This window comes from Phalacrocorax aristotelis, chromosome 8 (genome assembly GCF_949628215.1).
Source record: "Phalacrocorax aristotelis chromosome 8, bGulAri2.1, whole genome shotgun sequence".
In the NCBI taxonomy this organism is placed as follows: domain Eukaryota; kingdom Metazoa; phylum Chordata; class Aves; order Suliformes; family Phalacrocoracidae; genus Phalacrocorax; species Phalacrocorax aristotelis.
Genome location: NC_134283.1, coordinates 19,838,016 through 19,909,197, shown reverse-complemented (window position 1 = coordinate 19,909,197; position 71,182 = coordinate 19,838,016). Strand labels below are relative to the sequence as shown.

Genomic DNA, 71,182 nt, shown 5'->3' with positions numbered 1-71,182 from the left:
CAGATGCACAATGTTTGGCCTAACGGTCTTCTCATTTAACACAGTTATGAAACTTGCATCAGTTTAGTGGAAACAAACTGAAGCAAACTGGCAGTGAGTTAGAAAAATTATGATTGAGTACATGCTTGCGTATACATCCAGTATTCCAAATAATCCACGCTGCAACCACCGAGGTCAGTCCAACATATTTTATCAATTTTAATGTGTGAATTAATCCAAATTCTCCACGTACTTCAGATTTAGCAGCAATGGATCAGTTAAGTCATTACATTGTTTTTTTTTATTTTTATATGATGGGATTGTTAGACCTTAAGTTTCTGGTGACAGGAATAAATACCCATCATTAGGTATGAGTGATTATGACAGGCTGTTCTAGTTCTGCCTATGAACGATCGTTTCCTTCTGGGAGATGTAAGGAATGCAACTGATGGGGGAAAAACCTCTTCTTGGTAAACTTAAAATGCATAAATCAAATTTTTTCATTCCAATGTTGGTTGTGGTAATTTGCAATTGCATAAAATTAGGCATTGATATTGCCTGTTTCTGCAAAATTTGAAAATCCTACCAAAGCAGCCCCACTTGGGCCCCGGCTTTTCTTGTGGCTTGGCTGGCCCAGCTCCCTGCAGCCCCAGGAGCGATTCCCCTCCCTGCTTCTCGTTACTGCTAGTGGAAAGCACTCAAATACCACAGTGAAGAACAAACCTTCAAGAGCTCAGACCTGAACCAGTCCAGGAGTGTTGGGTCTCTCGACAGCCTGCATTTCAGGCCACGCTGATGGAAGTGGGGTAAGAAGGAAAGGCATCATCGAGCAGAAAGGCTTTTCCTTGCAACGTGGGTTGCTTGGCACAACCTCAGTACGAGAGCCACCTCAAGTAGATATGGAGGAAGATGGTACAAATATTAAATAAAAGCAGCCATAGGTGTCACACTCCATGTTGAAAAAGGGCAACAGAGTTTGAACGGCAACTCATTGGTGTTGCTGGCTGAAAACTGGGTTTCACCTTGCTCAGCAGCAGTCTAAAGAATTCAGCGCAATTCTGGGTCAGAGTGAAGAACCCTTGGGTTTAAAAAAGAAGTGGACTATGGGGGGAAGTTATTTTTGACCTATGAATATCTATCATTAAAACCAATGTTTCATTTCAGTGTCAAGATTTGGCTTCATATTTTATAGAAAACACTTATAAAGAAAAGTAAAGGAAAAAATGAAGCCTCCCCAAAATGATTGTTTTAAACTTTTTAGACTCTGGAAGGATTTTTACCAAAATAGCATCTATTCATGAAAGGCTTTGTTCCAAAGGAGCATCCCCCCCAGCCACATCTGCAAAATCAAATGGAAAAATGTCTTCCAGCTTCACAGAGTTCTTCATTTGACTCATGCAAAGGTGAGTCTAGCCTACCCAGGGTATTGCAGAGAAGGGCTGGTTCTCCTTCAGCTCGCAGTAAATATTGGCTTCTTATACAGGCAGCTAAGGAGAAAAGCCAACATCTGCTCCCTCCTGCTACTGCTGAGCAGGACCCTGTGAAGTGCCATTCAGGGTATTAGCTGAATGTCATGTTTCAGGACACAGAAACCCTCTAACCACCTCTTTGCTTCCCCCTCATTCACTCCATGGTTGCCACTACCTTCATCTGTGCTTTTTCCTCAGCGAATTTATCTGCTTGGCTGTTGCCATGTTCTCTTTTCTGTTGTTGACATTATTGACCATTTTGGGTGGTGACAAACAACTGAACAATATTAATAACAATTTATTGGGTACTCTAATTAATGAATTTACCCTGTGACCCAGCTGCAATCACAACTGTGTGTTCATTACAAGCCTGCAGATGGAGGAGCAGTACTCACAGACTCAGGTGCTGTGTTCAGACTAAGCAGCCTATGAATTCCTCTTACATTTCAAAAGACCAAGGAACATAAAAGCCTCAGAAATTCTCACAGTTCTGTTGATTTCATAAGAGTTGTAGTTGTAATGATTTAAATTCAGAGCAAACCTTTCAAATAAGCAAATAAATTTTCTAACAGTGACCAAAACCTGTAAAAGCCTCTTTATTACATTTGACTACAACATACTTTTTATTTCAGTTTAGGAACAAATAACTGAACTGATCGGAATATAAAAATGTTGGGTTTTAAACTAAAATATTGTAGCTGGGACAACAACTTTCATATGAAGTGGCCAAAAAAAGGAAAAAAAAAGTCTGATCAGTTGCAGTAAACTTCCACACCTGGAGATGGAGCATCTCTTAGAGCTGCAAGGTGCTGGCCCCATCAGCCATCCCCAGGTGCTGCACAAGACCATTTCTCAGAAAAGAATAAATGTCTGTGCTGCCCTGTGCTTCTTTCAGCATCATGGGGGCAGAGCCTCCTGGGACCACTGAGCAGGTGAGGGGAAAAGGGCGCTGCCTCTTTTGGGGGGCAGGGGGGACAGAGCCTTTTGTTAAGCTGCTGACTGGGGGGACCTCGATGGCTGCTGTTGGAGGTGGTCTTGTGCCTGTTTCCATGAGGGTCTAGTGTATAAATGAAAGTGTTCCTAGTTCCTTATGATGTGCTCTGGTCCTCCGTGGAGGGCTCCCGGGGGTGAGCTCTGGCCAGGGTCTCTAGTCAATGCTGCATGTTGTAGAAACAAAAGTACAGCTGCTTAGTTTCATCCTTTGCTCTCACCTTGCCTGCACCCTGATGCCTGTGAGGAGAACCCAAGTGTAGGGCAGAGCAGCCAGGTCCTTCACCACTGCATTGCTCCTTTTCTGGAACGGTGGCTGTAACAGTAGGAGAAGAATTATTATTGGTATCATGGCAGGGAAAGAGCCTACTGATAGTTCCTGCATAGGTCGATGGAATTCCACATACGTGTGTGTGACTGGACATGGATACACATACTTGGTTTAAGGAGGAAATGTATAAGGGGGGCAATTTGTACTTGCTTTACTCTGGAGGGCAGCACCCCTATTTCTGGATCCTGCTACATATTTCATCACATTCCCCATGAATACATTTTTCATTTTTTGCATTGCTATTTCATTGTCTAAGTGGAAAGGAAATTAAATAAAGTTTTATTTTTATTTTCCATTTAGATTTTATTTTTATCTGAACTTTCAAACCCATGATAGTCAAGTGGATTAGAAATTCAGCGAAATGAGTTTACCTGGTGGCTGGCTGCATGCATTCTACACAGATGAAAGCCCTGACCCTGCAAACATACTCCTGTCAGGAGTCCTTGATCTCATGGTAGTCCTTAGGACTGCTCGGATTAGCAAAGAATTGCAGGATTAAGTCTTAGCAGTTCATTTGAAATATAAAACATTTGTTGCTTAATCTTGCAAAACAAGGCTCTCACGTTTTCTTTAAAACAATATAAATATTCATTAAGTCATGAAACTCAATGGACTCTTTCAGGAGATTCCTTTAACCATGTAAAATTGATGCAGCTGCAATGACTTGTATTATTTTTATCCTTCCCAGAAATATAGTATAGGAATTTATTTGCTAAGTAATTAATATATGATCCAAACGTTTGTGAAATTTCCAGAAGCTACCTCTGGAAAAACCAAATAACAAATTCAGCTGTAGGGATCTGTGGCTGCATTTTCAGAAAGTTTAAGGATGTAGTTTTGGGTGGAATCACCACCTGAACACGAGTTGGAAATAGCCCAGTGAGACCCCTCACCTCTGATGGTACAGCTGCAGAGGGCACAGTGTGCCAGAGTCATGCGCAGAGTCTGTGGGGCATCCCGAGCACTGTGTTACTCTATGTGCAGAGCTGCTGCACTTGTGCAGGCAATTAATGAGGGATCTGATTCTAAACTCTGTGATCTCAGCCAGGCTTTCTCCCACATCCTAGTGCAGTAATTCAATCCTAAACTGCTGATCATCTGCCCCTTTCACAGTGTTTTCTGCTGGCAGGCCTGTCGGGCTTGGTGGCAGGGATCAGGGAAAGCAGAATGCACCCACTTAGACCATTTGTCACTGATGCTAATTTCAGTATTTGAAGAGCTAGCCCTTCTCTTCTATGGTTGCTGTGCAGTATGGTTTTGGTCTTCCCTTTTTGACTAGGTGTTACTTTTTTGTTTATGCTTATGAAATGCATTGTATGCTGTACATGCAGGCAAATCGTGCGGAACTGGAAGGGAAATGTTGGTCTGTGACTGTAAGCAACATTGTTTGGGTATTGTCACATACTTGGAGAAATGTCTCTCGTGCAGAATGCACTGGCTCTAATTTTTGTAAATGGCTAAATTACCAACGTATTTGAGAGCTGCGGGGCTCTCTCATGTGTAAACATATATGAAATCATTATTGCTTCCCTTTTATTTATTTTTTTCTACATAATATGAGAAATTTGGGGTTAATCATTGTAAGGGCTTGACTTAGATTGATAAAAGCCGAGTGCTTTACAGTCTGACGCTTCATCCTTCATTCATGTCACCACTCTACTTTTGCTTTGTTTCCCAGATCAGTCAGAGTTAAATCCACGCTGTCAGCTATAACTTTGAACTTCCTGGCTTTTCTTACAAGAGTACATGTCTCTTTTTTTTCTTGTTTATATTGATCTTATGATCTGACCTATGAAAGAGTGATTAGAAGGTTACAAAGGCAAATTGTCACACTGCCATGATGGGATGCAGCAAGTAGAGGGAGCTGCAGAATAATGCAGCTGCTTTGCTTTAGCTGAAGCCTCGTACATGGAATCTGTTACTCCTCTGAGGTCTGCAGTCCTCCTTTCCTGCTGGCCCCAAGCTTAGCTCTGTTCTGCTAAAAAAAAAATAAAACTGGAGAAATCTTCATCATAAACAGCAGACAAAGATACTCTGGACATTTTGGAGGCCTAGCGGGCTTAAGATAGTGCACACAAGGCACAGAGATGGTCGGAGGATACAAGTCAGAAGACAGATGCCAGTAGGAATTAATGACGAAAGAAAAATTCCTTGAAGTGATGTTACACAGTGCTAATTGATTCTGGACAAATAATCAGCGTATCCCAGGTACCTAGCTAGGGTGTGCAGGGAGCGATTGCATTTGGTTATGTAACTCTCCAGTACTACCATAAAAGTAGACTGTATATACACATAAGGCTGTTATTGGCCTTCCCTACCTGAAGATAAACCCAGGAGTGTTCAGGCACTGCATGGGGGGCTTTCTTAAAACCATGGCTGCTGCTAGAGTTTGAACTAATTACTAGGGCTGAGTTGTTGCAAAAAGCTGTCTTTCGGATAAACTCAAAAAAGCTGAATAAATTTAGTAAAAGTGTAAATGTACATTAGTAGATAAAATAGTATTCCAGAAATTAAACTTATACTGGTAAACTGTTCTCAAACAGTCGATTATAAATGCTTTCTCCTGCTGATTGGAGATGTTTTTTAATAGACACATTAGGTTAATGCTGTGGTGTTCTGCTTGATCCTAACTAGTTTCACTTTTCATACAGAGAGATTATTTTGAGAATACTCATACCTACAGGTTGAGAGTTCACTGACATCAACAAAGTTTATCCAGTGTCAGAGAAATCAAAATAATACCCCAAAGGTCTAGCAGTAAAAGAAACAAAACAAGAGGCTTCTGCTCCCTGCTTATAAAACCATCATATTTTTAGTTATGAAAACAACTTACGTAGAATGTGCCCAGTGAGCAGAGCTGGAGTGAGGCAGGGTATTACTCAGCACAGCCAGAAGCTGATCTACTGTAAACATGATGACAGCAGAGACTCTTTTGCCTGCATGGTTGTAAGCCTGTGTGGGTTTCAGTACCCTTTATACTAATTTAAACTAACTAATAAAAGAAGTTGATTTAAACTCAACCAAGAGTTGCTAATTTTAGTTTGAGAACCTGATCACCCTTTGTCAACAAACAATCGAAGTGATTAATAAAAATAGTATATTCGTGTGTCGGGAAAGTTGTTACCAGAGCAAGATTATTTTAGGTTGTTCTAAGCAAAACAGCTGTGAATATTTTGCTGTGAATAGTTTGTGTCTGCACTTAATCAAAACTAGTATCTTCAGTATCTGTAGCTCTAACATCGTATTGTTCTCACTATCTAGATTAGTAGATTTTTTCATATAATCTTCAAATTTTCATTTTGCAAGTTCAGAGTTCATTCTGAGTGAGTGCTGTTTAATACCCACCTAAGATTTGCCTTTTCTGTGAAATGGTCTTCCCAGCACACTGATTTATTGCTGTAGTTTTAGAAAGCACATAAACACAGCCAAAGTGAATTAGACATATTCTGAAGCAAATATTAATGAAAGAAGTCATCCATTTCCAGCAACCATGCATATATTGGGGAAAGCTTCCTGAGACAGAGCTGATTTAAGGTATACATTGGATATTAATTGAATATTTGATTATATCTAATGAAACCCAGGCCGTTGTAGCTGCTTCATCTGTAATACCAGCTAGCATGCACACACTTGGTAGCTCTGCTCTCGAAGAGGAGACTGGTGTCCGGGCAGTGGTATTCGACTGACAAGAAACTATGTATTTGAGAAGGGTCTGAGAAACACTACTCACAGACGCAGCACTGGTTATGGATGTACTATACCAGCATCCTTTCCATTTTGGGCCCACAAACTGTAATTCTGGTTAGTGTCAATAATCTGCTGTAGGTGCCTGTAGCTGTCAGACTGCTGCTGAGAGAGGAGTTTCTCATCGGAGCACATCCTAGTTGCTAGGATGAATTCCCCGCTACCAGCTTGCCCAGTGGGCTTTGCTGGCCTCCGCTTAAACCCACACCCACATCTTTGCCTGACCTGACAAAATGCTATTTCTAGAGACATGCGTTTTACTTTTTTTTTTTTAAAGCTGCTGTTGACTATATTCAAAAGAAGACATTTCAGAGTGAATCAGTGGAATAATTTTCAAAGAAACCAAGAGGGCCTTTCTGATCCAGTCTCATTTCCTGATCTGAAAGCCTGCAGAGATTATGCTGTATTATTGTGATTGTGTTGAAGTCTTGGACATGAGGTTTTAGCATTAGCAAACAGGAGTAGCTCCACTTGCATTTCTCCTGATTTACGTTAAGTGTAACTGAGCTCAGCATCTCTTTTTTTCAAAGACTGACTGTGCCTTGAAAGTGCTCTCTCTACCAAAGCATTGCATGTAACGTGGACTTGCTGTCTCTCCTCTCTAAGTTTTTGCTAGGAGATGGAAACTTTGTGCGCTGTTGTATCAGCTTTATTGCTTCTGTTTGAATTTTCTCGGAATTACTTGGCATGAGTCAGGACCATCTCCCTTTTCATCCTCTGTATGTGTAACAAGGCTTAAGAGCACAAAGGCCCTGTGTTACACGAGCTAAGAAGGGCTAAGCATACAAGCCCTGAACTATGTCATCCAAAGCAAAACTGGGTGATAGAACTGCTCATCTGCTTGTACCCCCTCTTTATACCCAAATTCTCACCAGGGTCTAGGCGAGGCTCCCTCAGCATCAGCCTGCGGATTTGCACCTCCCATTAAGAAATCAGTGCTAAAAGGACTGGATTCCTTTCTTGACCCCTTTGTGAGGGGAGTTGGTTGGCTTATTTTTAGACCATGGAGCCTTTATTAATGTTATGTGGCTGTGAGCAAGGACTGAATTTGGAAGGCAGAGGGAGCAGAGAGGATTCTGCATTCACTGCCATTCCCAGCGTATTCTTGTCTCGATCCCTGACGGCAATGTGGCAGATATTTGTGCCATTCTGCACTGGTGACTTGCCCAGAAGCAAATATTCTTATTTCTTCCCTAATGCTTTAATTGAATTTAAGGGATTGGTTATGTTTTGCAGTGGCATAAATGCCACATCAATGGTGTTCATTGAGAGAGATTATTATTGAGTGAATCAGATAAATATGGCCTACAAATGTGCTGATTTACTCCAGCTTGTAAAACAAAACAGTTTACGTATACAATTTAAACATTCTTTCTCCTTTTTTCCCCTAACCACATCCCTTGTGTGCATAATTGAGATTTCCTTACCACCCAGAAGGTAGCAAGGGAATTCTTTAGGGTTTGGGCTGTGTTTTAAGCGGGTGCAGCTGGAAGCGCAGCCGGGGTGCACGGCAACTGCCGGATGCCGCACACCTCCAGCAACGCTAGAGAGCAGGCTGACACTGCTGTACCGCTGCTGCCATGCTGGCTGAGGCCCTGCAATCTGCTGGAAATGTAATAATTGTTCTTTTATTCTTTAATAAACACACACCACATCATACAGAGAAACAAGGTGAGAGAATGAGAGAGAGGATATTGCATTCTTCCACAAAGGACTGCTCAGTTTTATTTTATACACTGTTTTTTTTTTTCTACCAGCAGAACAGTCCTGATATTTTAAATTACTCTTCCATCTTTCCTCCTCTTCCCCCCCTTTTAGTTAAATTAATGTATTGATTAGAGCCCATTAGAGTGTAATCGATTGTTAATTTGACTCATCTTACAAATCATGGTTATCTTTATCAATTAAAAAAATATATACTTCACATCTCATTCCTGCAATAAACTGAGAAAACGATGGGCATCCAGAAATAAGGCTGGAAATCCAGCTGGGGATGAAAAATATAGACTGCAATTACTTGCATGATATTAAAAAAGCAAATTAGATACAATTTGTAAGCAAATTGTTAGAGAAAAGATGGAGTAACTAGAATGAATGGGCAAGGATGCAGAGAAATGTGTGGGGGTTTTGTTTGTTTGTTTGTGTTTATTTTTTTACTTTTTTTCTGAACAGACAGGACTGGACATCGTGATATCACTGGAATATGGCAAACATACTGCTTTGTGTGCCGGTGGTCTGGCACTGATCACTTCGGAAAGAAGCAACTTGTGTATCTGGACTCACAATTTGTGATCCCATCCTTAGGATGCTGCACGATTCTGCACTGGCTGCTCTGCAAACTTCCGGCTGACTGTAGATTTTCTTTCTGACACAGCAAAAATGAAAAATTTTAAATACTGAAATTAGTTTTTAATTTTGAGGCCAGAAGACATATGATACTTTTTAAGGCTAGAAGAGGAGATATCAAAGGTTGGACTAGATGATCCTTGAGGTCCCTTCCAACCTGTGATTCTGTGTGATTCTGTAACATTCAGGCAACAACCATTGCGCTTTATACAGGCAGGACCATGTAGATACTAACTAATCCCCTCCACTGAGGCAGGCATAGCCAGTATTATTATCCCTGTGTTACAGAGAAGAAAACTGAGATGAATAGTTAGCAGAAGGGCATAACTTTATGTCAAAGTCAGGATAAAAAGTCTACACCAGCAAAGCTTTCCATATAATGGGTAGTTACTGATAAAAATTAAGATAAAGTCTTGGTATTTGCATTTTAAAATCTGTCTTTCGAAGAGTAGAACTAGACTTGCTCATGGGTTGTTTTGGGTTTTCTTCCCAAGTATTTACAGTAAACAATGTGTAAAATAACTGAAAATGCAGTGGTGACTGAAGGAGAAGAAAGAAATGCTTTGGGTAGAATGTATTGAATTGTTTCAAGCAAAAAGCTCCTTTTCCCAAATGCCTGAAGTATTTTACAAACAAGGGATTTTGAAATAGCGTTTTCAATTCAGAATCTTACAAGTTCAATTAAAATATTTTTAAAAGGATAGAAAAACCACAAACACTGAATGTGTAGGTTCACCTTATTCCAACACAAAGCCTTTCTAATTTTTTCCCTTTACTATTTTTCACTCCAGGCAGGAGAACCCCCCTCCCCAAATCGATTCTTCTCACAGTTCTCGTATAGATGGCTTTATTTTTCTCCAAATACATTTAGACAGCAGACTCTATGATCATCTAGTGCTGGATAGATAAAATCCATATGTTTCTCCTTTTAGGAAATATGACTCTTATATAACAGCTAAAAGGTAAAGGCCAGGAAGATTTGCAGAACCATATAGCTTATTAGCCCATAATCCATATTGCAAAAGACATTTGTACAGTACAAGATATGCTGTGCATGTGCGGACGCAGGCAGATTAGTCTCTAGCAAGTCCGTATAGTTGAAATTTCTCACCAAGACTGATTGCTGGGGAAGTGGATATAGAACATGAAGAGCCAAACACAACTGGAAAAAAAACAGGTTTTTTCAGTTCAGGCCCGTAAAATTTCTCTAACGCGATCTGAAAAGAAGCATACTCTTCCAATCTGGAGATGTTGGATCACATATATTGGTGTTTGGGGGAATTTTGTGGGAATGGTTGAAGTTTTGAAAGAGAATCATGCATAAGTTGATGAATTTTGTGTTGTTCAGACTAGGTTTTGCCCAGTGTGTTTTAGTGGAAGGAATAGATACTTAATTTTGTGACCTGGGCTTTTGCAGATCAGATGGAGACAACTGCTCTGGCCCCTGTCTGTAAGCGGCTGACCTGCTCGGGGCCACTGGAGAAAACATGCCTCTAGTTGCAGCCCCAGCTCCCTAAGGGCAACACTGCACAGCCAGCGTGCCTCTGGCAGTCAGTGGGCACTGCCAGGCCGGGTAAGATCTGATGTTTTCCATTAGGAGCTGTATATTTTTATCTAGTGCAAAATTCTGCAAGTGTGAAAATGCAGAAACCCCCTCTGTGGTTTGTAGGAAGTGCTGGAGTATCTGTGCTATTACATTTAATCTGAAAAACCTGAGCTGTAGAGCTGGATCCAGCTCTGAAATGTTCTTTCAAGTTCCTTATGGCAAGGTCTTTAATTAGCACTTGCAGAGCATTGAAATATCATGACACTGTGCTACGACTAATGAAAATAAACCTGGAGTTGTGTTCCTTGGTCTGTTGACATTTAAAATCATGAAGTCTGAGCCAGGCTGGGAGCTGCTGCTTCTGCGTAGGTGAAACTTCAGTACAGCAAATAGGGACCACACCGAAGAGAGTACAGAGGCACCGAAGCACAATCTGAACTCCAAACTTGTGGCAGAAATCACTGGGGCAGCGGCTGCAGTGCTGCCCATCCCCCAGCTGCCTTTGCCGAAGGACCTTGCCGCTCTGGCAGATTTGTCCCAGCTGGGATGCTGCTCTTACTGCCTTAGAGGCTACCTCCGGGCTTGCATTGCTGTGGTCACAAAGTTTAGGACAATGTAGCTAAAATATTCTTTAGGAAATTGATGTTGAGAAGTAATAGCTGCTGTAAAGCATATTGCATATGTAAAAGGCAGCAATGCAGCTGAGATCAGTCTTTGAGTTTAACTGATTTTGGAGCCTCAGGATTTTGGCCAGTTGTTTGAAACATTAAGTGTTTCAGTGATATGTCAGGGAGAGAGCGATCCTCCATGTGCTTCTGGCTGAAGGTATTTCTGGCCTTCTTATGTATGGGACTTGCAGAAGAGGAAAAGCCAAATTGTTCCTTTTCATTTTCTTGTATGGTAGTTATTTTTTCTAAATATAAACAGATAAATATGTAATGCCAGAAAGCTTAACTTGGGTAAAATGTGGGAGAAGGAGGGGAAAAAGGAAAGGTTGCACAAGCTAAAAGAAGTGCAAAAATATTTGTGCTGTATTTTAGTCTTTTTGATTTCCTTTTGGCTTTGTTTGTCTTGTGGCATTAGCGGGATAGGCCCTACCAATTTTGCTGGCATGTATTTGTAACCCAGGAATGCTTTTTGGCGGATGTAAAATTAGAAACAAATTTCATGTGTTCTGCAGTGTCCTCCAGTGCTATAAAGGACAGGAACAGAATATGTGGCTTTGTCAGAAGAACTTCAGGAAACCACAAAGAAACAGAGATTAGAAACAAAAGTGGGGAAATAAATAAATAAGGAAATAAAGCCCCATAGCAGATGCTGCACAGTTTGGGAGGGGAACGCAGTGCAAAGCCTGCCCACTGCGCTAATGGGAGCAAACAATGGAGCCTTGGTGTGATGGGAAATAAGGACGTGTGATTCAGGGTTGTTTTCAAATAAGTGGTTCCAGGATTTTGAGGTGAGATGATGCTCCGAAATGTACCTGTCTATTTTCAGTCGTGTGAATAAATAAAGTACCGCTCCCCTCCCCCCTGACAGGATGGGAGCGCAGTACGCTCGGCCCATCAAATTAAACGCAGGCAGGTTTTCATTTCCAAGCCTGCATGTTTGGAGATGATGGATGGTGAGATATATGCCTCTATAATGAAGGTTTCATTACGATTTTTGTAAAATGTGCAACATGGCTCTTCATTTCCAAACAAGAAGTGCCATTCTCTTGCTTGTAGCTCCTAGATCCAATTCGTGTGATATTGTCAAAGGAAACGATCGAATAACCGCTGAATATATTGATTTAATATAAAGTTATATGTGCTCCAGTTTTTCTGCAAAGCTTCAGAAAACCTGCATGAAAAAATAAATTGCTTAAATAAAAATGGGGAGGAATTGTCGTAGGGAGATTGGAGATAAATGATCAGTGGCATCATTTTGTTGCAAGTAGTCAAGATTTTTAACTGGCCTGTCTCTGTCTTGTTGATGCCCTGTTGCCCCCTGCCTACAAACAGCCAAGTGATCAAATTGTCCTGACTCAAACACTTACAGAAAGCAAGTTTTCCTAAAGAATGTTTAGAAGCTACTCATAATTTAACAAAAAAAAAACAAACACCAACCCTCCCCTCCAAAAAATCTTGAACCCTTTATGCACCCGTCATAACAGTGATTTTTCCCAATTGCAATAAAAATATCGTGTAGTGTATACATATGATAATGATTGATGAGCAGCAACACTGAGTGTGTCTTGTAGATGGCCTGTAAGTTAGGTAATCTCTGTTTTTAATGTTGGCTAAATCTAGTACTTGTCTGGGTTGATGGAGAGTCACAGGAAGCCTGTCATGAAGGATTTTAAGCCAAAAATGTTCTGCCAGAAAACCTGGACTGTCTGTGGAATTGGTCAGGTGTGGAAAGGTTAATCTTTATTTGGGGGAAACAAGGCACTGTGGAAATACCTGCAGTCTAAAAGATGGGCTATTGCCCATGAGTGATAACTGGCTGAGAGAGTGATACAGCTGGAGCAGTTCTGTGCTAGCTGTCATCTAGAGGAGGTATACACAGCCATAAATGTGGGAAAAGGGAACCTCTGTAAAATTGTCCAGTGATTTTCCTGCAATTACCAACTCAATTTCATGTTAACTGTTTTTCACCTTTCCTTCTCGCCATGGTCTCCCAAGGGATTTGTTTTTTAACTTCAATTCGCACATATGTGCGCAGTATAAAAGTCCTCATCTCCTTAAACCTCTCTCTCTGGCACCGTAAATGTTGCCCTCTGAATGCAAGGAGGACTACGGTGACCCCGTTTTGTGTGGCATCAAAATGTGAAAGTTCAAATAGCATTTTGTGATTTTTTTTTTTTCTGGTAATACCATGCACGGCCCTTAGCGCGGTTACCCCAGAGCTGGTGGAGTTCTAGGAAAGAGGGAGAGTTCTAGGAAAAACCCGGCAGCACCACTTTCCTCTGCCCCTGCAGCACTGCCCCCCATTAAAAACACATTACGCACTAGCACTGAGAGGATAAATTAAAATCACCCAGACAGCTTTAGGTTATGCATTTGAGTGTTGAATCCAGCTGGTAGAGAGCTGGGCTTTTGCTGAAGCCAGGCATGCTGTCGAGTACACATGTTGAGAGCCCTGTAACACCATCTTAGTGCCCACAGCCACTGATAATTTTTAACTCTTGCTCTTTGATGGAGTCTCAGTCTCACCTCTCCGAACTGGATCCTGTGGGAGGGTTTCTCGTGTTGCTTTCTTGTGGACTTTCCCTCTCTACCCATCAGTGGGTACAGTGATGAACTTTTGTCCTGGCAAGACTTCTTTGCACTGCAAAGGCCAGGGAAGGAACAGGTTCCTCTGGAGGAGTCTGACAACAACTGCTGTCTGACCTGCACACAAACCCTCTGCAGACCCAGCCTGCTCCTTACTTAAGCACTAAATAGACAGAGTACATCTCAATATCGTAATCTCAATTTGCCTGCAGAATTTCTGGTTTTCTCAGTGAGATTTTCTCCATTGGACACTGTCTTACCCCAGAAGGAAAGGATCCAAGTATTTGATACTAATCTTAGAGACATTTGATTTTTGGCTTTCTTTGAAAGTTGATTAAATGCAGCTTGTCACCCCACTCCTATTTCAAGAAGCAATAAACTGCACTGCTGTCACAAGGACAACATATCTCAGAGCTTCTTCCACTGCTGTGGCAGTGCTGTACCCAAGCACTTGTTTTACCTAAGGGGCGCAAGAGCTAGTACAAAAGAAGTTTAATAATAATGAGAAGCCTATAGACAATAATAATAATTAGGAGCTTGCAAGAGGGATGTGTCTTATCCAGTACAGGATGGGAGGGAATATAGGTAAGACCTTTGGCTGACAATTTGCCCGTCCCTTGTATCAGTGTCCCTGACTGGGCCATGCACTCACACAGGTTACATGAAGAAGTTTTACTATGTTTGTCATAAAGAGCTGCAAATCCATTACACAGATGAAGTTGGATCATAGAAATATTCTTTAAGGGAGGGAGAACAAGGAAAGATATCATAAAGCTCTTTCATACCTTTATTCCTGTGGCTGGATGGGAACTTTAGAAAATATTTTTTTAAAAAACAAACAAAAAACAAAAGCTCACTGTAAGGTTGGAATCCTGTCAAAATAGGTAACACAACCTGAGATGGACTCTCACAAAAGTGCCATTATGGACATTTAGGGAATGTATATCTTTGAGCTCTGTGAAATGTATATTCAAGGTCTGATAAAGTGGATTATTGACAGGTAAAGCCATAGGCTGCTTCCCAGTCAGTAGTTACTTGTTTTTCTTGAACTAATAAGGATACAATAAGTTTTTAAAAAGGGAAATCTATCCTCTCATGTAAGGTGCTGAATGGGTGGAGAAATGTACCCAAGATCACAGCACTCAGTAGGAATTAGAGCTCTTTGGAAAATGATCCCCTACTTTCCCTACCAAATGATTGGGAGGTTATTACCTCAGTATCTACATGCTTGAAATAAATCAGTTTTACTTAAAAAAAAAATAATGTTTGAATATTGAATGCTGTGTATTGAAAGTGCAAAATTAAATGCTTGGAAACATCTTGTATTTATTGTCTCAGTGCTCTGTTCCCTTCTGGTTACTGTGATGCTGGCGGAGTTGCCCCTACCAGCTATACATGTCCATCAAGCCCAAAACGTACCTTTGATTTGCTTTATTCTTCTGAAGAAAGCAAAGAAGAAAGTAGCCAGGTTAGAAATGCCATAGTGCTCCAGCGGGGAGGCATTGCATGTTTGTAACATAAAACTCAGGCTAAGTCATTTTGAGGCGGGTAGCATTCCCATTGAGGATGGTTGGTAGAACTTGGCTGCATGTCCAGCACATGCATGGAATTTGGCTGTCGCCTGAAACTCCCTGTGCACTTCTTGGGCAGTGCTGCCAGAAAGAGCAATTGAGACCTGCAGAAGTGGGCAGCTCTGTACCTGCCACCAGGCAGAACTGAGGGAAGCGGCAAATGCGCGGGTTTTTTTGTTCAGTTAGGCTTTGCTTTAGCCCATCCTGTAACAACTGACTGCAGAGCCTTGGCACTTTCCACCAAAAGAGCTTCAGTGGTTTATGGACCATCTTCTGGGAGTGTCGTTACATACCAACGTATTATTATTATTTTTATTACTTTAAGCAGACCTTTCCCTAGACAATCTTTCCTCCATCAGCCCCCTTTTGCATCCCAGAAGAATGTAAGAAATGGTTCTGGCTACAGCTGCAGTCCTCTGACTCAAATATAAACTGCAGCACTTGGAGTTATTACTGAAAGCTTTATATCTGTGTGCATTTTCAAAGTAGAGAGACAGTTGGCACTCCTTTCTGTTAAGGCTACCCACTTCCCAATTTTCAATTGTTTATAATATAGCTGAACTTCAGCTGTTTACTTGTAGTTAGAAGACTGTGGGCAGCGCTCTCCTGCCTTGCTGGCGATTGCAATCTCGTCCTGTTTAGCATATGTCTGTGCAACAAATCCAGGTGTACTGGTAACATGGGTTGGCTGCTGGGGATGAAGGGCACCTAGTGCTGCAATGTAAATGTGGCCACACAGGTAAAAGGGAGATAAGTTATTAGCAATGAAGGCATGGAGCCATGGGCCACTGACTGGGCAGATTAAAGCCAGCATGAACGTGCCCAGCTCAGCTACAGCCTGACATTAGTGTCCCGTGGGAATACTTTCTAGCATGGTAAGCTTTTTGGGACAAAGTTTGCTTCATCTTAACTAACACAGACAGGTGCTGGGCTGGAAGCACATGTTCTCATGGGAAAACTGAGCTTTTAGCCAGCCAGGAGAGTCACAGATGAAGTCATGTCATACACAGCCTCTGTCTGAAATTTTAACAGAGAAATGTCACTGCAGGCCATAGACTTGTGTCTATATTTTGAACACACAAAGGCTTTAAAAATGTGCATGTTCTTCTTGTACATGTTCTTCCAACTCTACCCCTTATTGTGTGAAGTAACATATTCCTGTGGTGGAGGCCACTGAAAAATGCACTCCTTGCTGCGAAGGAGTTTGTGAGATGTGGCAGGGAGCTGGGGAGGGCTGCCGGTACGAGCTGCTCCTCCCCAAGGGAGAGAGGTGGCAGGACCTGCCAAGTCTTGCCAAAAGTGCAGTGGTTTTCAGCAGCCTTCCTTTTGTATGTCATAGGTGAGAGTTCTTCGAGCACTGGGAAAAACTGCAGTTGGTTGCATCCAAACCAGGGTTTGTGCTGCGATTGCACCCGTCTCTTCTCAACTGCAGCCTTGCACAGCTTAAACTGCTGCGTGTGCTTTGCTCACCTGCTACTTTTAGTTAATAAAGTTTGTACATGGTTGTTACTGAAATTATTACAAACTGCTTTCCCTTGCAAGGAGATTTTGTCTTGGAACTCTTTAAAACCCTTCAGAAACCTCTGTTGGTGACTGAGGTAAACTATTACTTTCATTTGGTTAATGCTACAGTTCAGCAGAATTATTATTTCTTCAGTGCTTACTCCCATAAATAACGATTTTGATTGCCACGTGTTTTCTTTGAGAGTTCTTTGTTTCAAATGATAAATCTAAGTATTTAGCTGACTGAGGAGGAAGTATACATTTTATTAGCTTCTTCCCAAAAGTGTAGCAGGCTATTGTCCTGCCACAGGAATTCCTTGGTCCTGCATTTTTAGCAAGACAGGCAGAGCAGGGAGGGCACAGGAGGAGGGAGACACCTGACTACCCCATACCTTTGGTACAAGGAAAAAGCACTTCTAGGATGAGGTAGCTTCCTGAAGAGTGCTTTAACTCCATATGACATCCTTTCCACTTTAAGTAGCCCAGAAATAGCAAACTTAAGAGTACCTGGGTTTTGTTACAGCTCCTTGAATTGTCAGATTTCCTTCCACTATCCATTTGCTTTCATTTTTCATCCTGCTCCTCCTAGAAGATCTCCACACTGGAGGTGGCAAAGCAAGGTAGGGACACCCCAAGAGCATTTTTGGGTCTGGCCACATTGGCACGGCACGCTCAGTGGCATGTGGATGTGCCTGAGATATCGCGCACACAGAGTGTACTGGCCCAGGCCTCCCACTGTGTTAGTGAGTGTCTCGTGTAGGTGGGACAGGAGAAGGGGATCCAAGCTCTGCTAACCATTACGCTGATCCCTGGTGAGCTAGCAAATGATGTTGCTCACTGTGTGTAAAATAGTGACCCAGCGCTGCTCTGGATTAATGCCCCAGGAGCCACGGGTTGCCATGTGGCAGGCGGGATCCATGGGCTCAATGAGCAGCAATGTCGTGGCACTGGTTTCCACCGTTATCTCCCAGTTAGCAGAGAACCTGTAAGCTTTATTCACTGCCTTCCTCCATATATTGTGCTTTAGTTTCCTGCTCTTGCACAACTTTGGAGACCAATTAAAATCGGCTGTCATGTGGAGCCTTTAAAAGAAAAAGATTAGCAGTATTCCTGTTCTAGAGATGGATCCCGAACTCCTTACTCAGAAAAACCTTGCAGTAATTTCAAAGACATGTTCTTCAAGTGCTGCTGGATTGGTCCCTGTAGTACATTGACTGGTGTATGAGAAATAAAGAAAAGCCCTTGACTATTAGTGGGTTCCGCTGTAATTCAGAATAATACCAGATGTTTCATTATGTATCAGCCGGCTATAAAACTGTTTCTTTGAGCCATTGAACAAAGACAGTTGACAAACAAAAAATTAATGTTGTGTCTTTGATCTCATGTTTTATATTTGTCTTTTATAAATAGTGATGGGTTCTGGTTAAAAACACTCTAACAATTTGTTAAATATGCAAATGTCTGAAGTTTCTTAGCAACAGAACAAATAAATGTTTTTCTTCTAATACAATATGTATGCTAGTTTAGTAAGCGCACAATAAGTTAATTAGGCTGTGGTTAGGTATTATTTGTAAATGTCATATTAGCATGCTGTTTTGTTTCTTTGTTGCAACCAAAAGCCTCAGATTCACTGATGTCACTTATTGCATGTTGTTTTTTCCTCTAGTTTTGAAACAAGTTTATTTTTTAACATACTTGTGGGCAGAATAATGATTTATTAAGTTGTGTGTTTATTATTGTTTTGCTTGGTTGCAATGCCTCATTGTCTTTACGTTGTTAGCAATGTCAGAGATTTTACAGGGAAATTCTAGGAAAGTACACATTACATGTGTAATAAAGCTGCTGCAGTTTACTATGATTAATGTTGTTACAATGAATACCAAATGAATTAATAATGATGGGGCCACTTAATTTTAAAATGTTGGCATTTGTCTAAATGCTGCTCTGAGAGAGGGTGGAGGAGCTTGGCATGGTAGGAATTGAATAAAGCAGCATTTTTGCTGCCAGCATCCAAGCAGCTTGCTTCTCTCCAAACAGTCACGGTCAACTGTTAACATATTCACTGCCAAGTAGATTTATGTAAACCCAGAGAACCTTTTCCTATGACTGTAAAATTTCACTTTCTAGTCTTGTGTTTTCTCCCTCTTCTAACAAAGCTTTCTGCCAATAGCTCTGCTACTTCCATGGTCTTGTAGCAGGTAGGGAGAAATTCCAGTCCCATACACCTCTGGGTTACTGGCAAAGGCAAGTGATGAGCATGCATCTTCATGCAAACAACCAAGCAAAGAGTAACTTCTTGTGAAAATTTTGAAAGTTGGAAACATTCCGATCGCTTTGCCTTGCTAATCGAGAAATGCTTCCCAGACAATCTTGAAGCACATTTCGAAGTGTTTTAAGCTTCACTGCAGCAGTCCTATAGTCCTTTATCAGTAGGGAGTAGTTTTAGATGAGGCTTTTTTGCTCTGATAAAATAGAAGAGCAGAATCATGAACTGCTCGATTAGAGCCCTTGGAAGAGAATTGCTGTTCACGGAGGGCAGTGTGCGCAAGTCACTGCTTCCACACGGCTAAAGTCCAGCCCTGGAACTGGACAAAAGATGCCTGAGGAGAAACAGCCTTCACTCTGTGGTTGCGGTAACATTTCCATCCACATTGAGAGAGTTATTTTTGCCATGTCTGAGCACTTGGAGATGGATTTTTATGCTCTGTGCACTGAGGCTCATACGTTCTCATAACTTCAGTTTTCAAGTGGCCAGCAGAAACCATCCATTAGATCCTTGCTATATGCCAGAGGATGAAGGCAATTTGTCCCTGTAAATTTTTAGTAACAAAGAAGGTTTCTGCAAAAATAAAACAAGAAACCATGGGTTATTCTTGCCCAAATATATTACCCCTAGTCTAGCAGGTCAAAGCTGGCCAAGGTTGTCGCTGTTACTGAAGATGATGTTCTGCTGTTGGTGAGTTGCACTGAACTAGATGGGAATTCTCTGTCTCCTACCTCAGTTTTGAACTGCCATCTTTCTCACTGGATCGTCTCATTTTGCACTAGTTTATATTGCTTTTTAGTCACCTAAGCACTGGAAAATCACCAGCAAGACAGTCACCTCCTATTATGTGCATAGATCAAATGCTGTAAAATTGAGCAGACAATTTTATGAAGAAAGGTGGAAGGAGAAGTCCAGCAGAGGTGGGATACGATTGTCATATTGGTGAGAATGGAGAAAGTGGTGTGAAATTAGTTGCCTCCCTAAGGAGTTGAGGTCACAGGAGTATTTGACAGTGTTTACCCTCTAAGTCTTCATTGTGCACATGAGAAAATGCTGCTGGAAAATGCCTGTAATGGTACAATTCTTTTAAAAATATTTTTTAACCATAGACAGAAATCTAATACCAACTCCTAGGTGATCAGGACTCCTCTACTTTGGAGTTGCAGACTTATCCTTCAGTGTCTGTACTTTGTAGCATTTCTGGAAATCAGCCATGGTCTCTAATGAACCTTTTGATATTTTCACCTCATTCCTAATACCTGTGCATTTGTTGACCCATTCTGTGGCACCCACTAAGATTTGCGTGGTACAGTACTGGTCGCTGCTACAGTACTTGCCACTGGAGTGATCAGTGCTCCTTTGTGTTACCTGGAAACTTGTCCATCTCCCTCGTTTGGTAGATGGCAATGTTGCAATTCCTACCGTGGGGCTTTCCTTCAGGATGAGCGCTGGGACCCATCACATGCTGTGTCTCTCAAGACACCATTCCAGCAGCCACTCCCCCATCGCTTTGGGATTCACTTGAGATGCTGGTACTCCCACGAGTCACTGAACTGCTTTGTTATAAGAAGTAATTGGGCCCCTTCTCTCTTTTACTTTTAAGCACACACACAAAAAAATCTTTCTCAGAGCTGTTGCTGATGTGCAATAGCTTAAATGATTTACACAAGTGTATCTTAACCTGAGAGAAATTTTAGAGTCATCCCAAATATAACTTCATGGGGGTTTTTTTTGCTCTCTGGCTACCGCGTTTACCCACGCTGATTAGGTGCGACAGTGTCATTGCGTACAGCTGTAGCAACAGTATTGTAACAATTGGATCCCTACCAGTGTGTGGCAAACTTCATTACTGCAACATCCCTGGGAGTTGAAGGTGATTGGGCTTCTGTTTTCTGCAAAAATTTCATCACATCAACAAAGTAACTTTATTATCCTGGGAGAAAATATTACAAGCATTTAGACTGGCCATCTGTGTAATGCAGGGCATAAATTTGGGGTTTGTGTTTTTACTGTGGCACCCACAAGCTCTCAGCTGAATTAAAGCATGCTGGATGGTTTATTTTCTAGGAATCCTAGAGCACTTTGAAGGATGGACCTCCTTCCCAGTAGTCTGTTCAATTTATTAATTATCTTAACCGGTAATTTTATAAAAGCTTTTAATTTTGGATGAACTTGAGGCCTGAGTTGCAAGTTGGTTGGTTTTCCCCTCCCCAGGAATCACAGAAGGTCCATACACAGCAGTCTGCACATGTTTTTGCAAGGATAACTCACACAGATCAGGTACCTGCCCTTTGAGGAAGGGGGACACATACAGACGTGGTACCTGCCAGCTTTGTTTATTTGTGTTTATGATTAGGACTGCTGATGGGAGCTCTGGAAAGAGGAGTTCGTTTGGGGCTTGGTAAAAGTAAATGGCCTGAAGAAGTGAGCAATGACCCTCTGTCTTGTGGCCGTTTCCAGCTGCCACCAGCCCTCCTGAGAAAAGGGGGGAGGGGGAGGGCACAAGAGTGGGATGTGCCCCTGGCTTGTGAACAGCTCTCTGGCCCTGCATATGAATTAGCAGCACAGGATTGTACACATGCATTTGGTTAATATCCTAAAATCCAGCTCAATGAAAAATCAAAGTTCCATAATAAACCACCCTCTCTCTAATCTAATCAGAGATAACCTGGGTGTCCCCTTCAACTTGAATCCCTTTGTGATGGTTTGGGTGGTTCTGTCATTTTGGCTTTATTCATTCCTTGGTATGGCTGATGTCTGACTCTTTGCCATTCTGTCTTCCTTTTCTTACTCGGACTGTAGTGCCCTTGCTGTAAGATCGTCTCTGTCCTGTGCTGAGGCGACACCAAATGTGATGTGCCTGTGAGTCCTGGCAAGGACTCCTGACGCTGATGGGGGGGAAATCACAAATAGGTGGAGGGAGTTCATGGGCTCTAACAGTTTGCACAGGGAATCTTTAAATAGAAAATACTTTGCTTTTCTTAAGTCTGTGCAAAGCAAAGTCTGCTAAAGCATGTGGGATTTTTATTTACTTTGTTGGTCACAGAGGAAAGGAAGTTTTACAGCGTGTGCTCACTGAATTCCAATAAACAACCAGCAAGTGCTATATATGCTAATTAAGAGATAATGTTAATGGGCTGGAATGTTGTCACAGGATTACGCTCTCCTGCTGCCACCAACAACGCTGGGACGCTTATCAAAATAATGGTTATGGATGTGGAGCCATAGTTAGTTCCCAAAGCAGGGACCACAGACTGTGGGATGGCACACGACGGTGCCTTTTGTTGTATGACACGACGGATGGAGAGGGAACCGTTTGCCTGATGGATGGACAGACAGGCGGAGGGACGGTGTGACAGACGCCGAGCTATTGTTATCCTGCCCCTTTCCCACTGGCTGCAGCAGAGCCTTTGTCTGCCGCAGCCAGGCAGGAGGGGCCTTGCCACAAAAGAACAGTTTGGTTAAAGCATTCCGGTGTTTTATGAATAAATTGGATTCTACTTACAGTATTATTAACCTGCTGTATTCTGACGGGCTTAGGAGGAGATTATCGTGCGCTTGAACAAATCAGTATCCACAGATCCACACAAGTACTGGGTTTTAACAAAAATATACTGTGATTAAGGCACACAGCAGATCAAATTCAGCCCCGACTTACACCAGGTGCAATCTCATTGATATCTGTGGGTTAAAAAGCAATTTTTACAACTTAAAGCAATCAGAAATCAGCTTAGCGTACAGACTTAGTAGACCAAAATAAGGCCCAAGAGATGGTATGCTAAGCTGATTTCTGATTGCTTTAATTTTTTTAACTTTTATCAAAGATTAATGGTCAATTATCTGGCAATCTGATTTTCTGATACAGATTCCATTTGCATAATTTCATAGACACTTAAAATATGACCAGACTCTAATCAGTATGAAATGGGCTGAGGCATGGCTTGGTACGGCTGATCAAAATCGGCCACAATCCCTGTAAATATGTACTATTGCTGTAGTAACAAGGGTGATTTTAATAGGCTGTCATTTGAGCAGTAAACAATCGGTTTAGATCTTTTATTTTTGTTCTCTGCATGGCTAAATATGGCTTCAGGACTAATAGGCAAAAGTATGCAGTCAAAACTTGCTTTCCTTCAGGTTTTTCATTATGTGCTTGAGCACTACTCTTCCCACAGATATTCCTGCCATTTATTTGCTTTTGCTATAATACTTGCAAAAATGTCCATCAAACTGCACACACAGGTTAAAGGGGGAAATACTCTGCAATATTTGCCCTCTAGAGTAATCTTTACTTAACTCATGTAAGTGTAGAGTGCCACTTTTTTGTCATATGCATGCATGTCCCTGAGTGAGAGGTAAAAACAAACCCAAAACCCCCAAAAATTCTGAAAAAGTATATACCCTGGAATTAAGGAAAGTTGATTTCCCAAAGAGTGGTGATAATGTTGCTTTACGGATATTTCAAGGCAAGAAAGGACAGTCTGATTCTCTGCTCCTGCTCCCTGTATACATCATGGACCAGATGACTCTCTGGCAGCTGGATTGAACTGCTGGAATACATTCCCTACAAAAACACCCGGTCTTGATTTGGAGGTGTCAAGAAATGGAGGATTTACCATCTCCTTTGATCATCTGATCTAGTGCTTAATTACTCTTCTGTTCAAATGTGTTCCTTATTGTTCATATTTTCCTGCTTTACCTCCAGCCTGACAAGATTTTCTCTGGCTGTGACGCACTGTGCTACCTCTCTCTCCTTTTTGGTTTAGCTAAACTGATCCAGCCCTTCAAGGAGCCATCAGTGTGGCACTTGGCCGTGTGCAATGCATCTGTGCTGGCTTTAATCCAGTCCACTTAGTAACAAAAGCGATGGAGACAGTAAAGGACGACTACAGGATGAAGTCACGTGAGGGGGCGGGGGCTTACATAGTTAATGCTGAACCCTTCTGCAGCTGTGACATCTCTCTTGGTGTTACCAAGCTAAACTAGACAAAATCCTACCTCCTTGCTGCAGTGCAGAATGAAGTGAGCCATTTTCTCCAGCTCTTTTTTGCTCAGGCTGTTTGAAGAGCGTGGGTGCTATTTAATCTTTTAAGACTTCTTCCAAAATAGGTGCCTGGCATTCTGCTGGTGGCCTAGTCACGGTGCTCTGCTATTGGGTGGCTACTCTTTCTCACTTGGAGATTTATTAGGAGAGACTGTAGGCTGGAAAGTCTGAGAGCTGCTGGGTTGCCAGGACAATCTGCTGCCATGGAGGAGACAGCTCCTAGGTCTTGGTACGGTGGGACAGACTGTCTCTCTGGCACGCATCCCTGGAGATACCTCTGAGCCCAGGGGAGTCTGGTCCACAAGGGATATGCAGTTTGTGCATGTTCAGGTGCATGTCAGACTGCCTGTGATGAGGGGGAAATAGGTTCCATATCAGCCAGTGGTTTATGGTTTGGTTTGGTTTGGTTTTGTTTTTATAAGTAGAAAAAAAAGTGGGGATGAGCAAGGGTCCACTGGTTTCATTCCCCTTGGTATATCAGTGCCTGACATGGTTAGGTGTCTTCAAAAAGGACCAAGCACATTGATGGAGAATGTTAAAATAATAAGTCTGGTCACCCTGCCACCCAAAGCTGTCTGTGAGACAGCTTCTGCTTGTGTACAGTGAGCTGGCTGGGGGGGGAATGCTCATGTCTTCTAAGTGTTTTTCACCTCACTGAAAAATTTCCAAGGATGGGAGTATTAAACAGCCAAAACTTCCATACTGGCCCAGTCCCTTCCGTTCTGGTTTATCCATAAATACTAATTTTTTATAAACTGAAAGTAAATGCAAGGTTTTTTCCTCCCGTCACAATTATAGGTCACAATGCTCATTACTCATCTGTGCTGTAAGTACATGATGCACATACACAGAGAAATGGGTCAGGAGAAAGCCAATGTCAAGGAAACACATGCACAAACTTTGGGGTTTGTTTTCTTCTGTGTTTTTTTTTGAAGCCTGGTTTGATTTTTAAACCAGGTGAGCTGCTGAACACAAGGAGCGCCGGACTGGCAGACCCCGCCTTCCCCAAGTCCCCAAGTCCCACTCCAGCAGTCGGCAAAGAGCAACAACAGACTTGCTCCAAATCCCAGTATAAAACAAAAAGAGGATTCCTAGATGAGAGGACTCCAATTGAAAGAAACAGTAAAAGAGTAGATTTCTGGTTATCAAAAAATACGAGAGTCTGTGTGTGTAAAACTCCATTTCTTTCCACCGGGGACCCCCTTGCAGAGCTTCCTCCTCCTGGTTGTGTTTGTTTCTTTTGTTGTTTCTCAGCTTCTCTTTTGGGGTAGGTTTTTTTGTGCAGTACCGTTTCTTTGTACTACCAACGTTTCCTCCCAAAATGTAAACAAAAGGAAGAGAAATGCCTTATGGGGAAAAAATCCTGTGAATTATAAAGACACTTATAATTTCTTTTAAGACTTTGGAACTGTCTGATGAAATTAAACAGAAGTGTGTATATGTAACGCTACTGTGGAGTGCACAGAACAGGAAAATATGGATGTCAAAGATTAATAAAAATTAATCTGTTACCTTCATCCTCCATTTAATTCCACAAGATTTTTCTGCAAAGGTGTGAGTGAGTACTATGGATCTGAACCTGAAATGTCTCAAATTTTGGAGTATTCAGGGTCAGCTACCATAATGTTATGGTGGTGATTGGGTTTCTGAGGAAGAGTCTCTGAAGATTTTGTTTTGACCCTGGCAAAGTCCCCCTCCCAGTGGAAGTCTCACTTATGTGAAAGTTATGTTAATATATTCATTGGGGGTTTTCCTAGTGAAATTAAGCAACAAAAAATGGTCCTCAGTTTTGTTTTGTTTTGTTTGTAGCTATTATTTTAGTTTAAGATATGGTAAAGTGAAATGCAGCTGTGGAATGTTGTTGTAATCTTTGCAACAGTGAGACAAAACCCCAAGCTGAAACCCTGTGATACGCAGCCTTTCTGTTTTTTTTTTTTTAGAAACAATTATTCTTGTCCCTTCCACTATAAGAAAGCTTCACTGTTCTTTGAATTTATGAAAAACCCTATTTATAGGCATAGCTACATATTTAGGCTTATAATTATGTATTTAGTTATAGCTAGTTACTTATTTATAGTTATTATAGGTCCCATATTTTTTGGAAGGTTAATGACAAAAATTAAAATTAAATGTTTGCTCACTTGTTCCTCCCCACAAACTTCAGGCATTAAAGTGTCAAACCTGTCCCTGAGCAAACCCTGGCAGCCTGTCAGCTCTGTGTTAGCAGGGCAAGGGGTCACGGAGCAGGGGTCTGTAGTAGTGCGGGGACAAAAGTCGTTACCAGTCTGGTACTTGGGGACATGTGTGTCTGCAACATCCATCAACCTTCCTCGGGGAATCCCATCTGATTCTGTTAAAGAATAGGGGTTTCTTTCTGTTTCTCATTTATGCAAATGAAAGGTGAACCAGAAAAGACATCAATAAGAGTTAAGTGGCAATATCAGGTCAGTTTTATTGCTGGGTCACTCAGTTCCCAACAAATCAAGTAGGAAAAATGTGTCATTTATCAATATAATAAACAGGTATACCACTCCCAAACCCAAACAACTCTCTTGAAACCATACCTCAGAGCAAGCAACCCACATCCTTTGCAAGGTACTAAGTAGGACCTCTCTGTAGTGCTTTAGAGAGTGCAACTGGCCACGGAGCTGCCAGCACACAATTTAACCTGCTGTGAGCTGCAGCGGGGAATTCAGCAGCTCATGCTAGCTTGTCTTGACATCTTATGGAGGAAAATATCTAGATTTTTTCTCCACTTTATTTAGGGTAAAATTGTGATCCAGGCTTTGGGCTAATAACCGTCTCTAGCAGAGTGTTACAGACATGCCAGTATACCTGGCTGGAAGGCTGAAAGAAAATGAGTGAGCTCTAGCAGAGATTTCATTACACTGTCTGGTTTTGGGGGACTTCATTTCTCACTCCCCTCTGTCTTTCCCTTACTTTCTTTCTCAAATAATTCTTGTTGAAAAATCATTTTAGTCCTTTGAAGTATACTTTCCCCCTGGTGCTGCACATCACAAGTTTGTATAGAAATGTTTTTGGGTTGTGTTTTCAATTGTGCACATCACTGCCATGATTTGCGTGATCAGTCAGAGCAATTGTATGAAGGGGAAAAAAAGAAACAAACATAACATTCCTAACCAGCTCCAGTGACCGCAGGGGATGAGTACAACCCCAAGGCCGGGATTAATCCCTCTGGACTTCAGGCATTTCAGCGTGTTGCCTGACTCGGGAGCACAGCTGTTCTGTGTTCCTCTAGAGAGGAAGACAGCTCTGAAGCTGTTCTGGTTGTCGATGGGAGAAACTCTCTTCTCCATTTACTTGAGAAGGAGGGCAGAGCACACACATCCTTACGCTAAGGATTGGCTGAGATATGCCAGTCAGTTTAAGAAATTATGCCATGGCAGGCAGATGTTTGTGTTCTCCCACAGTGATTATAGCAGCTTTGTTTCCATAAGAAATCAGGCCAAAAGTTTTATTCTGGAGAACAAAAGCATGTTCTGAAAACAAATAGTGTGCATAGAGTTTTCTCTGGGGAGAGGCTGAGGGAACTAACCATGTGACAGATGATGTTCAAGATCCCTTCACAGACTGCTGCACTCATGACCAGGCTGTTTGGGCTGCCATAAGCAAAAACACAGACCTGAAATTTAGGTCTATGCAATGAAACTCTGGTGACATCTATACAGTAGTCAAGCAAAAACCCACTAGACTTCATCATGGTTTTCCCAGTAGGGAAGAGCACCGTGTGTCAGTGAAGCTTAGAAAATTATACTACATAAAACTATCATGCACTGAGGTTTCATAACTAATAATTCAAGTGGTGCTAATTTTGTAATCGGTCTTACAGGCTTGATTTATCGGCTGTATCAGCCTGACCTGACAGTTAGCAGTGAAGGGAGCAGTGAGCGGCAAGCACTGCATTGTGCTCCAGAGAGCCTTCAGGCTGAGGCTTGGGCATCTCTGTACAAAGAGAGCGGGTAGTTCTACAGAGAAGTGGGGATCACTGGGTCATTGCTCTGTCAGGATCTCCTCATCCCTTAAAATGGTATTTGTGAGCCTTTGCAAGTAAAACCAATCTTAATGCCATGCTGAGGGGAGCTGCAGGGGGTGTAGCCCTTGGTTAGCCTCAGGACTTGGGGTGAAAAGTGACCTAGAGACCATCTGCTATTAGCTTTTGGAGTTGTGCTCTAAGTACAATTGTCCCTGAGACTACACTCCCACACTGTAATTACATCTGCTTCATTTACGGAATACCGTGTATTATATTTGTAGCCTGAGTTTTAAATGTGTGTGAAGAAAAATGAGGTTATATTATTGCTGTAATTGAGAGGAACTAGGACAAGTTTTATTAATTTCCTGCCACAGAATACTGAGTAAGCCAATATTTTATGGGAAAGCTCAGAGAGAAGAGTAATATATGTTACGTTTCTGAATTCCGGAGGATACTTGAAGAGTTTTACTGGCAATTGATTTTTCTACAGGTAAGTTGTAATCCTTGATAGGCAGATGTGGCCCTCAATACAGTGTCTCCACTGAGATGCACTCACTGAGGGTACAATGAAAAGGAAGCAGAAGGTGTATGAGCTCTGCTCTGACAAGCGGTGAGAAATTGGAAATTGGAAATCTTGCCTGCAGAAACTTCCTTTCCCTCCACTAAGGCAGCTACTGCTGCATTATCTACATTACTCTGAATGCTGAAGGTTCACAGAAATATTTAGCATGTGAATATCTGATTAAAGAATCAGTAATTTGACACGTGTTTTAAGAAATTTCTCTTTACAGACACTACTTTCTCCTGGTCTGTGTTAATTTTTGCCTACCATTGTTTGCTATCATTCCTTAACTGCACTATGTTTTTGTAAGTCTCTGGCTTTCTGCACCTCTGTGCAATGTCAGCTAAAGTTTAAAAATCACATTCTGGATGTTCAGCACTGGTAAATGCTGCTGAGCTCTTGAGCTGACAGGCCTTTGTGGAGAGGTCAGTGGGATGCCACTGTTTGCGTAGCTCTTGGAAGAATGAGCTCAGGTAGTTCAAGGAGGAGGCAATCTCTGTCTGCAACAACAACGTCCCTTTGCTGGGGCTCCTGTCCTGTGCTGCCAGGGGGACTCTGGGTGAGTGAGGGGCGTGCTTGCTGTGGCCTCAGAGGAAGCAGCAGCAGTGAAGGGAGCAGAGGGGACTGACCCTGCAGATGAGAAACCTGCTTTCAGTCATCCTGGTGCTTGTTTTTATAGGCAAATTAGCAGAGAAATTTTCACAGCCTTGGTTTTACATGCTCCTCATGACATGTGTGCTGCAATGTGCCACTGTTTCACATCGTATAGTCAGAGAGGTTATGGTATGTCGGTGCAAAAACCCCTGCTTAATAGGAGCCTGCTGATGTGACATACACAACGTGCTTGCTGTACCCCTTTTCTTCTTTTAAATGGTAACATCACAGAAACACTTTGCTGACACTGAAGTTGCTGAAGTCAAAGTAGTAATGGTAGTGTAAAAGAGCTGAGAATATATGAGCCAGTGGTACCACCTTTCCCTCTGACAGTGGGGTTACTCTGCAGTGCTTGTCACCTCTTTTTGGGAAGGAACAGGCAAACAAATGCCAAGCAGGTGGCTAAACAGCAAAACTGATGCCGCTCTGGGATAATTTCAACACTTCATTTCTTAGCAGTATGGGCTGTTCATGTTTCGGGCCTTTTCTTCATTCTGCAGTGATTCACGGAGACTCCTTCATTCATCTTCTCACTCCCTGAGTGGCTTTGGGCCATTTCAGAATTATCTTCACGTACATGCAAAGGAGAGATCTCATGAGTATAAAGCAGTGCCCTAAGAACAGCAGGGTCCCGGGGGTTGGTTAGGAAGCATTCAGGCTGTGGTACCCAGCCAGGGTTGATATCACATCTCACAGGAGCAGTTATTTCTGCTTCTGTTTCTCTTGGGTACTTCCTACTCAAGGGAAAATCAGCTGTCCTGCCTTAGAATCATAGAATCATAGAATCCTTAAGGTTGGAAAAGACCCTTAAGATCATTGAGTCCAACCACTAACCTATCACCACCACTAAACCATATCCTCAAGCACTACATCGACCCTGTTTTAAATACCTCCAGGGATGGAGACTCAACCACCTCCCTGGGCAGCCTGTGCCAATATTTGACAACCCTTTTGGTGAAGAAGTGTTTCCTAATATCCAACCTAAACATTCCCTGGCGCAGCTTGAGGCCATTTCCTCTCGTCCTATCGCTTCTTACTAGGGAGAAGAGACCGACCCCCGCCTCGCTACAACCTCCTTTCAGGTAGTTGGAGAGCGCGATAAGGTCTCCCCTCAGCCTCTTCTTCTCCAGACTAAACAAGCCCAGCTCCTTCAGCTGCTCCTCATAAGACTTGCTCTCTAGACCCTTCACCAGCTTCTTTGCCCTTCTTTGGATGCGCTCCACCACCTCGGTGTCCTTCTTGTAGTGAGGGGCCCAAAACTGAACACAGTACTTGAGGTGCGGCCTCACCAGTGCTGAGTACAGGGGCACGATCACCTCCCTGCTCCTGCTGGCCACACTATTCCTGATACAAGCCAGGATGCCAGTGGCCTTCTTGGCCACCTGAGCACACTGCTGGCTCATGTTCAGTCGGCTGTCAACTGGCACCCCCAGGTCCTTTTCCTCCAGGCAGCTCTCCAGCCACTCCTCCCCAAGCCTGTAGCGTTGCATGGGGTTGTTGTGACCCAAGTGCAGGACCCGGCACTTGGCCTTGTTGAATCTCATACCGTTGGCTCTGGCCCAATGATCCAGCCTGTCCAGGTCCCTCTGTAGGGCCTTCCTGCCCTCCAGCAGATCAACACTTCCACCCAGCTTGGTGTCATCTGCAAACTTACTGAGGGTGCACTCAATCCCCTCATCCAGATCACCAGTGAAGATACTGAACAGGACTGGCCCCAACACTGAGCCCAGGGGAACACCACTCGTGACTGGCCACCAACCAGATTTGACTCCATTCACCACCACTCTCTGGGCTTGGCCGTCCAGCCAGTTGTTAACCCAGCGCAGAGTGCACTTGTCCAAGCCGTGAGCAGCTGGCTTCTCCAGGAGAATGCTGTGGGAGGCAGTGTCAAAGGCCTTACTGAAGTCCAAGTAGACAACGTCCACAGCCTTCCCCTCATCCACTAGGCGGGTCACCTTATCATAGAAGGAGACCAGGTTAACGAGGCAGGACCTCCCTTTCATAAGCCCATGCTGGCTGAGCCCGATCCCCTGGTTGTCCCGCATGTGCTGCATAATGGCATTCAAGATGATCTGCTCCATGACCTTTCCCGGCACCGAGGTCAGGCTGACAGGCCTGTAGTTCCCCAGATCCTCCTTCCGACCCTTCTTGTAGAGGGGCGTCACATTCGCTAGCTTCCGGTCGTCTGGGACCTCCCCAGTTGACCACGACTGCTGATAAATGATGCAGAGTGCCTTGGCGAGCTCCTCTGCCAGCTCCCTCAGTATCCTCGGGTGGATCCCATCCGGCCCCATGGACTTGTGAACATCGAGGTGAAGGAGCAGGTCGGTGACTGCCACCTCTTCAACAACTGGGACTTCATTCTGCATACTAGCTCCATTTCCCAGCCCAGGGGCCTGACAACCCTGAGGATGAGCAGTCTGACTATTAAAGACTGAGGCAAAGAAAGCGTTAAGTACCTCAGCCTTCTCCTCATCTTTCGCAGCAAGGTTACCTTCCACATCCCACAAAGGAGGGAGGTTCTTCCTGACCCTCCTTTTGTCACTGATGTATTTATAAAAACATTTTTTGTTATCTTTAACGGTGGCGGCCAGTTTATGCTCCAGCTGGGCCTTCGCCTTCCTAATCTTTTCCCTGCATAACCTGACAACATCCTTGTAGTCCTCCTGAGTCACCTGCCCCTTCTTCCAAAGGCGGTAAACTCTGCTTTTTTTTCTTGAGTTCCAGCCAAAGCTCCTTATTCAGCCAAGCCGGTCTTCTCCCCCGCCTGCTTGACTTACGGCACACGGGGACAGCCTGCTCCTGCGCCTTTGAGACTTCCTTCTTTAATAACACCCAGCCTTCCTGGACTCCTTTGCCCTTCAGGACTGCCTCCCAAGGGACTCTGTTAACCAGACTCCTTAACAATCCAAAGCCTGCCCTTCTGAAGTTCAGGGTAGCGGTTTTGCTGACCCCCTTCCTTACTTCTCCAAGAATCAAGAACTCTGTCATGTCATGGTCACTGAGCCCAAGACAGCCTCCAACCACCACATCACCCACTAGGCCTTCTCTGTTCATAAACAGCAGGTCTAGTGGGGTCACTGCTGGCTTTGAATCATGGGATAGCAGACTCGTTTGCTGCTGGTACAATGCTGCAGCAGATTCTCCATGATCTGTGTGGCCAGTGACACTTCTCAAAAGAGCTTTGTTTGTCATGTTGTCCTACGGGTGTAACGAATGACCCACTTTTCACTCTGGGGAGCTGTTCTGCAGCTGCACCATCAGGGAGACTCATGCTCCACACGCAGTACAGAGCTCCAGGAAAGGCCTGCTACTGTGAACGCTGCAAGACAGCATCGGCAGGAAGGCGCTGCTAGCAGCGAGTTACCCTCCTGCAGTACGTGGAGCATCAGTTCTCATACTGGCTAAGCATGGTGACCAGGTTGTCCCAGGATAAATCGCAGCCAGTGGCTGCAGAGCCGGGAAGCACATGGTCAGATAAACAAGATTTAACTGGGAAGCATGAATCCCTGGCAGGCTGCTGACTCAGAGTTCCTCACTGTCCAGTTCCTTGAGCACCTTGGTTACCACTGCGCCTCACCTGGTTTGTGTAGAGAAAATCTGAGCGTGGTGATGTGGATGCTGGATTTTTCTGTCACGTGTAGCAAGCAGCAGTGGTATCAGTTGTGGCAACAGGGAGCTCCAGTTGCTGTTTGTGTCTTAGCTGTTCAGTAAATTTAAGATGTTCCATTAAGCAGATGGCTGTGGAGGGAATCTTTTAGATGTTGTACATCGATGACCTGTGTATTTAAAATTCTGAAGTGAATCCCCTTGAATGAGTCATCCTAGTTGGGTGGAAGCACCTCTACTGTTACATTTGTTATTAAAAACTGGACTTAGCTTTCACGTGTTTCACATTTACTCCGTATGCCAGTTCTTGTGGGCTGTTTTTTTGAAGGGCCCGCATGGCCAAAAGCACCTGCCCTTCACCAGGAGGGCTGACAGGTAATTGCACCAAGTCCGTTCTCTGCCACCCCAGGCAGTCTTGGGTGGGCTGGCAGGTTCACTAATGCGGCGATCTTGTCTGGTAGTGCAGAAACTCTTCCAAATATGCCTCTCCATGAATGAGCTGGTGCCGTGGCATGAACTCAGGACATGCCTAGTAGCGAACTCACACTTAGAGCTGTGCTGCAAAACACCAAAACAAAAACAAACAACCACACACACCCCCCCCAAAAAAGTATGGTTTTGCTGGTGTACATACTGAGTCTGACGGATTTAAAGCAAGTTTAAGACCTGTTTACCTTAATTTAGTCCATTTACCTAAAGTCGACAGGCACATGAGTGGGAAACATCCTGGCAGTAGTAACTACAGCCCCTCCTGTATGCTATAACCTTCCCCTGTGTCTAGAAGCATTTTGTCTGCTCCTGTCACACTCTGCACATCTGTGTTACTGCTCCGATGGGACAGGGCACTGAACCCAGCCATCTGGGGAGGTATCCCGTGAATTTCAGCATGTTACAGGTCCTGATAGTATCTTTCCCGTAAAATATCTTATTCTGGCTGAAACCAAACATCAGAAATTCACATCTGAGTAAGTGGACAATGATTTTGCTAATCCCTCTTTAGCAAAATCACGTCTACTCAAGAAGGGAAGTTAGGGTCTCCTCATGGAGGAATAGGGTGCCAGCCTTGGGTGAATGTGTGTGAAGGAATTGCCCCTGGCCTCATTCTGGGACAGCAGATCCATAGGTGTCTGCGGCAAAGTGTCTCGTGTATCAGTTCTGGCTCCTCTGCCCCATTTGCTCTCCCCATCAGCAGTACACAAATCTGTCCTGACGAGAGGGTAATCCAGACAGCAGTTGCCTTCGTTCTTAAACCTACCCATATTAAGAGTTAGGGAGCAGTGATTGAATGCTACAAGCAGTTATTTTATTACCCAGACACTGTCCCAGGAAAGGCAGATAACATCTAAAGCACAAGGAAGAAAAGATAATGAAAATCTTCTGCTTGGTTTTCTTGAGGTTTTCCCCTCAGGCCCTTTAGTAGGCACACATTATCACCGGGTTACTAACGGCGGTGGGGAGTACACCTTGACAGCAGCAGAGCAGTGTATTAGGGTATTTTCTCTTTAGATGAAAAGCCCAGCTTTTGGATTCAGGCTAAAAAAAAAAAAAAACCAAACCAAAAAAAAAGTATTCATCCTGCTAAGTAGATTGAAAGAGAATCCAGATTAAATAAATCATTAAATCATTCCAGAATGTTATCCACCTGTTCAGGCCTGTAATTTATTTTCAGATGAACAGCAGGTAAAGAAAAAAAAAGAGCAATACAATGGAAAAAATTATTTTCCCTTAACGGATGTTTTGATCCTGAAATGACACCTGGCCTGGAGAGCTGCTTGTGCAGCTTTTGGGATAATTTTGAACTAATTGCTCCAATCCATTGCTTCCTAACATCAACAACCACATAATGCCAAAATTTTGGCTCTAGCCACCTTTGAAGAGTGATCTCCAAGGCTTTTGCTGCTGCAAGGCCAGTAAAAATCACCCCTTTCATGTGGGATGGGAAACTTGTAGGGGGACAGGACATCTGTTTGAGGGGACGGTAGAGTACCAGCCAGCTAGGGGTGAGGGGTCCCAGACCATTTCAGTGTCGCAGCCACGCTCCTCATGTGCTGGTGCGGGAATAAAACAGTCTCCTCTTTCCTGTGTTCCTGACAGGAGGGCTGTGCTTCAGGCTGGGAAGCGCCGGTCTGGGTGGTTCCTTGTGTTCCCCATACCTTCTCAGGGCTCCAGGAGTGTTCCCCTCACTCTCCAGCAGAACCACCGTGTTTTATGCCGGCTGCGTTGGCTGGGGATGGGAGGGAGGTGAAGTGCTGGGAGCAGGTGACCGAGGACCAGAGATGGGAGGACAGCACCGGTGCTGGAAGCGTGGGGAAGGTGGTGAAAGGTGGTTATTGTCCAGCTCTTCCACACCTTCTCTCCGCCCAGCTGCAGCTGAAGGCAGCCACAGCCAGAGACCACCGTTTCATGTCTCTCCGGTGTATATTTAAACAGATTTTCCCAGCTCGGTGGTCCGTTTTCAGACGAATTCTCGCATTCACCGAATGCAACAAGGCTAGGGCAGGAACCCGCTGCAGCAGCCCGTCTAGGGGGAGGGGGGGGCAGAGACCCCTCGCCCGAAAGCCTGCGGGCCCTGAGAGGCGGGATGGGGATGCTTCGCTCCTCCGTAAATCAGGTCGGTTGGCACCGAGGGGCTTATTGCCGGCCCCAGGCCGTCCCTGCCTCTACCTGGGGGCCGGCCGGTGCCCCCGCGGGGAGCGGGGCCGGGCGCGGGGTTCACCGCGGGGGCGGAGGAAAGGCCGGGGGAGCCGCGCCGTCTCGGCAGCACAAAGCCGCCTTTTCATCGCGGCCTCCTGCCCCCGCCGAGCCCCTAATTGTCTCTGACAAAACTTCATTAGCGAGCGGGGGGGTGGGGCGGCGGCCCCGCCGACCCCGCTCGGGGCCATTAACCCGCAAACTTTGTTTTAGTAACTTCCCACCCCAGCGGGGGTCGCGTCCATCAGCCGCCCCCGCCCGCTAATTGGGGGGCGACGGGGGGCTGCGCGGGGGGGGGGGAGCGCAGCCTGTGCCAGGCGCGTCCCGGCAGGCGGAGGGAGGGGAGACACTCGGCCCTTCGGAAAGAAGGGGGGTGGCTGGCGGGGTGCCGAGCTCCACCGCCCCCGCCGCCCCGGGGGGAGCGGGATCCGCACCCTGCGCCCCTGGCTTGTGCCTCAGCCCGGCGAGCTGAGAGCGACGGTGCCGGGCCGGGGGCTCGGGGGGGGCCCGCAGCGGCCGGGGTCTCCCCGAACCGCCCCGGAGGAGCAGGCTCCCGGCTCCCATCAAACTGTGGCCTCAAAGCCGGGCTGGCCCCGCGCCGGCGGACAACCCGAGCTGGCTTCCCAGAGCTCGGCGGCGTTAAAAAGCCCAGCTCGTAGCGAAGCCCAGCCAGAAGACCGCTGAAGTCGGTGCGTTAGGGCATTGGAGGCGCCGAATTTGTTCCTCGGGCACCCGAGGAGCCCATCGTCTTAGTGCTGTGCCTGGGCGCTGCAAGCTCCGCTCCCGGTATTAGTTCTCCGTCAATCCCTGCTCTGGTTTTTAATCAAAACAGTATTCGGAATATGATTCCCGGAGATTGTATTTTGAGAGATTTGCGATACATATCTCGCTGGCGTGACAGATTGCAGGGGAGTCCTGGGCGGGTGGGATAATCTGCATCTCGGTCGCTTGACCTTTAATAAAAGGGGAGTAAAAGTAATAAATAAATAAATAAATAAAGTCTTAAGACTCCCTGGAGGTTACCTTCGTGCTCGCCTTAAAAAGACCCCAAAGCCCGCACCCGCCGAATTAACCGCCCGTGCGCGGGGCAGAGCCGGCAGCTCGGGGGGCTCGGGGGCCGTGCCGGTCTCGTCCCCCGTGGGCAGCCCGGGAGGCCGCTGCGTCCCCGTCGAGCCTCTTCCAAAGCCGCCGGCCGAACGGCGCCGGGGGGAGCCGAGCCGCTCCCCTGGGGGGAGCGGGACACGGCGGGGAGCGGGGCCCGGCCGCGGCAGACACGCGTCGGGAACCTGCGCTTTGTTCCCAGGGCAGAAAATACCCGATTCCTCGGTGGGAGAGGAAGGGCGGAAAAGTCTCCTTGCAAGAACCCTTGGAAAGGGCTTAATACTCTTTACTACAAGCCCTAATCCTTCAAATCCGACTTGAAATACTGTTTATCTTTTCGCAGCTTAATTTCCCCTACTCTAAACTGTGGGTCACTGCAGCAGACTGCGGCTTCTGCACCACTGCTGACCCAGGACTGCTCCGCAGTGGGGCACCCCTGCTCCCGCACATCTGCGGTGGGACCCCGGCCCCGCTGCCGGGCAGACCCTCCCCGTTACAGGCTGCTCCTCGTATACGCTTATTCCACGCCCTTTTTCTCCCGGGCCCCGCAAAGCCTGACAAAGTTTGCTGCCTTTGCTAGGTGCCCCCGCAGCCCGGGTGGGCCAGGGCTGGAAGCAGGGCCTAAGGCGGGGACAGCCCCCGCCACCCCTCCCCGCGTTGACCTGCAGTTTCTCCTTTCCCCTGTGAGCTGCTTCTCTGGTCACAAACCCAGAGGACTCCCATTGCTGCAGCCCCACTTGCCTTAGTAGTCTTTGGTAAACATATAGAAGTCTACTCGATATTCAAGATTGATTTCCCTGATTTATTAAGGCAGAATTCATTGGACACTATTGACCACAAATGACTTAATGTAAATGTTGACCTCAGTGAACCTGGAAATAGCAGGTATTGGGTTGATCTATAGATGATCTCTTAATTACCACAGTTATTAATTTAAATTATTGCCACTGCTTCTAGAGACGGGAACAAAGAAACATTCTTTCCTCATCCCTGCTTGGTTTATTAGTCTGAACACAAAGTGTTTGATGACACTTTTAATTAAACAGAAATAATGCAGAGATATGGTTTCCCTTTCTCATCTGTCCTGTAAAGTGTAGCACTGCTCTTTTCACTGACGGACGGAGGTGACCCACTAATAACGTCCTACTTCATGTGCTGCCTGGGGGTGCCCTGGCCATGCCCCAGGTGCCCAGGCCGGGGGCTGCTGCGCCGGGCCTGGCTGAAGAGATGCGGGGGTCACAGGACAGCTTCACGGCCTTCAGCTCATCCGTGTTAATTAGAGACTCTGAAAAATACTTTTGGCAGTATCTATGTACAGCGATGGGAAATAAACAGCCTGGTGTAACCTGTGCTGCTCCTCCTCCTCCAGACGGCATGGAGCAACTGTGAACGAACAGACCTTGGCAGAGCAGGATGCAGTGGGAAGGAAGCGGGTTTGGGAGGAAAAGGAAAAACAAACCATGACGTGGGGGGAAAAGAGAAAAGATATTTTTTTCTTTTTTCGGCAGAGCCGTTGGGAGGGGTGTTGGACACCTGGCCGCTCCGCTTGCGCGCCCTGGCCCCACGTGAGCAGCACGTTGTGCGGCGGGGCGGCAGGACGCGTCCCAGCGAGGGCAGACGGGCAGAGCCGCGGGCCCTGCCTGTGGGGCCGGGAGCTCAGCCCGGATAGGAGAGAGCTTTCCTTCGTTGTTTCGAGCCGAGAGAGCCTCGCAGCAGCCAGAGTCCCCTCGCCAGCGCTCAGGAAGGGTCGGGCGGCCCTGCGGGAGGGAGAAGCAGTGATGAAGGTTTCCCGGGTGGGCTCCGGTGCCTGCCGGGCCCCGACGGCTCTCCCCAGGGCTGCGCCCAGGGGGGTCGGGGGGGGGGTGTGTGTGTCCAGGAGCGGAGCAGCGCTCCGTCCCGCCGCCGCTCCCGCGTCCCGGGCGCTCCCGCTCCCTGCGAGGCCGGCCCCAGCAGCCGGCACGTCACCTACCTCACCTCCGCAGCACCGGCCGGAACGCCGTCCGCAGCCTGTCCAGGCAGGTCCCGCCCAGCTCGGCGCCTCCCGGGCCGCCCTTGGCGCCCCGCCCGAAGCCTGCACAGACACAACCTGCTCGCGGTCGGCCCGGCCGGGCCCCTCCGCCCTCCCCTGCCCACTCGCCTCGACCGGGGAAGCCTCGGCGGCCGCACCGCCGGAACGGGGGGGGGAGGGGCAGGGGACGGCACGACGGCGGCCGCAGCCCGCCTGACACCTGGGCCCGGCTTAACGCCGCGGCCGCGACGGGGTCAGCGCGAAGGCGAGCTCACGCCGCGCCCCGTGTCCCGGCCCGCGGCCCAACCCCGTCCCCGCGGCCCCACCGCCGCGGGTACCTTCGCCCGCCGCCGCGTACTGGCACGGCTCCCCCAGGCCGCGGTGGGACGCGCAGCTCCGCGGGAGCGGCTGCAGGTTGAAAGCGGAGCTCCGGAAGGCCTTGGCGGGCAGGGGCAGCTCCCCCGCCGCCCCGCAGCCCCCCTCGGGGCTGCCCTTCCGCGCCGCGCCGGCCCCGGCCGTGCGCGCCAGCGACCAGATGCGCGGCTTCTCCGCGGGCGCGTAGGGCGGCAGCGGGCCGCGCAGGGCGTCGGGGGACAAGTCTGCGACGGGGGCCTTGGCGCAGGGAAAGGCGCGGAAGGGGCCGTGCAGGCTGCAGTCGCTCCTCGGAGCCTCGGGCACCGCCGCGTCGAGGCTGGGGGCTTCCTGCAGGGAGCTGGCCCGGCCCTTCTCCGGCTTCCCCGCCTCCGCCTCCTCCTCCTCATCTTCCTCCTCCTCTTCCTCCAGGTCGTCCAGGTCGCTGAACCGCAACTCCTTGTCCTCCTTGCAGCTCTTCTGCTCTGCTTGGGCACAGAGCGAGGCGGGCGGCGTCAGGGCGGCTGGGGGGGCCGCGCTCGGCCGCCAGCTCCAGCGACTTCGAGGCGCCCGTCCCGCCTTTCCCGCCTACCTCTGCCTTCACCCTCCGCGCCGTATTCCTCCTCATCCCGCGGGGCTTCTTCTTTCCTCTCTTCCCCCGCTTTGTTCTTGGGAGACCAGGTCATTTTGTTTTCTTTCTTGAGCCTCCGTCTGGCGTTAGCAAACCAAGTGGACACTTGCGTCAGGGTCATTTTGGTGATGATGGCCAGCATGATCTTCTCTCCTTTGGTGGGGTAGGGGTTTTTGCGGTGCTCGTACAACCAGGTCTTGAGGGTGCTCGTCGTCTCTCGCGTTGCGTTTTTGCGTCTGGCCGAACCGCTGAAATCCACCGTCCCGTACCTGCCGGGAGAGGGGTCGGAGGGAGGGGGCGGCGCGCCGGGAGCCCCCTGGCCCGGCCCGGCCCGGCCCAGCCGCAGGCCCTGCCCTACCCCTCTGCCTGCCCCGGCCCGCCCGCCATCTCCGCCGAACTTTGATTTTGGCTGACTGATGCTCCCGGGGCGCCTCGTTTCTTCCGCACCACGCTTGCCAGGTCGGAGCCCCCCCGCCCCCGCCGCCGGTGTGCGCCGCCGCCGCGCCGGGGGACGCTAACGGTGCCGAGCGCCCGTCGGAGGGGTTTTACCTCTCGTACTGGTACTGCCCCAAGGAGTGGTCGTAGGAGTAGTAGGCAGCGGGCTGCGCGATTCCCGAGTGCAGCGTGCCGGCGCCGTCCTTGATTTCATACTGGGGGTTCTGCGAGGGAAGCGGCAGCGGTTGGCGTCGAGCAGGAGGGGAACCCCCAGTGCCCCCCCGCCTCCCCGGTTCCCATCGCTCCCCCGCGACGGGACGGCGCCGGTTCCGCGTCCCCCGGCGTCCCCCCGCCCCGACACGGGTTGCGCACCACCGACTCGGCCGCCTGTTGCACCGGCACCACGGTCGCCCCCGTCCCCGGCGCGTTGCCCGGGCGGGCACTCACCAGCGCCGTGTAGAGCGCGGCGGGCTCGGCGCCGTAGGGCAGGTAGTTGCCGTAGCCCTGGCCGGCGGCGTACGGGGCGCCGTACATGCCCAGGGCCGCATTGAGCTCGGGGCGGCCGGGCGGCAGCAGCCGGCTCTCGTACGGGGCGCAGCAGAGGGAGGCGGCGGCCGGCGCCGAGGAGGCATCCGGCACGGAACGGGGGGCGGCCTCGCAGCAGGTCGTGCTGGGGCTGGCGGGGACGAAGAACTGCGGAGAGGAGAGGAGAGAGCGGGGACGGAGCCGAGTGACTGTCGAGGGAGCTCCATCGGGGAGGAATTGAGCGTGTGCGCATCTGTGTGTGTGCGGGGGGTGGGGGGTGAGGAGTGGGATAGGAAACCCGGGCTGAGGCGACTAATTATAGAGTCCGGGAAATAAACGGAATGGGAAGCTGGAGCCCTTGGGAAGTGGGCACGATTAATCAGGCAGGCAAAACTTGGAGGAAATAATTGCTCTCGAAAACGGCAAAAGATCTGCACGGCTCCTTCCTCCCCGCCCCCGCTCGGTCCCTTTGCATTGATTTAAAGGCAAGAAGTTGCGATTACAGTTAATTTAACAATAGACAAAGCAGTAAATATGTCAGCTAGCGCAATCGAATGCATTTGATTTCAATAAGTTCAAGGGGACGGCTAACTTCCCGAGTAAGGGAGGCACATCTTGCAGTGATTACGGTGTATAAATAATTCTACCCAAATAAATCGTGACTCGAGGTACGGTATAGCGACGACTTAGTTAATCTAGAGTGCCTTGGTATGGGTGTGGGGTGTCCTTCGGAAATCGTACGGGGAGTAACAAACCTCCCGACAGATCCTAATAAAACACAGGAGAAGGACCGACCGGGGAGGAAGGGTGGAGGAAAACGGCACAGCCCGGTTCCGCAGGAAGGCTCGCGAAATCCCGAGCCCCCGGGCGACTGTCCCCCCTGCCCGCACACCCGCCGCCGCCGCTCCGCGGGGCCCCTCCGCGGTCGCGGGCGTCGGTCGCAGCCGGGTTTTATGTATTTATTTGTTTGTTGCACTTAAAACTGAACGGGGGGGAGAGGGGGGTGGGGGAGGAGGAGGAATTACCGGTTTCCTAAACGCCTTTGCTGTGCACGCTGAGAGTTATTTGTTTAAGCCTAACACAACACAAACGAGACATAAACACACACGCACATTTTTTAAAAAAAGGCTCCAGATGTGCCCTTTTAAAAAAAGACTCTAAGTAAGGGAAAGGGAAGAAAAAAAGGGAGGGGGAACAAGACATCTGGACAGCAGCAGCAGAATCTGAACAAAAGTGAGTGCTGCTCACTCGCCTTACCTGTGAAGTGGTGCTGTAGGGGTATCCGAACTGAGAGAAGGACATAGTTGCTCCTTATTTTTGGACCATAGGCAATATTTTCCCCCCAAGATCGATTGTGACTAAACCCTGCTTCAAGATGCACCTTCTCACACACACATTTCCACGTATGGCTTCCCCCCCCCCCTCAATTATAGATGATTGCACTTAAGAAAAGCAGCCAGACATCTGAGGCAGGGGGGGTTTGGTGCCTGGATTAAAAAAATAGGCTACCCCCCACTTCCCATCGCTCTTAATAAATATGTTTGTATAGAGAGAGTTTAAAAAGCCACCCCACATGTATAGAGAGTTTAAGTGCAAAGGGGCTTTTTTTCGAAGAGGGGGGGAAAATCACGTAGGGCTTGCAAGATACGGAGCTTGCTTGTTGTATTATTTTCTGCTCTATAGGTCTTTAGCGCTCATCGGTGGGCGAGGAGCGGGGTGACGTCACGGCCCTGCCGGCAGGAGCAGGCAGCGGCGGGCAGGAGCCGGCAGCGGCGGGCAGGAGCCGGCAGCGCCCCGCGCCCGCTCCCAGCACTTGTTTCATGTTGTTTTAATGTTGTGCCGCGCCGCGCGTCAAAGGCAGGGACCGGGGGTGCTCCGTGGTTGGTCCCTCTCCCTCTCGCTTTTCTAAACACAATCCAAATTTGACTTGGGGGGGAGGGGGGGGGATAATAACTATGAGGGGGGAATCACGGCATCAGCAGCGTGCCCCTCCGGCTGTAGGGAGGGCGGCGGCAGTGCCCGCCTCGCGGAGCCCCCGGCCCTTCCCGCTGCCCCCAGCCCCCCCCCTCAGGGCTGTACAACACCCCACCGCGTTTGCAATCGAGCCGAGAAGTTGTGCTCCCCCGCGCGCCTTGGCTCCCCTGCCCCCCGCGGGGGCCCGGAGCCGCGGGAGCCGGTCGGACCTCGCCACGCACGGTGTGCGCGGCACGGCTGGGCCCGGGCCGGGAAGCCGGCCGGAGGGCAGCCCCAAGCCTCCTTCCCTGCTCAGCGCTGAGCGGGGCATCAACCTTCTCCCTTGGACCCGAAATGGTCCCACCGAGGGCGAGGGGGGAGGCGAGGCCGCGGCAGGTCAGCGGGGAGGGGATGGATGGCCGCCTGCAGCCCGGCCGGCCCATTACCGCTCCGCCGTAATTGCACCAATTAACAAATGGAAATGCCCTCGTTTAACCACCGACTTACATATTGCGAATGTGCCTTTGAGGCGAGGTCCTCGGGAGGTAAATGGGGGTTGCGTCCCCCCCTCCCCGCCCCGCCGTGGGGGCTGCCGCGGCGCTCCCGGGCGCGATATCCTGCCGGTGGCAATCAAAAAAGAAGAAAAAACGAAAAAGGAAACCCCACAACTTTTCCCGGCCCGGCGGCACTTGTCCGGGGCAGGCCGGGGCCGTGCTCAGGGAGGGCGGCGGGCAGCCCCGGGGGGCCCGTGTCGGTCCCCGCCTGAGCGGCACCGCTCCGCCGCCCCGCTCCCCGACGGGTGGCGCTGCCGAGCCGTGGGCGGTGCGCAGCGACCCGGCCCGGCCCGGAGCGGCGCGGCCCGGCCGGGCCCAGAGGAGCGCGGCCCCGGCCCCCCCCCGCGGGGGCGGTGGCGGGAGCCGGCGGGCAGAGCGGCGGCGGGGCGGCGGCTCTGGGGCCGGGGCGGGCTGGCCGCGCCGTCGGGGCGGCGGGGAGCGGGGAGGGGGGGCGCGGCGCCCGAGGCGTGCCCGCCCCGCCGGGGGGAGCGGACCGGCCGCAGCCCTCTGACACCGCCCGCACTCTGGCGGAGGGAGCGGTGTAAAACTGAGCCGATTCGGTTGACCTTAACGGGGGCGATAACTTAAGAAAAATTCATTAAAGAGCACCTTTGGGTAACATTACTGCTAATTATTTAATTGCAAGAATCCCTATGGGGGAAATTATGCTAATTATAAAGTAATAAAACCACTTGTTCGAAAGCACTTAATTCAGCAGAATTTCGTCTTTTCACCAGAACATTTCTTACGTTATTTGATGAGAGAAACAACACGGGGAGCTGCGCGCTCCTCCCGCCTGTGCTCGGAGCCCCCGGCGCTGCCGCCGGCACTACGGGCGGGCTGCGGGCCGGGCTCTCGTCCCTGTCACCGCTGTGGCGAGCGCAGCGGCCGCCACAACCAGGGCACAATTCACTGCGCAAAAGCGCTTTTATAACGGGCGTAACGCAGATCAATGCAAACATTGCGTTTGCTAATCTTTATCCTGCACAATCAACGCGAAAGCTAACTGCTACCTGTCGGGTACGGTGTAGCTGAGCCCAGCTTTGAGAGACAGCCTTTTGTCACACAACTCTCTCCACTTAGAGCGCTCTGCACTATGGCGATGTTTCTGTAGTATACTTTGTTCTATACGTGCCCAAGAACCACCCAGGCGACCCTTTTAATTGCTGTTACAACCTGGGTATTAAGTGGCGTTCCCATTAACGGATACAAGTTCTACCTTGCTCCCCAGCTCCTCAGGAGGTCACAAACTCTGGCTCTTTGTGTTCTTCTGAGCACTGCCACTATTTGCCCTGTCAGTCCGTCACTGAGCGACTAAAGCTGCGGAAACATCTTTCTGTGATTTGTAAATATTGGCATAAACCTTCTGTTAACAGGTTCTTGAACTTGGCTTGGTGGAGGGCAGCTTTGGGGAAGGAGTGTCCAATTTGCCATTCTTTTGATCGCAGGGAAACAGCTTCAACAGCCAGATTTCAATTCTGCTCATACACCGCGTCTTGGAGAAGTGTAACTGATGCTGTATGTGGTCACTGCAAATTTTTCTCCTTCCTTTATCTAAATCTGTGTCCTCTCTCTCTCTGCATGCGGGCCTATCATCCCACCCCCACGGCGTACACTGCCTTTGCCCGCTTGTCCTAGCGAGGACTGTGTGACTATAAACAGGAGCAGAATGATCTCTCTTGATTCACAAACTTTTGTTCTTGAAAGAGAGGGGCGTGAGACTTAACTCTAAACATTTCTGCAAGCAGTTCCTCTTGAAGTGAGGCAGGAGTTCAAATGCAGCCTACAACATGATTTTTGATGCTTTTAAAATCAACATAATTTGGTTTAGCTCTGATATTGTTTTGTTTGGGAGGTAGTTGCAAGGGGTGAAAGTAGCAGTGCATGTTTCCCACCAAGGCAAATGCAGCTGAGGGTAACTGCAAATGAAGCTAGCTGTTAATTGAAATAAGCGTTGAAGTATCAGTTCAGGAAAGGAAGAATAATGTTCTAAGAGGGGTAAGAATAAAGCAGCTTCACAAACATGTAGCAGAAGTCTGGCTGAGAAGAAAGTGCCTTTATATTTTAGAATACAGGGGGATTTTTTGGCTGTTGCTTTTTTGTGCTGAGAAAATGAAAATTCTTCAAGTCCATGCATGAATAAACAAGTACAGCTGGGCAGCATAATACATAATTTATACTGATCAGTCACTGCAGATTTAACTGAATAAAGCCAAAATGAACACTAATTGTTTTGACAAACTAAAATAGTGTATATGATGGTTTATTGTGAAGCTTGCTGGTTACTGTCCTGATCTCAGTGGCCACTGTCAAGACTGATTTCTGCACGAGAGACAGAAAAAGACAAAACAAGTTAGGACAATATTAAGATTAATATCTTGCTGAAGATAAAGCATTTTAGTTGCTTAACACACAAGCAGAAAATAGAAAGAACTGTCTTCAGGACAGAGGGGGGAATTGGCACAGTGAAGCATGGGACATACCCTGATGTAGGGGGTGAGGTGTAACTGCTGAGATAATGTGCAGTATCTTGTCAGCTGAAGGCTAAACCTGAAAGTAGATTTGTTTCTTAGATCACTTTTGAGATATGTCGGGAATAACTTTGATTGCCTTCAGACACTTGTCTTCTGAAAGGAAACATCCAAAAGATGTCACTGGATTTCCGGGAAGTTATGTATGTAAGCTAGTTAATCCAAGAAGCTGCACAATTTCACTCTGGTTTTAGTATGTGCAAAGTGAGGAAATACATGGGTAGGCCTTTACTTAGCTTCTCTAGACCCTCTCATTTAGATGGATGGCTAAATGAGAACCATTTAAAATTTCATCTGGAAACTGAGAGACAGACAAAGGTAAGAATAATCTTCACAGAGATTCCAAAGCCACCACTTCTGCATTGGCTCCTTTGCGTGACAGTGAGCTGCTTCTTCCTGACAGTCGTCTGTGGTGGCCTGACCCTGCCACCTTGCTCTCCTGCCTCTTCTCCAAGGACTGGCAGCTCCACTTGGCTCCCATCATCACTTTTATAATGACCTATGGATTTGCTGGATCTCAGATCATCATTGTGTTTGCTGTGATTAAGTTGTAGGATTTGGCTATAAAATCAACAGTTGGGCTTCAGTGTTCCTGGAGTTGAGGATGGTTGGACACTGGGCTTTCATCTGGACCATGCGGTGCCAGGAGGTGGCCAAGCGTCTGGAATAGACGTGAATCTTCCCCATGCTCCTGGATGGGATTTTCTCTTGGATCTGGGGCCATCACTAAACCCAGCTTCTGAAACGGACCTTAGCTAATTAGGAAATACTTCTTTGTAGGACTGCTCTGTGTCAGGGTAATCCAGCACTACTGTCCCAGCTTTTTGGGGGTTATTTGTAGATTATTCTATAAAGTGTGAGTTCCTTGGGGTTGTCAGGCCCCTGGGCTGACACATCACCACGCTCAGATTTTCTCTACGCAAACCAGGTGAGGCGCAGTGGTAATCAAGGTGCTCAAGGAACTGGACAGTGAGGAACTCTGAGTCAGCAGCCTGCCAGGGATTCATGCTTCCCAGTTAAATCTTGTTTATCTGACCATGTGCTTCCCAGCTCTGCAGCCACTGGCTGCGATTTATCCTGGGACAACCTGGTCACCATGCTTAGCCAGTATGAGAACTGATGCTCCACGTACTGCAGGAGGGTAACTCGCTGCTAGCAGCGCCTTCCTGCCGATGCTGTCTTGCAGCGTTCACAGTAGCAGGCCTTTCCTGGAGCTCTGTACTGCGTGTGGAGCATGAGTCTCCCTGATGGTGCAGCTGCAGAACAGCTCCCCAGAGTGAAAAGTGGGTCATTCGTTACACCCGTAGGACAACATGACAAACAAAGCTCTTTTGAGAAGTGTCACTGGCCACACAGATCATGGAGAATCTGCTGCAGCATTGTACCAGCAGCAAACGAGTCTGCTATCCCATGATTCAAAGCCAGCAGTGACCCCACTAGACCTGCTGTTTATGAACAGAGAAGGCCTAGTGGGTGATGTGGTGGTTGGAGGCTGTCTTGGGCTCAGTGACCATGACATGACAGAGTTCTTGATTCTTGGAGAAGTAAGGAAGGGGGTCAGCAAAACCGCTACCCTGAACTTCAGAAGGGCAGGCTTTGGATTGTTAAGGAGTCTGGTTAACAGAGTCCCTTGGGAGGCAGTCCTGAAGGGCAAAGGAGTCCAGGAAGGCTGGGTGTTATTAAAGAAGGAAGTCTCAAAGGCGCAGGAGCAGGCTGTCCCCGTGTGCCGTAAGTCAAGCAGGCGGGGGAGAAGACCGGCTTGGCTGAATAAGGAGCTTTGGCTGGAACTCAAGAAAAAAAAGCAGAGTTTACCGCCTTTGGAAGAAGGGGCAGGTGACTCAGGAGGACTACAAGGATGTTGTCAGGTTATGCAGGGAAAAGATTAGGAAGGCGAAGGCCCAGCTGGAGCATAAACTGGCCGCCACCGTTAAAGATAACAAAAAATGTTTTTATAAATACATCAGTGACAAAAGGAGGGTCAGGAAGAACCTCCCTCCTTTGTGGGATGTGGAAGGTAACCTTGCTGCGAAAGATGAGGAGAAGGCTGAGGTACTTAATGCTTTCTTTGCCTCAGTCTTTAATAGTCAGACTGGTCACCCTCAGGGTTGTCAGGCCCCTGGGCTGGGAAATGGAGCTAGTATGCAGAATGAAGTCCCAGTTGTTGAAGAGGTGGCAGTCACCGACCTGCTCCTTCACCTCGATGTTCACAAGTCCATGGGGCCGGATGGGATCCACCCGAGGATACTGAGGGAGCTGGCAGAGGAGCTCGCCAAGGCACTCTCCATCATTTATCAGCAGTCCTGGTCAACTGGGGAGGTCCCAGACGACCGGAAGCTAGCGAATGTGACGCCCCTCTACAAGAAGGGTCGGAAGGAGGATCTGGGGAACTACAGGCCTGTCAGCCTGACCTCGGTGCCGGGAAAGGTCATGGAGCAGATCATCTTGAATGCCATTATGCAGCACATGCGGGACAACCAGGGGATCGGGCTCAGCCAGCATGGGCTTATGAAAGGGAGGTCCTGCCTCGTTAACCTGGTCTCCTTCTATGATAAGGTGACCCGCCTAGTGGATGAGGGGAAGGCTGTGGACGTTGTCTACTTGGACTTCAGTAAGGCCTTTGACACTGTCTCCCACAGCATTCTCCTGGAGAAGCCAGCTGCTCACGGCTTGGACAAGTGCACTCTGCGCTGGGTTAACAACTGGCTGGACGGCCAAGCCCAGAGAGTGGTGGTGAATGGAGTCAAATCCGGTTGGTGGCCAGTCACGAGTGGTGTTCCCCAGGGCTCAGTGTTGGGGCCAGTCCTGTTCAGTATCTTCACTGGTGATCTGGATGAGGGGATTGAGTGCACCCTCAGTAAGTCTGCAGATGACACCAAGCTGGGTGGAAGTGTTGATCTGCTGGAGGGCAGGAAGGCCCTACAGAGGGACCTGGACAGGCTGGATCATTGGGCCAGAGCCAACGGTATGAGATTCAACAAGGCCAAGTGCCGGGTCCTGCACTTGGGTCACAACAACCCCATGCAACGCTACAGGCTTGGGGAGGAGTGGCTGGAGAGCTGCCTGGAGGAAAAGGACCTGGGGGTGCCAGTTGACAGCCGACTGAACATGAGCCAGCAGTGTGCTCAGGTGGCCAAGAAGGCCACTGGCATCCTGGCTTGTATCAGGAATAGTGTGGCCAGCAGGAGCAGGGAGGTGATCGTGCCCCTGTACTCAGCACTGGTGAGGCCGCACCTCAAGTACTGTGTTCAGTTTTGGGCCCCTCACTACAAGAAGGACACCGAGGTGGTGGAGCGCATCCAAAGAAGGGCAAAGAAGCTGGTGAAGGGTCTAGAGAGCAAGTCTTATGAGGAGCAGCTGAGGGAGCTGGGCTTGTTTAGTCTGGAGAAGAAGAGGCTGAGGGGAGACCTTATCGCGCTCTCCAACTACCTGAAAGGAGGTTGTAGCGAGGCGGGGGTCGGTCTCTTCTCCCTAGTAAGAAGCGATAGGACGAGAGGAAATGGCCTCAGGCTGCGCCAGGGAATGTTTAGGTTGGATATTAGGGAACACTTCTTCACCAAAAGGGTTGTCAAATATTGACACAGGCTGCCCAGGGAGGTGGTTGAGTCTCCATCCGTGGAGGTATTTAAAAGACGAGTAGACATGGCACTTCAGGGCATGGTTTAGGAGACATGGTAGTGCTGGGTTGACGGTTGGAATTGATGCTCCTAGATGTCTTTTCCAACCTTAATGATTCTATGATTGCAGCTGGTCGAGGGAGGGGATTGTCCTGCTCTGGTGCAGCCTCACCTTGAGTACTGTGTGCAGTTTTGGGCACCACAGTACGTTAAGGATATAAAGCTACTAGAGAGTGTTCAGAGAAGTGCCATGAAGTTGGTGAAGGCTTTAAAGGGGAAACCGTATGAGGAGCAGCTAAAGGCACTTGGTTTGTTCAGCATGGAGAAGAGGAGACTGAAGGGAGACCTCATAGTGGTCTGCAGCTTCCTCACAAGGGGAGGAGGAGGGGCAGGTGCTGATCTCTTCTCTCTGGTGACCAATGGACAGGACCCAGAGGAATGGCAGGAAGATGTTCCAGGGGAGGTTTAGGCTGGATATTAGGAAAAGGTTGTTCACCCAGCGGGTGGTGGAGCTCATCACTCCCCTACTCCTGCTGGCCATACTGTTCCTGATACAAAGCCAGGATGCTGTTGGCCTTCTTGGCCGTCTGGGCACACTGCTGGGTCATGTTCAGCTGGCTATCAACCATCACTGCCAGGTCCTTTTCCTCCAGGCAGCTCTCCAGCCACTCTTCCCCATGATGCACCCCAGGACACAGTTGGCCCTCTTGGATGCCAGGGCACACTGTTGGCTCAGGTTCAACTTGCTGTTGACCAGAACCCTAGGTCCCTCTCTGCAGAGCTGCTCTCTAGCCTCTTGTTCCCCAGGCTGTATGTATATCCAGGATTGCCGTGCCCCAGGTGGAAAATCTGGCACTTGCCCTTGTTAAACTTCATACGGTTGGTGATTGCCCAGCTCTCTAATTTGTCTACATCTCTCTGCACGGCCTCTCTGCCCTCAAGAATGTCAACAGCTCCTCCCAGTTTGGTGTCATCAGCACATCAGTTTATAGCTTATTCCAAAACCAGAAAGTACTTAACCCAGGACAGTTAGTCCTGGCCCCATCAAATCAGTTGGCCTTGAGCCTCTTCATTAGTTAACATCTGAGTAAAGAAGGGGCTCAGCTTGACTCTCCCTCCAAATCCTGTCTGAATTAACTCCATTTTGCACTTGTGGAAGTGAGGGCAGAACGACTTCGCTGAGGACTCTTCTGCTGGTTTCCTTCAGGTAGCTCAGGTTTTTCTCTGGTCCTTCCTTCCATTAGTATTTCAGGCAGTACCGAGTGCTGGGGGGCATCGGGGAGGAGCTGCTGTGGCGATGGGCCGTCTGCAGCCCACTACTCTGGGGAAGCTGGGACCAGTTGTGATTTCACACACAAGCAGCCCTAATCTGCAATAAATCTCATAAAATCAATAAAAACATGGAAAGTATATAATTTTAAAAGAAAAAACACATAAGATATGGCCATTAAGGGCACAACCATTCTAATACCTGTTTCTGGATGAAACTACAATTAAAAATATTCCAACAATAAATCTACCCTCAGTCTTGTTTAATGCTTTTAACTTTCTTGAAAGTTCAAGCTGGTATCCCAAAAATGTGCCAGGACTTTCACAATGTATTTTATAGACTCATAAATAAATATGGCAATTAATCTAAGCTATATTTCTTTCATATTTGATGACAATTTATTGTGACACTCACTCATTCAGAGCACAAAAACTCTAATGCACTTAAAATCGGATTTCAAACCAAACGTTTTATGGGAAAATATAGTATTGATCATCCATTTAAAGATATCATGTGATGATTCATAACCTGCTATAAAAAGGATCTTGTGAGGACATTCAGAATGAGTTTTGTGGACCATTCTCGCCACAAAATCCAACGTACGAGATCTATAGTTCTCAGTGATGTTTTATATTTCTGCTTGGAGTTTTCACCTATTATTTTACTGTGGATTTTGATGGATAGCAGCTTTAAAATAAACATTTTGCATATCTAAACTAAGATTAAATAAATAGAGACTAATTTGTTAAACATACACTAGCGCTTTTTGTCCATTTACACAAAGTCATGCACAAATCTATTCCTTTCAAGAAAAATTTCCACGGTTTTGGATATGTTAATGGGGCGGTTTGTGCAAAACACATCTGCGACTGTGTCCTTTAATAAAATGTGACCGAGGAGTCATATGGCTTCACATAGTGCTCATTGCTGGTTCTGCGATGCACCCTCTGCTGCGCGCTGCTCGGGAAGCTGCAGCAGCTTCCGTGTTGACGTGCCAGCAGCAGTAATCTGTGGTCTGCTCTCCTGGTCATGTCGTGCACCACCGGAAATGCTTTCAAAGCTGAAAAAGTCTAGAAGATACGCCCCAAAAACACAGGCTTCTGGGGTAACGTATTTGTACTGGAGACAGGGTACAGAAGGAAGGAAGGGGGTTGTGGTACACTGTACGCTGGGTATGGGTCACCTCCAGGCTGCATGGGGCGGGCTTCTCCAGTCCTTCACCATCAACCTGCAGGCACTTTTCCGTGGAAATGCTGCTTTGGTTTCCCCTGCATGTGGGCCATCTCCCAGAGCCCGGCTGGGGCTGGTGCACAGCCGTGCTGGCAATGAGCATGATTTCCATGCGGTGGGACGGTGAGGAGGAGAGAAATGGGAAATGTCTTTTTCCACCATTGTAAATAATGAGTGCCAGCATTTGTGGACTTGACTGGCCCCTTCTTCCTCCTGACTCTGCCTGCCCTCTGCCTCGCTCAGTTCCCGTGAAGGCCCGTGGGGTGGCTCTGGGCTGCGTCCCAGCCACTGAGGGCCCCCAGCCTCTGGCCCTACCAGGACAGATATCCTGCAAGTGTCTGGGGTTTTGCAGCAGTTGAAAACTCATCTCATTCTCTGAGATTCTTAATATAATGACATTCTCCTGTTTGAACAGCCCATAGCTATTGCCAGCCTAATTATTTTCTGGGTCTTTCCTTAATGCCATAAGCATTAGATGGTGACACCAATGCTTGGAGAGACAGCAGAAGGAAATAAGTAGTGAAGGCTAAAGCACTTGGTTAAAGAAGAGTCTCATTTATAAATCAATTTTAATAACATATTTAAAAGCTCTTACATCTGACTTTAATGTGCTTTTGTTTCCCCCTTGCTCATTAATATTTAAAATATTTTTCTTTACTGATCCTTTTTCTATTGTGTCCTTTCTAACTTTCCTTTCTCTCTTCAATCAGCAAACAACGAGATTTTGAGAAATGCAGAATCCATGAGAAATCCAGATAATTTGATAAAGGAAAAACCTTCAGTTCCATGAAAGAAATTTCAGAGGAGTTGAGTAGTTTTTTAAAAGTTATTCCAAACAGTTTAACTCATAAAAAGGTATATGTTTTCACTGATGGACTTTCAAAATGAGGCGGCTCCATTATTTCTACTAGGAAGTAATAATCAGCAATGAACTTTAAAAAAAAAGCCTGTGGAAAATTTTTTTCAGCAAGCCTGTCATGGAGGTGGCTGCATTCCCTGGGTTATTTAAGGGCGTGAGATTTGCTGAAAGTCCATTGAATTTGCATGCCAGGGGCCTACTTTAATTTTTGAAAATGGGATTTGGGTTCCTTGGTTGTACATACCTCTCAGGTGGAGATCTTCTCTTCAGATGTGCTGGTAAAGAAAAAAACAGAGAGGTTTGAAGGAGGAGGGTGAGTTACTGGTCTCCCAAGTGGGGTTGAGTAAAAACCTCAGACATATACTTTGGAGGATTTGTCATATTTCATAAATAATGTGGATTTTATAAATAATATTAAAATATATCTATGATGTGGGTGATTGCAGCCACAGGTATGTCTAGGAGCCAGCCCTGCTCCCTGCTAGTTCAATTGGAGATTGCCCACAGATGAGTGCAATTGCAGCTCCATCTAAGGATGGGGGACGACCTGCTCATGTAAGGCCTCAGTTAAGTGCCTTTGTTGCACATGGATCAGGAGGGAGAAGCCAGGCTGGTTGGAGGCAGGAGCTGGGTGGTGGTTTAGGTTGAAATGTGGCTGCAGGACCAGGACAGCCCAAGGTGGGTGAGAAATGTGATGGTGTCTCTGCTGCGCTTGCATCTTCCAGCTACATTTGTGCTGGGTCTGTGGAGTGCTCTGGGAGAGGCAGCACTTGCTGAGGATATTCCTTGGCAGTGGGGATGTGGGTGGGCAAATGGGCTGCAAAGAGGGAGGTGGACTCTTGAGGTTGCAGAGTAGCTCAGTAGCAGAGGTAGGCAGTTACCTCCATACTTGTCTAAGGCACACAGGAGTGTCCTCTTGGAGGAGGTACGGGAGCTAAATTTAAGTTGTTGTAAATTCTCTAGAGATAATGGGGAAACCTCCAGAAAATGATTCTTTTATGTATCATGAGGAGGCTGTATGGGCAATGAAGTGACATGCTTTATTGTGGAACAGAATAATGACTGCTCATCAGAGCTACTGGAAAGGAATTTAGACACTTAACAATATAATTTGATTTTTTAAATTATAATTTTATTACTTTAGTCATTAATTTATTGTGCCTAGGAAGAGTTTATTCTCTTCTTAGCATGTGCTGGGTTTTATATTTTATATTTTATATTGATACACACAGATGTTATTCTCGGTCCATTTTTCATGTATGAATTCTTTATATGTGAATGGACAATGAAGCAAAGATCAACAGAATGTAACAAAGATGGAGTAGGGATCTGCAATGTTTATTGTTTTAAAGGAAGAGTTTAATATGAAGATGTTATTGTCTGATGTTTTAGCACCTACCAGGGAAGTGCTATAGCTACCGTGCCGAACCTGAATTTTTTTGTCTATTCTCAACTTTGTAAAATATATACTGGTTTTTGGGTGGACGGGGTTGAGCAACAGTGATCTGTAGCAGTACAGGAGACATTAGTATATGTGCCAGTGGCTGTTGAGAGCAAACGAGTTAGTTGTACCAACCGTTGATGCAATGAGTGGTATGTCTGCCTGTGTGCCTCACCGGGGGTGCTGGGGTGACCCTGGGAGGTGCGGCTTCTCCAAAGCTTCAATTGCACGCGACAGCACAGGCTTCCACACGGCTGAACCCTAAAAGATGGATGAAGGCTTGTTCCTTGTGAATCCACTCTCAGTGCCTCCTGGAGTATGCAGAGCTGCAAAAAGCCTGACTAAATATGCAGTGGGCAGTTGGCAGCACTGGAATAGCCTCACTGCGAGGTCCTTGTCCGGATTGCTTGTTCTCATAACTTTCTGTAGTTTTACTGTGTAAAATTAATAAAAATATTGTCTCATAGATTGTTTTACTCATACTCTTCTGGTGAGCCTAAATATTTATTCAACCTCCTTCCATTGCTTGTAGCCTGTTAGGGGTTTCACTGTGGTTTCACCAGTTGCCTCCCTTATATGGTCTGCTAGGGAGGGACTGAGCAGGCAGGGCTGCACATGGGTCTCTGAGGGGCCTTGAGCATTGCAGCTGTGGGCATGGGTGGGACACAACCTCATTAAACCTGCTTCCATGGCCCTAGCCAGGCGGCTCCTGCTCACAAACAACTTGTCTGCAGGATGTGTGTCCCTCCCTGGAGGAGGGTCACCGGTTTGGGGCTGGGTAGCACTGTGACCACCATGGCCTTCTTTTGTCACCTGTATGCCTGTGGTTTGGTTGTGTGTGACAAATAAGTCCTGGGCAGTAGCAAGTTCAGTTGCATGTGTACCATGATATGAATATTGTTTTACTTAATAAATATTAATTCCCTTATGAATGACTAAATGCCACATACAGACTGTATGGAGTCAGCCTCTAATATTAATAGAAATTATATCTGCAGTAGCAGTATCCAAAACTGGTAAAAAACATATTGTTTGTGGATATAGTGAGCGAACCCCACAGGGGCTGGTTCAAATTGGTGTGGGGAGAATGTCCCTACTGTGCTGAAGGATGGTGTAGTTTCTTTTTTTTTCCTTGGTAGCATCAGTTTAGCCTGCTTTTGTACTCCTTTTGTGCTGTTAACTTCTCCCTTATTTGTTTTTCCAGCCTAATCTGTGTGGTACAGTGATGAAGCAGAGCTGTATTAATGGAGCTTAGAGAATAAGGGTTAACAGTAAGGGTTATCTGGCAGATCTTTGACATCAAAGAAACGCAGAAAATACAGACCCCAGTATTCTTCATAAGCCAGATTTGGCCATTAATGCACAGTGTTACACTAGTGTGTTCCTAAAACCCCATCCATGGAAATCTTTGTTTTGTTGCAGTCAAAGGCTGTGTGATCCAGTGTGGTGAGTAGCCAAGGCCCAGGGCAGTATGCTGTTTCCTAACAGCAGAGCTGACTGCGGTTTGTATCAATGAGAGACATTGTTAGGTCAATTTAAAACCAGAGCCTTAAAGTCAGTGTAATTATGCAAATGTTGCCCTTGCTATTAGCACTTTTGCCCCAATAGCTTTAGTGTATATTTTACAAATGAAGTTGCTGTCACATTTCATTATGCTGTTTACTGACCCATTGCTTTGGAGGTGTTTTCCTCGCTCTCGGGTGTCGGCCGTTCCTGCCACTGTGGTGCGTGTGCTCTCCAGCAGGCTGAGTGACACAATCCAGCAGAGACCCATCTCTGCTGGTGTTTGATGTGATGACTTTAAAGAGTTCTGCTAGTGTTCAATACAAGTTGTGACTGCCCCAAAACATTGTTCTTTTTCTTCTCCTGCATATTTCCCTGCAGATGTTACCCATTCTCACTAAACTCCAGTCAGCCTAGTTTCTTTTCAGAGCCTTCAAAATAAGGCCTTGGTACGTTTAATTATTAAACCAGAAAACAAGGAGTGTTTTGGGAAAGGTAGAGGGAAGCAGAGCAGGTGACTGAGATTCATAGGTTTAGCATTACCCTAAAAGTTCTTCTGTTAATTGAAAGCTTTACCATTAACTCAGTGGTGAAGTGTGTGGCTGTTAAACAGAGCTGATAAAAATTCCCTTGGGTTTTCAGGCAGTGCAGTGGAATAGCCCACTTGGAGAAAGACCGAGAAAGGCTCAAACCAGTCCACGCATGATGAGAATTATTAATATATAAGAACAATATTTAATAGCAAAAAATCACTTGCAAAATCTTTGTGTATTTTGAGGTTATGCAAGACAGATTATGATTTTTAGACCTAGAAAAATATAATCTGGGAACCTTTTTTAGTAGATGCCACTCCTAGTTTTGCAAGCTTCTCCCTGCCCTCTGTGATGGCTGCAGATGTTGGATTTGGGGTGTGCCACAGGGGGAGCAGGGCTTCCAGCTCCCTGCAATGAGACATTAACCTTCCTTGGAGAAGGCTTAGGCTCAAGTTCTTCTGACTTAGGAATTTTCCTAGAAAGCCTTTTCCAGGATAGGTGATGGTAAGTCTTTAAGGAGTGAGCATGCAGGGAGGCTGGCTTCTGCCTTCCCAGGGCCAACCACTCATTGCTCCCTACCTGGGTCTGAGTGACATGCTGCTCACAGCGAGCTGCTTTCCTCTGGTCTGACCTTTTGTTCTTCTTTTCAGCTTATTTAGTAGAATTGAACCTCTTGGAGGTGTTCTACTGACAATTGGTAGCGTCGTAAGGAGGATCAAAATTTGTCTCATTCATTTGTGAGTTTGGCACAGCAGAATCTGTCCAGGACTGCAGTGCCTTCACTGGGGCTGTCTCTAGGTGCCTTTTTCCCCTTAGTGAGATCCTCATTGAACTAACAAAATTTCCATTTTAAACTCTTGTAAACCAACTCCGTGTGTACTCAACATCAGCCTGCCTCAGGTTTGCTTGCTATCGGACTTTAACAAGAGCTAATCAGTTTAAATGCATCTGCAGTTGGGTTTTGCATTAGTTCAATGAGGTCAATTTAAAATTGATTTCCTGAAGCTATTGCAGGGCTTCCCGTATTGACAGGTCAAAGAATTATTGAACGCCAACTTAGTAACGATCCTGTTTGCATCACAGTGTCTTCGTTGCTGTGTCAGTGCCTAAGCACTTCAGGACCCCCTGTTTGAATTCATAAATCAGAAGGGAGAAATAAATGAAAGCAGAGTGTGATGTGAGTAACAGTCCCTTTCATGAATCCAGGCCATTGTTGAAAGTACATCAAGCTGTTGGTAGATAAATATTTTTCTGGAGTCAAGAACAGAGAAGTATGTGACGTTTCAATTACCACTGTTCATATTTAAATGTAAATAAGTGGCTTCTTTACTCTATAATTCAACAAACCTTATAATTACGATCTTATGATATTTTCATAGCACTTGCAGCAACATATGGCACTTCAATAAGCAAACAAGGCAAGAAATGGAATTAAGAATGCCTGTGATGTTTGTTTGTGTATTTGTGGTTCTGTTATAACCCCTTTGTTTTAAATACCTAATTTCTTAATTTAGCAGTTTATATAATTGGAATGCATTTACATGGAACAAAACTGAGCCTTGTGGTTAGGTTACTGCTTATGTCCTTAATCTGACGTAGGAGTTTTCTGCTGGGGAAGGAAAATACTCCAAGCAGCTCAATAGCGGTAAAAAAGTATCGCCAAAGCTAAATGCTCATTAGGGACTGCATGGGTCAGTGCCTTATTAGTGTAAATTATTTTAACTCCTGCAAATCCTTCTGTTCAGAGCACTGTGCTAATAGAGTTCCAGAATATGATCTGTGCGAAGGCTATAAAATATTGATTTGACTTTGTAATGTTTCCTGATATCTGACTCAATTCACAAGACCTGTGCAATATCAAGTCTTGAACTGGAGGGAACAGTAAGGCCCTGACCTGATTCAGTAAAATACTTAACTGAATTTTAATAATAATAATAAACAGTAAGGCACGTAGCAGCACCTGGGCTTACTAATCAATATGGAATTTTATACCAGAAGATTTTGTTTATAATCTCCTTTCCCAGCCTTTAATCCCCATTCTGCTTTATGTCCATGTTACTCTTTTCAATATGCTAAAATACGGAGAAGGGAAAGGAAGCTGAGAACTCCCTAGGCAACAACTGTGTTGCAGTGCGTGTCTGTACAGCACCGTCCTGTTCTCCACTGGCATCCCAGGGAGACACCATCGGATCCACCATAGATAACCATTGCTTGGAATTGTCTTGGCTTTTGTGCTGAGTTTACTGCCTGAGCTGCTGTGCGTGGCCCTCGCTTTAGTGGCAGAATGCCAGAGTGGTGGAATGCGACAGAAAATGAGGTGGCGCTGAAAAAACGCCCTCCAGTTTGTGGGGGTGCTTGGTGCTGTTTGACAAAGGAAAAGTAGCAGTAAGGGCTTGCTCTGTACTAGTCCATAGTGGACCTTAGAAAAATAGGGTGTTAGCTCCATGGCTGCAAAAGCTGTAGGAAAGCTGTCCTGCTGCAGCACTGCCCGCCCTCACATCATGCATTTTCTTTAAATGCTGCTGGTGATCTTGCAGAACGGTGAGACTGGAGGTGTGCGTGCTCCCTTAGCGAGTGATGGTCACTAGAGTGTAGTTTCAGGCTTCTGTCCTCTCTGAGGAGGCCTGTGCTTTTCTGGCTACAGAAGTACTTCCAGGGTTTTCGGGGCTTAACTTTTATGCCCAATTTGATTGCTGATGAGCAAAGAAATGGTAATTCAACTGAGCTGTGATTAAATAAATAAAAAGACAGGGAGGAAATCAAACTGTACCTTAAAAGGGAGTGCAACTACAATGAGATTTATATCACACAGTGTAAATGATTGGGATGGTATAATAAAATATTTACAGAGTCTCTTGAAGTACATGTCCTATAATATACATTTTAAAATAGCGTTGGGTTATTGGCTGAAAGCAATTTATCATTCACAGTGAATTTTAGATGTAGCTAGGCTCTTGCACTAAGCGAATGCTCAGTTTATTCCCTTTATACTCTGTATTTTATAATATCCTCCAGAACTAAATCCACATTGCTATTGGAAACTTTGAAGCCAATTCACATCCCTGTGGCTCTTGAATTTTTTTAATTTTTTTTTTTGGGGGGGAGAGAGATGAGAGCTGAGGCTTTGAATGGGTCATTTGCTGCAAAGCACAACACTGTGGTGTTCTGAAGCACCAGCTCAAGGAAACTGGCTTTGCAGTTGCTGCTGTTTGTGTCAAGGTAAGTGTTGTACACAATATATGAAGTGTAGCGTAAATAATTTAACTAGCCTTTGAACATGGAAATAGCAACATGATAAAGTAGCAAAATGTAACAGGTTTCCAGCCCAACACATCACTGACTAGTTAGCCTAGCTAAAACACGTTTTTTTCCTCAAGTGAAAGTGATTTAAAGGCAAGGAAAAGGCTGCAGAAAGCTGTGTTTGCAGATTAACAGCACCCAGGTTATTTGCAGCTACAATAACTTCCCCACTGGCAGCTGAGCTGGGAGCGTGCACTTGGGACAGAAGGAAGGAGAAAGCAGATGCAGTTGCATGCATGATGAGGAAGATACACTGGCATCCGTGGCAAAGTGCCTGTTTGACCAAGGGGTGATGTTTCAGCATGGCGATGGCACAAGCCAGGGGTCTTGGAAGATCCTGGGCCAAGCTTTCAGCTGAAATAGTCCCACTGACCTCAAGGCACTCCAGAGCCACCCATTCACCTGCAAAATTTAAGAATAAAAATTTTCCCAAAATATACAGAAATAATTTTATATCGCTGCCAAGAATATTGCTCCAGATGAATGAGTTGTGTTTGTGTTGCAGGCTCTCTGGAGTCTAGACCTCCATTTCCAATAGCAAATAGAAAGTAAAATTTTAAAAGCTGCTGTGTTGTCACACTAAGGACTTTCTTAAACTAAAATCCAATTTCTGAATAAACCTGCAGGACGGACACTTGTGTGAGTTTGTGCCTGCCTGAGTGAGGAGGCTGATAGCAGCATGAACGCAGAAATGCTAAGTTCCATTCTGATCCAGAAAGGCAAGGAGCAGCCCTTGCAGAGCGGTGCTCTATTGAATCTCTCCTGGTTGAATTGTTACAAGCTTGCGATGTGTATTATCCTAAAAAAGCCTTAGGCGCAAGATTATCTCTTCTTGCACGTCTTATTTTAGGCAGCAGTGGCAGTGTGTAAGGAAAGGCAAATTTACTTTTGAAACTATCAATAAAACATAGTTTGCCTGTTAAATTAGTAATAGTGAAAAAAGCTCCCAAGGTTTTTATCCTCCCCCCCTTTTTTTTAATTATTACAAAGCCAGTTTTAAATCTTGCTGTAGGTGGAAATGTGCCCTCCTAAAACTGTTGATGCTTAAGGATCTGTGGGGTAGCTGGGGGGCCGTATTGTTGGCTAACAATGCCAAGGGAGGCCTAAACTAAAACCAAATAATGATTAAGTTAAAGGGCTTCAGTGCTATTTCAGGCTTGCTCAATCACAGATGTGCTTCTGGGGGGACAGTTTTCAGCCAGCTGAGGATCAGGGAATGTTGGGGGAGTTGGGAGGCACGGAGGTGGGAAGCGATGATGTTTTCATCTATCTTTTTGTTCACTGTTGTGATGACAGAACTGGGAACAGCCTTCTGCTATGCTGGCTTACATAGTGCCATGATTAAGACTGAAACTCCTTTATTATGAAGCTTATTTTCAATGCGATTCCTTTTCTCTTTCTGTGGGTGGAGGGGAGAAAAATTGTATCTTCCTTTTGAAGTAGTATCTTCTGGGATGTTGGGTAAAAACTGGGTAAAGTTTTAAAAATGGTGATGCTTTAAATATGTTGGCTGTGATTTTTCTCTTTTTGAAATTTATTTTAATACTTTTGGGCTGATTTTTAACTCCTTGAAAGTTTGGCCTAGCAACTTGATTTGTTTTGTTTGGCTGGGCTTATGGAGAATAAGGATGTCTGGGTGTGTTTTGGAGGAAAATACAAGGATTAAAGACCTGTTTTGGTGTGTAAAAATTATTGTTAATAATCTAAATGGTTAGAAATGGAAATAGAGTTGTTTCTGGCTCAGTTTGCTGGAGCTAAATGAGCCGAGGGAGGAAGAAGTGTGCAGGAGAGGCACCTGGGAAGGAAAATGAGGCATGGAAGGGCTGTAGAGGAGGTGGTTCAGGAACAGCATCATTGAAATGGGGACCTTGGGAAGCTATAAGGCTGGTATGTCACTCTGTCCTTCATGTATGCACTGTTTGGCTACACTTCTTAGTTAAGACTACTGGATACGAAGCACAGCAGGAATGACCAGTACAGCAGTATGTAGGTGTAAACCAAGAGATGGCACCAGGGCCTGCTCATCTCGCACTGTTGTGCCCCAGGCCAGGTTCAACAATGAGAATCTTGAAATCCTGTTGCAGTCATTGACATCCTGGGACTGCGTTAAAGCTCAGTGAGGCAGGTTTGCATAGTGCCCTCCAAACTGATACTTACAAGAATGGTATTTGTGGTGGGGTGAGTAGTTGGTGCCTCACATTACTGACATCCAGCATGAACCTCAGCTGTGGGCATGGTTATTTTGGAATACAGTGGATGTCTTTGTCTTAGCTTGCTGCAGTTAGACTGTTATAAGCCTCTGAAGAAATGATTGCTTCTTATCAACAGGTGATTTTGGATGATTGGCGGAGTACAAATACTTTTATTCCATGACAATCCCAGGTCTAATCAGACACACATCTTGAGTAGCAGGCACATATCGTTATTGCAGATGCATCTTTTTTGCATTATCTCCTCTGTAGTGGAAACTATGACTCTACTGGACTAGGGATTAGTGATTTCTTTCAACTCTTCACTCATTTCTGCCACAAATACTGGGAGAGGATTGTGATTTCAGTGCTCAGAGATAGGAAGAGAGGCAACTGAATATTGCAACCACTGGACGAAGGGATGCAGAGTAACCACAAGAAAACTGAGTTGATCCTTCAGTTTGGCAGCTCCCTGGTGCAGGTGGTATGTAGTGGTAGGTTCACACAGAGCCTGGCTTGTTGGCTGTGCTGTTTGCAGCAGCTTTCAGTGGGAATGAGGGCAATGGGAGTGAGCTGCTAAACCTCACCAGGTACTCAGGAGAAGCTCTTCTACCTTTTGCTTGACCAGCATGGCCTCATTATAGCTAGTCCCGCAGGACTTAACCAATATTTGGTTGACTTTCTGATACAGAGGAAACTTCAGGCATCGTATTGATTTGGCCCAAGATATTATATGTGTATTTATTTGCCAGCAAAGAAGTGCAGAAATACTAGTGCTCTGTTTTAATACAAACTCAGCTGTTTGCTGATCAGCAGTGACTATTTAAATTGACCAAACTACCTCACCCTGGCTGGAGATCAAGGGATCAGTACTTAATTTCATTCCTTGAATAAAGATTTTTATATATATATCTATCTCCACATGGAAATATCAGAACATGAAAGGTTAAATCAATATGGAGTTTTACATTGCTTAAAGGGCATTTGCATCAAAGCAGCCATGAATGCAATTCACTTGTTTAATGAATTTTTTATGCTTATTTAATGAATTTCACAAAGGTTTGGTGTTTTTCATAAAATGGATAAGGACTTCCAGTTTTATGAAATAATAAAAATGGAACTGAAGTTATGAAATGAGCAATCTCATTAGTTAGGCATGATATATTCATATGAAAGTGTACATGTTTCTGAATTATTGCAAGCAGCTCTATTGCTCGAACTGTAACTTGTTATAATAGTATTGCAAATATGCCTTTAGTTAAGATATCAGAAAGTGACAGAAAGAAATTAGATTTTGATTGCTAATAATGATTTAATTAATACTTACTGTATTTAGCATACTATGGATGTGTTTTTTCTTTAGAAAGTGTATGCTTGTATTCTTCATTGGTAGGTAGTTAGTGAAATGCAGTACTGTTCCTAGCCCCTCTTTGCTAGAATTCTAGCTTAATTTTGTGTTTGCAGAGCTTTACCCTCTCTTTTATTATCCTGATGAACAGAGGAAAATATTATGATGGTCTGCTCTTACTTTGCACCTTGGTGCTTCTGTAATTTAATGTACTTACAGAATTGTGTCGTCTTGCTAAAAAGTTCTCCCAACTTTGCGACACTTCAGGAGTGAGAGGAGATTGTGAATGTCTCTAATTTAAATAACTTGTCTGGGTGTCTATACACCGCAGTGTTGCTTGCTGGTGGGATGTTGTGTGCCTTGCCAACAGGAGCAACAGCAAGGCTGCTGCTTGCCCTCCTGTTTGGAAAGGACAGATGGATGTCATCATCCTGTCTTATTAAATTGTGTGTTTGAAAGCTGCTGTCCTGATTTTGAGCACATGGTGTTACCTTTGAGGTCAGTGCAGTTGCTCACGGGCACCAAACTACAGGCCTGGATCAAGGTGTTGCTATGTGCTGACTGATTCCTGCTGGCTTCTGTGTGCTTCCAGGCTCCCTGGCTGGATGGGTCCCACCACACTAGTTAGAAGATGTACCCAGTTCCATTCACCAGCCTGGGTATTTTTATTGAGCTACGATTATAGATGATACCTGAGTGCATTTCATTCACCCCTTCCCTCTCCCTCTTGATCTATTACAGCCAAACCCTTCCTTTTACTTTCTGACATTTTGGAATGACTTATGAGTGCATTATCCAAAACAGCTTTTGCAATGTGCCATAACCAACGCATTATAACTACACTCAGTGAAGCAGTTCCAAGTGGAGCAAAGCAATCCCACTGCCCAGCCCTGCTGGTTTACAGCCCTCATGGTCTGCCAAGGCAGCAGGCAAAAATATTGCAGTAATAAGAGATAAAGCAGGCCTTATTAGACATCTACTGTGCTATACTCATAAGCAATCCTGTTAAATATATACATTAAGACACAACAAGGCAGGGCAACGTGGTAGGATAATGGTCCATAATCTCTGGTTATTAGAGCAAAAGGAGAAATAAAAGCCCTTTTCACCCATGAAGTGTTATCTTACCCTTTGGCATGCTTTAAAGCCTTCTTGTGATTGTGCAATTAGCCAAATAAGATACTTAAAGGAAAAAAAAACAAAACCAACCCAGCATTTACATCTGCTGCTTTCTTGCTTCCCACAGGGTGTAACTGTGCAGATGGAGCTGCTGCTGTGCCTGTGCTGCAGCGGGGCCATTGAGCAGAGCAGCTCCAGCCTGCTTGGCCCTGGCAGTGGTGCTGGAGAGGGGGACGCCTCCTCTGTTAGAGCCCCTGCTGGGCATCGCAGGTCCCCAGGCTGCTTGCTCTTGGAAGCTTGTGCTACTGTATCTGCACTACTGGGATTACTTGTCTAGGCTGGATTCAGGATGATTCTGCACAATGCAGTTTTTGTCTCTGTTATGCCTCACCCATGTAAATATTGGTATATTTATTCTTAGAAATAAAATTTATCATGAGCCTTTTGTACCTTTAAGACTTTAAAGGATGGATTGGGACTCCGTGCTCACACACTGATTATGTTGCTCCATGGAGGGGGTGCCTGAAATTCAATATCTTCCAGATGAGGAGGCTGCTGGGCTGCCCAGAGCATGGAGGGTCCTGATCCCTCCCTTTCCTGGCCTGGGCCCTCTTCTCTCTTCAGACTCTGTGTCCTTGCAAACTAGAGAAGAAACAGTGTTTTGCTCCTGAGGACAGATGCATTTTTGGCAGGATTAGGTGATTTCCCCCCTGACCCCGTGTCGCACAGCAAATCTGTCCTTGAGCCAGGCTTGGTATCAAGGACTCCTGAGGCCACAGCAGCAGCTTGACCAATGCTCTGGGTTTGGCGAGGTTCAGGTACCCTTCTGGAACTCAGCCAGCATAATTACAGTGTACCTATTGTGGGCAACAGTACCTGAGAGTTTCATAGCATTGCACCAGATTTAATAACTAGCTCGTATCCAGTTTGTGGTGTGAAGTAACATCTTTTATTATATCTAACATAAATATTTACTGGAGAGATTTGCCTAAAAAAAAAATTTTCTTGCCTTCAAAGCCTATCAATTTCTCATCTGTGGCTGACAAAGAAAGCTTTGAGTGCTTAAATTCATTTCTAGAAATTAAATTACAATTTTCAACACTAAAGCTTCTGTGATTCCAGACACTTTTCCTTTCCTTTTATTGTGTTTGACAGCAACTAGACTCTCAAGGTAAGTGGTAGAATGTAGTCCTATGTAAAAGTAAAGCACAAAATGAAAACTGGGGGGAAGAAAAACATTTAAGGTAGGAAATTAGAACAGTTATTGAGTTCCACACTATGGTTAATGAGTGTGCAGAAAGAAAACATCTTCTTGGCCTAGTGAGCTGGAGCATTACAACTGTTGCAACACTTCTTCTGTTTTTAGAAGGAAATAAGTAATAACCCTGACACATGGGAAGTCTTCAGTTTGCATTTTTTAATGCCTCAGGGGAGTGCAGTGTTTCTGGCTTAGAATCTGTTAAAATTTTCTTTAAAAGGAAGGTTTTGTTCTGAAACCAAAACAAAAATTAACATATTAAGCATATCTGTAGGTCAGGAGTGTATGGGAGAGGGCTTGCCTGCTTCACCAGGACATGGCTTTTACAGAATTGCTCAGCTGAGGTTATAGGCTGTGGAGGGAAGACTGAAAATTACTGTCCCTAACCGAAACAGATTCGGTATATTTGGGATATATGCTATATTGCCCTGGGTATAATTAAAAGCAGGCTGTAATTGCACTGGAGCAGAGGTGGGCTGTGCACAGGTTCTCAGTTTTGGGGTGCTTTGCCATCCTGACGGGGAGGGAAGGCTGGGATGGGGCGGTGCTGCCTGGGTGAACCCTCTCACCGTTCGCTGCTTGTAGCCAGAAGTCATAGATGCTACCTCTCTGTCTGGGAGCAGAGGAGAAGACAAGTCTAAAGCTTGTTGGGGACATGCTGAAGCATCCCATTGAAAGTCCCTGTTTCTACACTGGTGGTAAGCTTGTAATATCCTCACTGTTACACTTTAACTGGACTTTTTTCGTGTAGTTGGCAGTAAAATATCTGGACTAAGTTGTCCTATGCTGAACTGAGTCCTGAGATGAAGTGATTAAGTTTTTAAGGTATGTGGCACAAAGTTGTGCAGTTTAAAGCTGAAATCGCTGTGAATACACCCCTATGGTTACAGCCACAGTATAGGGCAATTTGGCCTGAATTAATTAATGTTCCATCTCCCCCAGCTAATTAGTTGTATGGGTTCTCCTGCGAACACAGTTATGCAGCTTCTAGTATCTCGCTGAACATCTTAGGAGGTACTGTACATACTTTTCCATGTTGCTGCATTTTGCAGTTTAGAAATACTCTTGCACACTACAAGTGCTGTTTAAAAATCCCTTTCATGCAAAGGTTGAAGTATTGTAATCTCCTAATGCTGTTTCTGAGCAAGCTGTGGAAGGGTGCGAGCAAGTTGATCAATATTTTATCTTTACTAGGCTAATAAGGTCATTATTATTGACATAGTGTGGCTGGATTCCTTCAGCCTGACAAATAACATCTCAAACAAGAGTAACTGGGATTTTTTTCAAATTATGCTTTCATTGGGAAACATCTCAGGGCCAGGCTGGAGCTTATGGTTGAAGTTGGAGAGGAGATGTTTAAGGTCTACTAGGTATAAATAAAGTGGGACAGGGCAGGGACCATCAGCCCAGTCCCTCTTCTGGGCTGGGAGGAGCCAGATTGTGAGCGTGGAGGGCTCATGTGCCTAGGGAGTGATTCCTGCGCCTGCCTGGGCTCAGTCACCCCTCTCCTTTGGCCAGAAACTTCACCTGGGTTCCGAAGCGAAAGCTTTGACTGACACTGTAATGTTCTGCAAAACAGCCAGTTTGTGCCCAGCCGGCATCAGCCCACTATCCCTCCATCAACCTGCTCTAGCAAAGTTTTCTGCTTGGAGCAGGAGCAGCAAGGCTTTTTTTCTTGCTGCCCTGAATGGCTGGGAGCAATCATGTTTATGCCCTGCCCCTTGCTACCTCTCAAATTTAAAAGCTGCTCTGAAGTTTGTATTACCTTTTTTGTTTCCCAGAGATGTGGAGTTTAAAACTAAATGGTTCAAATCTGGATCAAGATTAAATAATTTGGGTCAGGGCATAGTCTCAGATGCCCTCCAGGAAACACAGTCAGTTTTTAACCTAATCAGCTCCTGTAATTCCACCAAATTCAGCTGAAACAGCGTTTCTCCAGTAGGAAGAAACTTGAAGCTTAATAGCAAGCATCCTGATTTTGTAACTGTGCTTGAAAATAGTTTTAGCTGTGATATTCGCAGCAAAACCCAGAAGCAGTTCCAGGGTGTTGATCAGTGCTGGTGCTTAGCAGCTGGGTCCTGGTACTTCATATGTGTTGTAATGCCTCCTGTTTAGTATCATGTAATAGTTAAGGATGATTCTTTGGATTAAAGTACTTCAGCAATTATATTGCTGATTTAGAAAGAAGTACACAGGGACGTTTTCAAACTAAAATAGAGACTAAAGTGAATAAAAAATTTTACTGCTTGTCAATGAAGTTTGATATTTATTTTTGTGTGTATACGTAATATATACATACACTTCTTAATGCCTCCAGACCTTGCAGCCTTCCCTAGAAAGGACTCTGATCCATAAAGTCTTGTCCTCATTGAGCTCCAGCCTGTGGAGGTGCTAGGGAAACATGGGCAGGTACTGTGTAAAACAGCAGCTTTTTCCCTGATGATGCCATTTTATTTGATCAACTCAGAGCCTTAAGACCCACTTGGGGGAGGTCACCAGGGGGATCGGGCATCTACTTCCCCTGGTGCCTTTTTTAAAACTCTTCCTTGTCTTGTGTCCTTTTTGGACCTTATGAAAGAAGTTACTGGAAAAGGCATAAACCAGCTTGTTTTGGGAGGCTGGGGTGACCCAGACTCGATATGTAACCACGCAGCTGGCAGTCAGCAGCGCTCTGCCTCCTCTGGTGCTATGGTCCCCCTGCAGCCCCTCGCTGAGAGGCATTTGTAGAGAAGATTTTTACACTTACAGTTGAACAGACTCTTAGCTGCATCCAATGCCTGCTGAAGTAAAAGGAGAATCTGATGGGGCGCCAAACATCAAGCTCTTAGGGCTGCTACATATTTCTCTGCTTGGGGGAGAGACTAAGTGTTTGCAACTTTAGAATGCAAAACATAGAAGTACTTGGTTGCCACATGCCATTAGCTGTTTAAAGCATGACATCTCAGGAAACGCTTCATCGTAATCCTCCAAATGAAGAAATCTGAAGTGAACTTCAAACTGTTTGCTCAGTTTGGGTATCATGTTACAGGGTCAGATAGTGAACTCAGAGTTGTACCTACTCTCAAATTGGTTTAAACTGCAGTCAGACAGTTCAAGTCCTGAAAAATCAACTTTCACATTTACTTGTAAATAAAAAATAAAAAAAACCTAAGAGCAATGCCCACATGACAGAGCTTGTCCAGATACTTTTCTCTGGCTGTTTTCCCTGAGACACTTCTTGCTCAACAGCAGTGTTAGTTTAGCTTTTTCATCTGCTTGAGTTTGCTTTCCTCTTCCTGCAGCCAGCTGAGTAACAAGAAAAGCTACATTGAAAGTATATACATTGGCTGTCTGGGTTTTTGCTGCTGCAACTAGTTGTATTTCACCTCCAAAAGAAAAGCTTGGATCTATGATGTGTTCAGAAAGTGGTTCTGATGTGTTTGGTTTTGTTCCTTAGTAGTATTTTAGTCGTCTTGCTCTGTTAAGTGGTCCAGTGGAAGACGTGTATGGTATGTAAGGACTGGCAATCATGGCTTGCCAAGGCGGCTACTGAAAACAGCTTTGTAGTCATCCTGATATGAAACTGTTCCACTAACAAGAGTATGTAAACAGAAATTACATAGTGTTGTGTGGAACAAAGTTTATTCAACTGTGATGCTCAAAGGTCCTATTAAGCTGTCAGTTTGGTCGTTTTTGTCCTTGATTTTGCTCTACCGAAGTTTAACATGGTTTCAATTCCTGAAGCCAAACCCTTCCAAACTGACCCCTGTTGCCACCCAGGTTAATGCCCTTCAGAAGATCTTTGTTACTTCAAGATGTCATGATTGTCTCTCTGGTCAGAAGTCCTTCATTCCTTATCTTTTTTTTTTTTTTTTTTAACATTATGCTCCATATTCATCCCTGTGTAACTCCAGAGGGCTAATTTGCCTCTGACTTCTGATAATAAAGAGGGTGTGTGTGTGTTTGTGGCTGGTGGGCTGATAGCTGTGCAGCATGCTAGCTGTCCCTGATATTATTCAAATTAAATCTAGAGCTGGGTGAGAGTCTTTGTGCAAATGAATTAATATGAATCCTTGTGAAGAAAGCACACATAGTAGTAGACCTAACAGTGAATTTAATGATGGTGGTAGTAACAAGAAATTAATGATTACTGGTGATCAGGGGTAGGCTTATTTCTTTAAAAGGTCTGTACCATTGAGTATTGTTTTTACTTTTATAAAAACTTGTTTTGGTACAGGGAAAACATTACATTTCCATTAAAGAATGTCATTGGGGTAATTTTATTTCTCATTTCCATGTTATTCCTCAAATTTTCTTCAAAATACTATTAGTGATGTTCACTTGTCAGATCGCTTCTTTCACTGTACAGAGCAGTGTGGCCTTGTCTTTCCTTGAAGAGTCCCCTGGCACTGTTGTGGGTATAAACTAGACTTCCATTTGATCAGGCTTCTTACCAGCTAGCGCAGAGCCCACTTGTTGTGCTGTAGGTATTAATCATCCTGCTCCTCCTTTGCTTGTGCCCTAGCATCCTGCTGGGGCTGAGCCTCTTGTAATCCACCTCCACAAGATGAAGGTCCCCTTAGAAAAGGGGAAGAAGAGACCATCACAAGACCAGTAATAGTACTAAGCAATGTGTAATGGATGTGACTCTGTGAATAATCTTGTTTTAGTATTGGAGACCAAGGGATGGGCGAAGGGATAAAGAGAACTATGAATTGCGAAGAGGTTTGCCTTAAATTTGTCAATCCCTTGTACAACATCTGCATGTTGTTTCACTTCCTTCCCTGCCACTTTAGAACGCACTGGATCAATGAGGAACCAGATAGCTCAGTTCATAAAGCAGTGCTTCTGTAAACTATACACAGTTGGGGAATATGCTTCTGGTGGATTTGTTCCATGAAATGCAAGGGAAGGATTCATGAGTACATAAAATAACAGCCTAATCAAAGAAATAAAGAAGAACAAGTCTGTAATCTTCACAAAATTGGGGGAAAAAAAAGTGCTTCTGATGGACTTGCTCCTACTGTTTTCTTTGTAGCTGTTTCCAGAGCTCAGACCATCTGTTCCTTGTTGTAGGTTGTTAAGTGAAATGTGCTGCCAATACAAATAGCTCTGCTTGATGTTTGTTTGCATAAATTGTTTTGAAAGCTTCATGACGAATTTTAAGGATTACTTACAGGGGTAGGACTCTGTGGAGGAGGAAATATAAAATTGATGATGCATGTTGGAATCCATTAATTTGTTTGGAGCTTATTATAAAAGTGAGCATCCTATGCATTTGTTGAAGGGGGAGGGAAATAATTTCATCTTGAGCCCAGAAGGTTATGGTGACGATAAGCTAACTTGGTCACATCGCAGTAATCATGAGCAATCTGCCTTTGCGTCTTTCTGAGCTTAGTTGCCTTTACTTACCCAACAAAACTCTAGTCAGTATTTCTGACTCACAAAATTTCAAAGCAGTGAAATCTGCTTGGGTTTTCTCTTCCTTAGAAGTCTTAGAATAATTTTTTTCAAACTCTTGGGCATTGGACTCTTGTGTGGGATCAGTGACATGAAATGAGTGACAAAGATAAGTGGTGTGAGTGGAGGGGAATTATACTTGGCTGCTATTGATTATATGGCTTACTGTGACCTGGGGACTTGCCTGGGATCTGCAGCAGTGTTGTGCCACGTGCACCATAGCACATGGGGAGGGTAATTCCTGCTCCCCAAAATTGGTGATTTGAAGGCTGACAGAAAGTGAGGGAGGAAATGTACTTAAGGCTAGCAAAGGGGTTTGATTAAAGCCATCTAAGTCGGTGTCAGGGCTTGCATAGCCAGACCATTTCATCCTGGCCTGTATGTGATGGTGCTGCTTGACAGGGAAATGTTTACAAGCAGTGGGCTTGGAGCAGGTT

At 46.0% G+C, this 71,182-nt stretch overlaps 1 protein-coding gene and 1 long non-coding RNA gene across 2 annotated transcripts; both read right to left on the bottom strand.

The window, feature by feature from the left end:
* Positions 1–37,435: 37,435 nt before the first annotated feature.
* IRX6 (iroquois homeobox 6) lies at positions 37,436–42,190 on the bottom strand. Its single transcript, XM_075101629.1, has 7 exons — positions 41,862–42,190; positions 40,527–40,772; positions 40,194–40,303; positions 39,606–39,913; positions 39,001–39,498; positions 38,629–38,725; positions 37,436–38,411 (listed from the first exon to the last, which is right to left on the bottom strand). The coding sequence occupies exons 1-7, from the start codon at positions 41,904–41,906 to the stop codon at positions 37,931–37,933; spliced, it is 1,785 nt and encodes a 594-aa protein (XP_074957730.1). The 5' UTR covers positions 41,907–42,190; the 3' UTR covers positions 37,436–37,930.
* A 3,060-nt stretch (positions 42,191–45,250) lies between these two features.
* On the bottom strand, positions 45,251–55,991 carry LOC142060746 (uncharacterized). Its single transcript, XR_012661906.1, has 3 exons — positions 55,724–55,991; positions 52,860–52,890; positions 45,251–45,433 (listed from the first exon to the last, which is right to left on the bottom strand). It is a non-coding gene; the product is annotated as an uncharacterized LOC142060746 (long non-coding RNA).
* Positions 55,992–71,182: the final 15,191 nt, after the last annotated feature.

Excerpts from the sequence above, each read along its gene's own strand:
- IRX6 (XM_075101629.1), bottom strand. The coding sequence starts at position 41,906 with ATGTCCTTCTCTCAGTTCGGATACCCCTACAGCACCACTTCACAG. Across the intron at positions 40,304-40,526 it reads CCGCGCTCTACACGGCGCTG|AACCCCCAGTATGAAATCAA; the intron begins GTGAGTGCCCGC and ends CTTCCCTCGCAG. Across the intron at positions 39,499-39,605 it reads CGCGGAGGGTGAAGGCAGAG|AGCAGAAGAGCTGCAAGGAG; the intron begins GTAGGCGGGAAA and ends GTGCCCAAGCAG.